At 38.2% G+C, this 72,089-nt stretch overlaps 2 protein-coding genes and 1 pseudogene across 2 annotated transcripts; 1 reads left to right on the top strand and 2 right to left on the bottom strand.

Annotated features, from left to right (window-relative positions):
• Window positions 1–12,448: 12,448 nt before the first annotated feature.
• LOC110779160 (uncharacterized mitochondrial protein AtMg00310-like) lies at window positions 12,449–12,859 on the bottom strand. The gene has a single exon (XM_021983690.2). It carries the CDS (start codon window positions 12,857–12,859, stop codon window positions 12,449–12,451), a length of 411 nt encoding a protein of 136 aa, XP_021839382.2.
• Window positions 12,860–40,235: 27,376 nt separating this feature from the next.
• Window positions 40,236–50,006, top strand: LOC110777016 (AP-3 complex subunit sigma). Its single transcript, XM_021981603.2, has 7 exons — window positions 40,236–40,436; window positions 40,548–40,590; window positions 40,690–40,751; window positions 42,390–42,486; window positions 42,960–43,030; window positions 49,608–49,699; window positions 49,805–50,006. The coding sequence occupies exons 1-7, from the start codon at window positions 40,368–40,370 to the stop codon at window positions 49,866–49,868; spliced, it is 498 nt and encodes a 165-aa protein (XP_021837295.2). The 5' UTR covers window positions 40,236–40,367; the 3' UTR covers window positions 49,869–50,006.
• Window positions 50,007–50,381: 375 nt separating this feature from the next.
• Window positions 50,382–60,080, bottom strand: LOC110777014 (uncharacterized; annotated as a pseudogene).
• Window positions 60,081–72,089: the final 12,009 nt, after the last annotated feature.

Below are 72,089 nucleotides of genomic sequence, written 5' to 3'. Positions count from 1 at the left end.
ATATTACGATTACGAAATATGGCAGATGGATGTCAAAACTGCTTTCTTAAACGGCGTTTTAACAGAAACTGTGTTTATGACACAGCCTGAAGGTTTTGAGGATCCAAAGAATGCTAAAAAGGTATGCAAGCTAAAGAAGTCAATCTACGGATTGAAGCAGGCATCCAGGAGCTGGAATATACGTTTTGATGAAGCAGTCAGTGACTTTGGTTTCATCAAGAACGCGGACGAATCTTGTGTATACAAGAAGGTCAGTGGGAGCAAAATTGCTTTCCTAGTATTATATGTCGACGACATATTGCTTATCGGAAATGACATTCCTATGTTGAACTCTGTCAAGATTTGGCTTGGGAAATGTTTTTCGATGAAGGATCTAGGAGAAGCACAGTACATATTGGGCATCAAGATTTACAGAGATAGGTCTAAAAGGATGATTGGACTTAGTCAAAGCACTTATATCAATAAGGTGCTTGATAGGTTCAAGATGGCGGACTCCAAGCGAGGCTACCTACCCATGTCTCATGGAATGACTCTAAGCAAGACTCAGTGCCCAAAAACACTTGATGAGCGTAGACGAATGAATGGGATTCCATATGCATCATTGATTGGTTCAATAATGTATGCTATGATATGTACACGCCCGGATGTTGCGTACGCACTCAGTGCTACGAGCAGATACCAGTCAGACCCAGGAGAGGCGCATTGGACTGCTGCCAAGAATATTCTGAAGTACCTGAAAAGGCACAAAGATGACTTCCTGGTCTATGGTGGAGATGATGAATTAATTGTTAAAGGCTATACGGACGCAAGTTTCCAAACCGACAAAGATGATTTCAGATCACAGTCTGGGTTTGTCTTCTGCCTCAACGGAGGAGCAGTAAGCTGGAAAAGTGCTAAGCAAAGCACCATTGCGGATTCTACAACTGAAGCGGAGTACATTGCTGCACATGAAGCAGCAAAGGAAGCTATATGGCTAAGGAAGTTCATAGGAGAACTTGGTGTAGTCCCCTCCATTAAAGGACCAATAGCCCTGTATTGTGATAATAACGGAGCTATTGCACAGGCAAAAGAGCCTAGACACCACCAGAGAGTCAAGCATGTACTTCGTAGATTTCACCTTCTACGAGAGTTCGTTGAAAGAAAAGAAGTCGAGATAAGCAAAATTGGAACTGATGACAACATATCAGATCCATTAACTAAACCTCTGCCGCAAGCGAAGCACAACTCGCACACTGCAGCTATGGGAATCAAGCATATTGGAGAATGGCTTTGATGTCTCTGTTTAATGTTTTAAAGTTTTAGAGTTTAAATCTTTGTAAAACATTATTGGTTAATCATTCACAATAAATGAAAGGAATTCATTTTTCCATTTAATTTGTGGTTTATTAAATGATGAGTCCCTTCAACTTGACGATATATTCAAGATAGACTGTCAGGACCAGTCCTGTGACTAAGAAATGTCTATCAAGTGAACTTGAATGTCAAAGGTTGAAAATGGTCCCTAGTCGGAGTTTTCTATAAAATTGGACGCATAGAAAACGTTAGACGATTAGAGTGCAAGATGACTAGTAGTTCTGTTTCTTGAACTATGTGGACATGGCAATGTCATAATCATTTGCATAGATACTTACTTTGGGAAGACTAGTATCGGACAAGACCTATGAAACTTTACTGTAAGAGATGAAAGTCTGTCATAAGTAAATTTCATTAAATTATTAGACACTAAATCCTCAATACCTGAGTGATTTGAGATTACTTGTTTGAGAACTGGTTGCTTTGACGTTGACCAACCGTCGCACCGTAAAAGGAGGCTATAAAGGCAACGCTCAGGTAATCACCTATCAAACGAAGTCTAATCTCAAGATCGCAAGATTGGGATTGTCCTCCCATAAATCGGGATGAGATGCTTAAAAGTTGTACAAGGCCACTCGGAGAGCTAGAAACTGTGAAATGCATGGCCGTGCTCGGATGAATCATAGGCTATGATTATCTGTTTATTTGATCAGTTGAACTCTGAAACCGAGGAACACCTCTGGACATAATAAGGATGACAACTCTTACCTTATGTTCAAGAGCAAGCATCGAGCGACAAAGGAATTAGGAAATGCACACTTGTCCCTAAGGACAAGTGGGAGACTGAAGGAAATAATGCCCTTGGTCCAAGTATGCATTCTATGTTAAGTCTAATAAATGCGGTTCAGTATTAATTAACAAGTTAATAATTCAGTGAGATCAAGTGAGCTGAATGCCTAGCTAGAGGCCGCTTCAGTTCAAGTGGAATTAATGATATTAATCCACAGCTTACTCTTGACTGAACCCGTAGGGTCACACAAATAGTACGTAAACGGATCAAGTATTTAATGGCATTAAATACTCCATCTATGAATATTCGGAACCGACGGATCTTGGTTTCAGTGGGAGCTAAGATCGTCACAGGCAAGAAATGAATACTCCGGAAACGATGATATTGCCGGAAACGGAAATATGGATCGTATCGGAAATATGAATATTATCCAAGTCGTAGATGTTGCCGGAAACGGAAACATGGTACGTATCGGAAAATATTGTTGGAAATGGAAATATTACCAGAATCGGAAATATTGCCGGAAACGGAAATATTGTCAGAATCGGAAATATTACCGGAATCGGAAAATAATTCCGGAAACGGAAATATTAAATATTTGTTCGAAACGGAAATTAATTCCGGAATCGGAAATATTGAATATTGTTCGTATCGGAAATAGATTCCGGAAATGGAATTTTAATCGGAAGCGTATCGTACGAATTAGCATCGGACGAGGCCTGCCGGACGAAGGCCCAGCACGAAGCCAGGCCATCGCCCAGCAAGCACGCACGCCACAGCCCAGCGCGCACAAGGCCACGCATGCGTTGGCCGCGCTGCGTGGGCTGCTGCTCGCATGCGTGGGCAGCCCTTGTGGCTGCCGTGTGTGTGTGAGTTTGAGCTCATGCGAGATTCCTGAATCTGCAAGAGTCAGTGTATGATTAAATGTCTATTCCTATTGGATAAATTGATTAAGTAGAATTCATGTAGAATTCTAATTCCAATTAATTCGCATCCTACTAGGATTACGATTCCTTTTCCATAACTCTATAAATAAAGGCCTAGGGGTCATAATTTATACACAAGTTTTAAAGTATTCAAAAGTGAGTTTTTGAGAGAAAATTCAAACACCCATCTTGCCCCAAAAGTGCCGAATTTTCTGAGTACCTTAAGGGCGATTCTAGTTGGTCAATCTTAAGGCGGATCCGGACGTGCTGTGGACTTTCTACGGAGGGACGACACTTGGAGTCCTAAAAGACTTGTTCTTGTTCGGTTCGGGCGCAGCTAGGGAAGGCACGCAACAAAGAGTATGCATCTAAACTATGCTAAATGATTATGTGTAAATAATATGTTTCCTGGGTTAATGGTTGTTTCCGCATGATCTATGTAATGTCATATGAATCATAACCTTACAAATTCTTGAGACCAAGCTTAAGAAAGGCGAGCCCATAAGTCCACATGTTCTCAAAGTGATTGGACTCATTGAGAATATGAGTCGGCTGGATCAGCAATTTTCTCAGGAAATGGCTATAGACACCATCCTCCATTCTCTTCATAGCGGGTATGATCAGTTCAAACTAAACTACAGTATGAATAGTCTGGACAAAACGCTCACTGAGCTTCACGGTATGCTGAAGACCGCTGAAAAGACGCTCAAAAGTGATAAGCAGGATGTGCTTATGGTGCGTGGGGGCAAGTTCAAGAAATCTGGAAAGAAGAGGAATGCTAAGAAAGGTGGCAACAAGGCCAGCCCAACTAAGCAAACTGGCGCCAAATCTGTAAAGAGGAAGGTCAGTCAACCCACTTCTGAATCCGAATGCTTCTACTGCAAGAAGAAGGGGCATTGGAAGAGAGATTGCTTGAAGCTAAAGGAAGATCAGAAGAACAGAACAGTCGTTCCATCTTCAGGTATTTTCGTTATAGACTGTATACTTGCTAATTCAACTTCTTGGGTATTAGATACAGGTTGTGGCTCACACTTATGTTCCAATCCACAAGGACTAAAAAGAAGTAGAAAGTTAAGCAAGGGTGAAGTCGACCTACGAGTTGGAAATGGAGCACGGATTGCTGCATTAGCTGTAGGAACTTACTATTTGTCGTTGCCCTCCGGGCTAGTTTTGGAACTGGAAGAGTGTTTCCATGTTCCAAGTATTACTAAAAACATCATTTCAGTTTCTTGCTTAGATGCTAAGGGATTTTCCTTTTTAATAAAAGACAATAGTTGTTCGTTTTATTTTAAAGAGATGTTTTATGGATCTGCTAGATTAGTCAATGGACTTTATTTATTAGATCATGACAAACAAGTATATAACATAAATACCAAAAAGGCCAAAAAGGATGATTCAGATCTCACCTATCTGTGGCATTGTCCATTAGGCCATATAAACTTGAAACGCTTAGAAAGACTTCAAAAGGAAGGAATTCTAGAACCATTTGACTTAGAGGATTATGGTAAATGCGAATCATGTTTACTTGGCAAAATGACAAAGCAACCTTTCTCTAAAGTTGGAGAAAGAGCAAATGAACTATTGGGTTTAATCCATACAGATGTATGTGGACCAATGAGTACAAATGCTAGAGGTGGTTTCAGCTACTTTATCACTTTCACTGATGACTTCAGTAGATATGGTTATGTCTACCTAATGAAGCATAAGTCTGAATCCTTTGACAAATTCAAGGAATTTCAGAGTGAAGTAGAGAATCAATTAGGCAAGAAGATTAAGAAACTGCGGTCTGATAGAGGCGGTGAATATCTGAGCTATGAATTTGATGACCATCTGAAAGAATGTGGAATTCTATCAGAATTGACTCCTCCTGGAACACCACAATGGAACGGTGTGTCGGAACGGAGGAACAGAACCTTGCTAGACATGGTCAGGTCAATGATGGGTCAGGCCAAACTTCCATTAGAATTTTGGGGACATGCACTAAATACAGCTGCACTCACTATAAATAGAGCTCCGTCTAAAGCTGTCGAAAAGACTCCATACGAATTATGGTTTGGAAAGCCTCCAAATGTGTCTTTTCTTAAGATTTGGGGATGTGAAGTATACGTCAAACGATTAATTTCAGACAAACTTCATCCAAAATCTGACAAATGTATCCTTGTGGGCTATCCAAAGGAAACAAAGGGGTATTACTTCTACAATACATCTGAGAACAAGGTGTTTGTTGCTCGAGATGGTGTCTTTTTGGAGAAAGATCACATTTCCAAAATGACAAGTGGGAGAAAAGTAGACCTCGAAGAAATTCGTTTCGTCGAGTCGAACAACAAACTCTAAAGAATGCTCAAGATGACATTCAGGATGAAACTCAGAGATCTTTAGAAGAATCTGGTGAGAATCATGGTCAATCTAGAAATATTACCCCGCGTAGATCGCAAAGATATAGATCTCAACCGGAAAGGTACTTAGGTATTTTGACGAACGAGAGCTATGACGTTCTATTACTTGAAAGTGATGAACCTGCGACTTACAAACAAGCTATGACGAGCCCTAGCTCCAAGCAATGGCAAGAAGCCATGCAATCTGAATTAGACTCCATGTCTGAAAACCAAGTATGGGATTTGGTCGATTTTCCAGATGGCTACCAAGCCATTGGAAGCAAATGGGTTTTCAAACTGAAAAAGGACAAAGATGGGAAACTTGAAGTTTTCAAAGCTAGATTGGTTGCAAAAGGTTACAGGCAAGTCCACGGTGTGGATTACGATGAAACCTTTTCACCAGTTGCAATGCTAAAGTCTATTCGGATAATGTTAGCAATCGCTGCATATTACGATTACGAAATATGGCAGATGGATGTCAAAATTGCTTTCTTAAACGGCATTTTAACAGAAACTGTGTTTATGACACAGCCTGAAGGTTTTGAGGATCCAAAGAATGCTAAAAAGGTATGCAAGCTAAAGAAGTCAATCTACGGATTGAAGCAGGCATCCAGGAGCTGGAATATACGTTTTTATGAAGCAGTCAGTGACTTTGGTTTCATCAAGACACAGACGAATCTTGTGTATACAAGAAGGTCAGTGGGAGCAAAATTGCTTTCCTAGTATTATATGTCGACGACATATTACTTATCGGAAATGACGTTCCTATGTTGAACTCTGTCAAGATTTGTCTTGGGAAATGTTTTTCGATGAAAGATCTAGGAGAAGCACAGTACATATTGGGCATCAAGATTTACAGAGATAGATCTAAAAGGATGATTGGACTTAGTCAAAGCACTTATATCAATAAGGTGCTTGATAGGTTCAAGATGGCGGACTCCAAGCGAGGCTACCTACCCATGTCTCATGGAATGACTCTAAGCAAGAATCAGTGCCCAAAAACACTTGATGAGCGTAGACGAATGAATGGGATTCCATATGCATCATTGATTGGTTCAATAATGTATGCTATGATATGTACACGCCCAGATGTTGCGTACGCACTCAGTGCTACGAGCAGATACCAGTCAGACCCAGGAGAGGCGCATTGGACTACTGCCAAGAATATTCTGAAGTACCTGAAAAGGCACAAAGATGACTTCCTGGTCTATGGTGGAGATTATGAATTAATTGTTAAAGGCTATACGGACGCAAGTTTCCAAACCGACAAAGATGATTTCAGATCACAGTCTGGGTTTATCTTCTGCCTCAACGGAGGTGCAGTAAGCTGGAAAAGTGCTAAGCAAAGCACCATTGCGGATTCTACAACTGAAGCGGAGTACATTGCTGCACATGAAGCAGCAAAGGAAGCTATATGGCTAAGGAAGTTCATAGGTGAACTTGGTGTAGTCCCCTCCATTAAAGGTCCAATAGCCCTGTATTGTGATAATAACGGAGCTATTGCACAGGCAAAGGAGCCTAGACACCACCAGAGAGTCAAGCATGTACTTCGTAGATTTCACCTTCTACGAGAGTTCGTTGAAAGAAAAGAAGTCGAGATAAGCAAAATTGGAACTGATGACAACATATCAGATCCATTGACTAAACCTCTGCCGCAGGCGAAGCACAACTCGCACACTGCAGCTATGGGAATCAAGCATATTGGAGAATGGCTTTGATGACCCTGTTTAATGTTTTAAAGTTTTAGAGTTTAAATCTTTGTAAAACATTATTGGTTAATCATTCACAATAAATGAAAAGAATTCATTTTTCCATTTAATTTGTGGTTTATTAAATGATGAGTCCCTTCAATTTGACGATATATTCAAGATAGACTGTCAGGACCAGTCATGTGACTAAGAAATGTCTATCAAGTGAACTTGAATGTCAAAAGTTGAAAATGGTCCCTAGTCGGAGTTTTCTATAAAATTGGACGCATAGAAAACGTTAGACGACTAGAATGCAAGATGACTAGTAGTTTTGTTTCTTGAACTATGTGGACATGGCAATGTCATAATCATTTGCATAGATGCTTACTTTGGGAAGACTAGTATCGGAAAAGACCTATGAAACTTTACTGTAAGAGATGAAAATCTGTCATAAGTAAATTTCATTAAAATTATTAGACACTAAATCCTCAATACCTGAGTGATTTGAGATTACTTGTTTGAGAACTGGTTGCTTTGACGTTGACCAACCGTCGCACCGTAAAAGGAGGCTATAAAGGCAACGCTCAGGTAATCACCTATCAAACGAAGTCTAATCTCAAGATCGCAAGATTGGGATTGTCCTCCCATAAATCGGGATGAGATGCTTAAAAGTTGTACAAAGGCCACTCGGAGAGCTAGAAACTGTGAAATGCATGGCCGTGCTCGGATGAATCATAGGCTATGATTATCTGTTTATTTGATCAGTTGAACTCTGAAACCGAGAAACACCTCTGGACATAATAAGGATGACAACTCTTACCTTATGTTCAAGAGCAAGCATCGAGCGACAAAGGAATTAGGAAATGCACACTTGTCCCTAAGGACAAGTGGGAGACTGAAGGAAATAATGCCCTTGGTCAAAGTATGCATTCAATGTTAAGTCTAATAAATGCGGTTCAGTATTAATTAACAAGTTAATAATTCAGTGAGATCAAGTGAGCTGAATGCCTAGCTAGAGGCCGCTTCAGTTCAAGTGGAATTAATGATATTAAATCCACAGCTTACTCTTGACTGAACCCGTAGGGTCACACAAATAGTACGTAAACGGATCAAGTATTTAATGGCATTAAATACTCCATCTATGGATATTCGGAATCGACGGATCTTGGTTTCAGTGGGAGCTGAGATCGTCACAGGCAAGAAATGAATACTCCGGAAACGATGATATTGCCGGAAACGGAAATATGGATCGTATCGGAAATATAAATATTATCCAAGTCGTAGATGTTGCCGGAAACGGAAACATGGTACGTATCGGAAAATATTATTGGAAATGGAAATATTGCCGGAATCGAAAATATTGCCGGAAACGGAAATATTGTCAGAATCGGAAATATTATCGAAATCGGAAAATAATTCCGCAAACGAAAATATTAAATATTTGTTCGAAACGAAAATTAAATCCGGAATCGGAAATATTAAATATTGTTCGTATCGGAAATGAATTCCGGAATCGAGAATTTAATCGGAAGCGTATCGTACGAATTAGCATCGGACGAGGCCTGCCAGACGAAGGCCCAGCACGAAGCCGGGCCATCGCCCAGCAAGCCAAGCGCAACAACCACACGCCAAGCATACGACCAGGCCCAGCGCAAAAGCCAGGCCCAGCCGAAGCTTGGGCGCGCGCGCGGAGAAGGCTGCGACAGTGGGCATTGCGCTGTGCGCTCGGCGTGGGCCGCAAGGCCTGCGTGCGGGTGTGCGGTGCTTGTGCGCCACTCGTGTGTGCTACTCGAATCCTAAGGCTACCGGGATTCGTAATATGATTAAATCTAATCCTAATAGATAAAGTTTGTTTAATTAGAGTCCTAGTAGGATTATAATTAAATAAATTTGTATTCTAATAGGATTATAATTCCTTTCCATAAACTCTATAAATAAGTGCCTAGGGTCACATATTTACATCGAGCATTCAAGTATTCAAAGTGAGTTTTTGAGAGCAAAATTCAATTACACAATTGCCTATAAAGTGCCGAAAATAATAGTACCTTAAGGGCGATTCTAGTTGGTCAATCTTAAGGCGGATCCGGACGTGCTGTGGACTATCTACGGAGGGACGACACTTGGAGTCCTAAAGACTTGTTCTTGTTCGGTTCGGGCGCAGCTAGGGAAGGCACGCAACAAAGAGTATGCATCTAAACTATGCTAAATGATTATGTGTAAATAATATGTATTCCTGGCTTAATGGTTTTTCCGCATGATTTATGAATTGTCATATGTATCATAACCTAACAAAGAAGTCCATCTACGGACTAAAGCAGGCATCAAGGAGTTGGAATAAACGATTTGATGAAGTAGTCAATAAGTTTGGCTTCATCAAGAATCAGGACGAATCTTGTGTATACAAGAAGGTCAGTGGGAGTAAAATTGCATTCCTAGTCTTGTATGTTGACGACATGCTGCTTATTGGAAACGACATTCCTATGTTGGAGTCTGTAAAGACTTGGCTCGGGAAGTGTTTCTCAATGAAGGACTTAGGAGAGGCACAGTACATATTGGGCATCAAGATCTATAGGGATAGATCTAAAAGGATGATTGGACTAAGCCAAAGCACTTACATTGACAAAGTGCTAGCTAGGTTCAATATGATGGAAGCCAAGAGAGGCCATCTACCCATGTCACATGGCGTATATCTAAGCAAGAATCAGTGTCCCAAAACATCTGATGAGCGTAGAAAGATGAGTGGAATTCCATACGCTTCGGCTATTGGATCCATCATGTATGCTATGATTTGTATAAGGCTGGATGTTTCGTTCGCACTCAGTGCAACGAGCAGGTACCAATCAGAACCAGGTGAGGCGCATTGGACTGCTGCCAAGAACATCCTAAAGTACCTGAAAAGGACCAAGGATCAGTTTCTGATTTATGGTGGTACAAATGAGTTGATTGTTAAGGGCTATACGGACGCAAGCTTTCAAACCGACAGAGATGATTTCAGATCACAGTCTGGGTTTGTGTTCTGCCTCAACGGCGGAGCAGTAAGCTGGAAAAGTGCTAAGCAAAGCACTATTGCGGATACTACAACTGAAGTCGAGTACATTGCTACCTCAGAAGCAGCAAAGGAAGCTGTTTGGATTCGGAAGTTCATCGAAGAACTTGGTGTTGTCCCCTCCATTAAAGGACCAGTGGCTTTGTATTGTGACAATAGCGGAGCCATTGCCCAGGCAAAGGAGCCTAGGAGCCACCAGAAGTCCAAGCACGTACTGCGGCGATTTCATATACTTAGAGAGATCGTTGAAAGAAAGGAAATCGAGATTTTCAAGGTTGGAACTGACGACAACGTCGCGGATCCATTGACTAAACCGTTGCCACAAGTGAAACACAACGCACATGTAGCAACCATGGGAATCAAGAATATTGGAGAATGGCTTTGATTTTCTAAGTATTGTTTTAGAACATCTGTTAGATCTATGTTTAAAACAATTGGTTTAACCATTTCATATTTATGAAATTTATTATTTCATATTCATTTAATTGTGGTTTAGAATTAAATGATAAGTCCATGTGATTCAAATCATTCAAATGGGATGTCAAGATGGATTCTTTGGCAAAGAAACACCCATAAGTGAACTTGAATATTGAAGTCACAAAGGATCCCTAATCCAGGTCATTGAAAGGTGGACGACCAATGACTAATGAAGATTAGATTGCAAGTAGATTACTTAGTTCTGTTTCTTGAACTAGAGTGACTGGATGTCAGAATCTTTTGCATAGATACTTATTGGATCTTGTATCGGATTGACCATGAGAACTCTTTAAGAGATTAAAGTCATGTCATAGGTAGTTCTCATTAATGGTGATTAGAAATCGTTCCTCAGAACATGAGTGATTATGTCTGCTCGTTTGAGAATTAGTTCGCTTTGATACTAGCTAAACGTCGCACCGTAAAAGGAGGCTATAAAAGCAGTTATTGGGCGTACTATGAATCAAAGTGAGTGTTCATAGATTGCAAGAATGGATTGTCCTCCTATCTTTGATAGGATATGGTGTTGTTGTGTAACAAGGACTCTCGGAGAGTTAGATACTGTAAAATGCATGGCCGTGCTCAGAATGGTTAGGCTTAACCTTCTGCAAAAGTTTGACAGTTGAACTCTGTAATCCGAGAAACACTTCTGGACCTAATAAGGATGGCTTGGATCTTACCTTATGTTCAGTAAGTAACATTAAGCGACAAAGGAATGTGGATGCACACTTGTCTGAATGACAAGTGGGAGATTGAAGGAAATATGTCCTTCACCCAAGGTGCATTAAGTCTAATACCAAGGTTCAGATTAATTGCGAACAATTAATTCAGTGAGATCAAGTGATCAGAACAGCTAGCTGGAGCAATGCTTCCGATCAGTGAGTTCTAGTGGATATTGAACTCACAACTTACTCTTGACTGAACCTACAAGGTCACACCAATGACACGTAACAGATCACCGGATTAAATGAATCGGAAATTCATTTAATAGCTTTTCGGGATTTAAGTTGGAAACGTATTATACGATACGACCTTGCATCGGAATCGTATATCGTATCGCGAATATTCGTAAGCTAGACGAAACGAATAAATCGTATCGTACGACGGTGATTCGTCGTATACGAAACGATAAATAATATATCGGAAATATATTAAACGCGGATACGAGGAGCGGCCCACGAGCCGAGTGCACGAAGCACTCAAGGCCCATGGGCGCGCGCTAGGCAAGCAAGCAAGGCGACACAACAGCGCTGGCCCATGGCCGAGCAGCTGTGTGCGCGCGCGGGCCAAGACCACGACACAGCAGCAGCAGCAGCAGCGCGGCCCACAGCCCAGCTCGCTGTGCGTGTGCTTGTGATGCTGCGCGGGCTTGCTAGCCGGCCTTGCCTTATGGCTTGGTCGGTTCGTAAGGTTATGTAAATAACCTTATGACCTAATTTCCAACTAAGGCAATCACAATTTAGATTACACACAACCCTAGGAGAAAACAGAGAACCCTAATTCTCTCTGTGCCTCCATAGTGTGTTCATCCCAAAAGCAAATCTCTTGATCGATTGTCTAAGCTACGATAATCAAGACGGATCTGATCGTGTCGGTGAACCAAGTAGAGGAACGTCAAGTGGAGTTCTTTGTTCGTGTCCGTTGACAGATTATTGTGGAAAACACGCTTCGAATGTAAGTTTGCTTAATTTGTGCTTTATACATGTTTCCTGGCTTTGGGGATTGTTCCGCACATGTTATTATGCTTAACTGTATTCCCCTACAGATCTTACACTATACATACCATTGCTCGTCGGCCACCAATAGTACGAGTCACATGGCCAGGACCTCGAAAGGGGGATAGCACGCACCAACTTCTACTCCTCCTCCACAAATACCTCCTTGATCATACTGCCATTCCAGCACTGATTTTCATAGTCAATTAAGTCTGACACTCGCAATGCCATATCACTGTCCACTCTTGGTGTTGGAATAAAGTGAGTTCCATTCCCGGGCATCCAGGCCTCATACCATACTTTGATTGATAAGCCATTCCCCACACGCCACTTTAACCCTTCAAGTAATAGAGATTTTTCCCCCCACATGCTTCTCCAAGTGTAGCTTGGGTCATAACCCCTTCTTGTCTCTACCAGATTCGAGTGTTTATAGTACCGCGCCTTTAAAACACAACTCAACAAGGACCTAGTTTCCATGCTAAGCCGGAAACATTGTTTTGCGAGGAGTGCTTGGTTAAAATACCTCAAGTCACGAAAACCCATTCCACCCATTGATTTTGGTAGACATAAATAGGGGTGTTAATGAGCTGAGCCTGCTCGTGAACTACTCGATGCTCGGCTCGACAAAGCTCGGCCAAAGCTCGGCTCGAGTGGGCTCGACTCGAGTTCGAGTTCGGCTCGAGATCTTAACGAGCCAAGCCCGAGCTATCCTTGGCTCGGCTCGAAAGCTCGTGAACAAGCTCGACTTTTTTATAGTCTAAAATATTTTGTGATTTGGAGTCCCACATTGGTGGATGTACATATGTTGGAAAGTTTTTCGGAATATATAAGGACACCAACATTAACAATAACACTATTACTAATAGAGGAGCGACTCATTTATTCTACTACATGAGTGTAATATTAATTGATATATCTTAGGAACTACAACCTTAGTTCTTTAATTAAGCTCCCCCACTATTTTCCCCTCTCCTGATAAATCTCACGATAATATGCTGGTATAGAGATACCAAATACAGTCAAGACACATATTTTCATATCTTCTAGCCAAGTGTCTACTTCATCCTTTGGCACATGTGCATTCATAAACTAGGCAATGAATTCTTTTTGTCTCTTGCTGCTTGTCCTCGATAGTAGTCCTAAAATGGTGGACAATTTCCTCATCAAGTATTGTACGAGTATCATTAGCTAGCATAACCAACTTCATACGGAGTACATCATTACATTCACCTGGAGTGTTTTTGAGCCCCTGTATGGCTATACCCAGTATAAAAAGAAGACCTTTTCAATGATTTGGAAAACTGCATCCAACATCTGAATTGAGGTACAAAATCACTAACCATGTTCTTTTGTTCCAGCGAGCAACCGGGTAGTTTGGGTGTAACCTAGCGGAAGAAGCGATTTTTCATTGCATATTATGGTTTAATTACCTCTAAATTTGCTTATTTTTTTGGTTTAATTACCTCTAAATATAGCAAAAAGTATAATGAATTGGAGTAATATGCCTGATATTCTAGAGATGGCTAAAAAAACAAATTAACTTGTCCCACATCGGTTGGATATCCTAAAGCAAAATAAATAAGAAGTTATAAAATAAAAATGCGCTTACAAGTTGTCTCCTTGCTTAAAATGCAACAATTTGGGCCTTATAATTTTAGTTGGGCTGAATTGACAATTTAAGTTAGCTTTAGCAATTGAGCTGAGCAGTGTACAAGATTCAATATCGAGCTTTTATAAGCTCGTTGAGTTTCATTCTTGAGATTTTATAGGCTCGTTGAGTTTTGAGCCGAGTCGAGCCTTGTTTCGAGCTCGAGCTCGAACTCAATTTTTCAGGCTCGTCGAGCTTCGAGCTCGAGCCGAGCCTATGCTCAAGAGTTTCGAGCTCGAGCCGAGCCTGCCTAAGTTCGGTCTTGGTTCGGCTCGTTAACACCCCTAGACATAAAGCCTCTCATCGATGCCAATGTATCTTCCTTTCTGATTCTTTATCACCCATCAAAAGCGTGATAAAATTGAGTGAATTTCATCGATTAACCCATCCGGTATCTTGAAACACTCATCATATAGGCGGGGATTGCTTGTGCCACCACCTAAATTAAGATTTCTTTCCGGGGGCGTGACAAAAGTTTCTCCTTCCACCCTTGCAAGCTTTATTGCATTTAGTAGTACTAGTTTTTGCTCTCTTTTTTTTGGATTAAGTAAAAGTCGTGTACTTTCTCATTTTTGGAGTATGTAATTACTGTTAAGGAAAAATTAATCTTTGATTTAATTTTACCTTATAATCACATACGGAGTACAACTAACCAATCCCAAATACAATTTAAAACCATAATCCAATAATAATAATCATAAAAATCCATAATTTAAAACATAGTTTAAATAGAATATATTAGGAAGAGGAGAGTCATACCGGTCGGCCTTAAGCACAGCGGTCGACGCTCGGTGGTGGTGGCTGGCACTAGTGGAAAACTCTTCATTTTCCTCGCCGCATTTGCGTCGCACTTCAAGACAAGCGACGCAATTTTTGAATTTTATTCTGAAAATTTATCATTTGCGTCGCAGGTTAATATGGTGCGACGCAAATGACTAGTAGCCATTGAGAATAAGTCAATTGCGTCGCTGGTTTATTAAACTGCGACACAATAATAATTTCAGTTGCGTCGCGGTTTAATAAACCACCGACGCAAAGGGGGATGAGTAAATTAAAGTCATGTGTGTCGCTGGTTTATTAAAAGGCGACGCAATTGACTAATTAAATTAATAATTTTCTCACCCGCGCCATCAAACACACAACTATCGCAGTTTCACACAATTGAAATAACACCAGGACAGTTACACCCTAATCGAAAAAAATAAACAAACGCTAGTACTCCGCCGGCCATCCCTCGCCGGCCGTCTTCTACTCTACCGGTCGTCTACACCTACTGCGCCTGCCTTTCACCGTCGCGGCCGCCGCCTCCCTGTTTTCTCCCTCCTCTTCTCCAATTGGTTCACCACATTGATTACACGTACGTTTATATTGAATTTTTTTGTTATTTGTTTTGTTTAATTTGAAAGATTTAGGTTGTTATGAATTTTATTGAGTTTGGCCCTATAATAAATTTGGACTTTTTTTGTTTGGAATTCCCCTTAAAGAAATTTGGATCAAAAGGTTTTTGTTTTATTTATTTATGGTTGGGACTTTGAGGTTTTGTTTTTGTCATATATGATGTGGGTTTTTGACAATTTCCCTTATTTTCTCTGCTAAGAAGAAATCTCAGGTGGGCAGTTGGAGTTGTTTTCTGTTAGTTGAATTGATATTTTTGGTGTTTTTATGGAGCTCAAAGATCAGTGAATTCTCCAAGCTTTTCCTTACAAAAACTAGGTAAGCTTCCTTCCAACTTCATAAATAAATATTATTTGTTAAGATCATTGCTTTGGTTAAATTTGTATTAAGATCATTTCTTTGGTTAATATAATATTCAAATCATAGGTTTCAACAACAACTGTTTAGATTAGTGCATGATTAGTCTTAGGAGGCTGCAGTCAGCATCTGTAAGTTGGTATTATTTTATGACTTTATCATGTGTGCTTTTTGCATATTTCTTACTCGCATTCTTCCATTTTCCTCAAGTACCAAACAATGGAACACATAGTAGATTACGTTTATGTTGTAGAATGAGAAGTGTTTGGATCATGTTTATGTTGTTACAGAACTTTGGTTTGTGAATTTTGTTAGGTTATGACAAATATAAACAATATATTTCATGCGGAAAAACCATAAAGCCAGGAATCCAAATAAATTGCCACATATTCAATTAGCATAATTAGGATACATACAATGTGATGCGTGCCTTCCCTAGCTGCTCCCGAACCGAACAAGAACAAGTTTAGGAATCCAAATGTCGCCCCTCCGTAGATAGTCCACAGCACGTTCGGATCCGCCTTAGATTCAATTAACTAGAATATTATCTAAGGTTTTATGTTTACTCGGAAAGCTTTATTATTAATTTAGGAAAATTATTAAATTCTTTCTTGAACTTAATGTATTTGAATACTTACTGAATTGCATTATAAATTGTGATTATGAACTACATATTTATAGGGTGGAAATAACGGAATTAAATTCTACTAGGATTCCAATAACTAAATCCATTAGGATTCTAGTTAAATTATATCATTATAATTTAATGTTTAATCAAACACCTAAGTATTTCAGATTTAACAAAATATCCAATTTGAGTAGAATTAGGAAAACGAGATTACTTCACAAGGAAGTAATCCTAACCGGCCAAGGGAATGGCCATGGCACCGCACAGCCCACCCCATTGCACAGCCCGCAGCACGCAGGCCCAAGGGCGCTGCTGGTTGCTCGTTGGCCCAAGGGCGCTGGCAGCAAGCACGCGACCCACTGGGCGGCGCTGCTGCTCGGCCTGCTTGCTGGGCGCTGGGCCTGGCTTCGTGCTGGGCCTTGCGTCTTGCAAGCTCGTCCGTCGATTATTTCGTACGTCACGCTTCCGATTCTGTAGACACCTACTTTTGTCCCCATTCCCGCAAGGGAAAGGTTCGATTATGAAAACGTAAATCTCCACTTGACAACGCATCTCCTATAAAATAAACGAATCTCGATTCCCCATTTCATTTCACCCAAAACCTGCTATTTATGGAAACCTGCTAAAAATAGTAACTGCCGTAAAAGGTAGCTTCTAAAAGTGGCAAATCATAAAAGATAGAAACCTGTCAGAATTAGGTGTTGCATTCCGACATAAATCCTAAATGAGATAGAAAACTGCGAGAATCCTATTCCTAATATGATTCGGAAATAAGAGTTACGTATTAATTAAAATCCTAACGAGCCTAGAGTTCGTAACGGGCCCAGACGCATTCCGTCATAAAATTGATACGCGCTAAAAGAATCGAATTAATCTCAAACTCTACGGATTTCAGGAATCCGAATCTGACTAAAGAAAACAGCCCATACCCTATTTTCAACGCCTGGCTCTGGGCGCCGAAATCTTCGGCGCCCAGGCCTGGGCGCTGAAAATACCTGGGTACGTGTTTTTTCCTAATTCTTTGTGGATTAGAACTCTGCAATTCTATCTTTCCACGAACTCTTCCCTATAAATAGGCCCCTAAATTCGACATGAAAAGAACACACAATTATATTCTGAGTATTGACTCCAACCCTTAGCCTAAGCCTCTCGCTGCGAAATTGTTCACGCGTTCTGTCGCAATCGATCCATAAATCGAACAGAACGTATCCTGTCCCATAATTGAGATTCGTTAAATAAAAAGGAGAAATAGCAAAGTCAAAGTGGTTAGTTTTCTGAGAACCGTGACGCACCTCTCAAGGGTGCGTCGTAATGTGTCCCTTTTCGATGATTTAACTGCTTTCCTCGCCCTTTTTATGAACCGTTAAACTAACTAAATCTGATTGTTCTATCACGCCTAACAAATATAATATTTTTGGGAAATCGGATTATCATGCTAGGTCCCTTAATGCTATTTAAATCAGATAATCACGATCGAATTAGTATTATATGTTGCATATTGCTAAAATCAACTCAGATTAGTTTAATAGTTAACGCATGTCCCTTCAATTATTTATGCTGAGCTAGTAAGGATATCCTGCCTCTGGAGTTATCGACGAGCGAAGTACTCCTCTTGGTAGTTACAGTCCCCCGAACCCTCAATCTCTACCTTGCGGGTGTATATTGAGAGATCCCCACACCAGGGATCACAAGGGAACCTACGGCCGTCGTGGTCAAACATAATTGCACTCCCTTTATGTCACGATAACCGGGTTTTGTCAGTTTTTCTCATTGTCGTTAAAAACTGAATGGTGACTCCTATATTACTAGTCAATTGGGTGTAAACTCACATGAAATCCAATTACACTTGATTGAATAAAAAGAATCGTCACACCCACGAGGGACGAGGTCACGCATTAGCCTCGCGCTTTTTCGACCCCCTCACAGTGGCGACTCCACTGGGGATAGTGAAGGAAATACTCGTGCTTGTAGGTAATCAAAATAGCCGAAGGGTGAAACGATCCTACCCCGCGTCTATTTCCCCATCAAGTTGGGACGACCTGAAAATCAGCATATTAATGTGAACGGACAGAACATCATAACGAATCTCGACTCCCTCGGGAGTTGGGACTAAGGATACCTTTTTTCGCCAATAGGGGGGTGCATACGCCGCGCATGTTTCCCACTCGGTACTTGTGCAGGTAGTACACCTATCCCGAACCCAATCGCTCGCCCATTAGGTCCCTCTCGCCTGCATGCCCCCTTGGCTTGCACTTGCGGGTTGGCCTCTTGAGCGAAATTCGTCTGTTGAAGACACTACCTTGACCGGGGCATGTGTTGGATCTACGATAGAAGCGGTACCAAGCCAGGCGCAAATACTACCCATAGAAGCCTATCATAAACTACATGACATATTTAATTTTCAAATCCATGTTTGTAATGTAGTTATGTGTAGCGAACTATGTGACTATGTTATGATTATGCGTACGAACAATGCTAGACAAATAATGCTAGAAAACCAACGACCTTAAAAATTGCCCAAACATTCATAGACTAATTTGCCAAAGAGTTATACCAAAACACGTGTTCCGCAAACCCGAATGATCGCCACAAAATAAGCGACGCTCGGGATGGCCTGTAACGAATCCCACAAACGCTGTTACGCGTAAAGGACGTTATTAGGCAAGCACGCAAGTCGAAGTCGCATAAACAGAAGACAGAAAACGAGAACCAGCCAGGGACGCATTTTCAACGCCCCTGGCTGGGCGCCAGAATTTCTCACGCCCCTAGCTGGGCGCTGAAGTTGCTGCTTGGCCTTCTGGTCAGGCGCAGCAGCCTCGGTGCCCGGGCGAAAGGAAAATACGTAGCGCAAAAAAAAATGTTCATCAAAAGAATTGCTACGAGGGCGTAAGAAAAGCACTCGATTTCAAAAAGCGACTCGTGAAAAATTAATAACTCCTTGTGTCGCTGTTGGGCCTCCTACGACGGCAATGCTCGGCACCAAAACCGAACATGCTAACAACTATGAATGTCACACGGGCAAGTGTTTCGAAAATCCAAAGAATGACCAAAATAAAAAAACCAAAAAGTGTACCGACAAAAGAAAAAGTGAAAAACCAATTTAGAAAGTCGAAGTCCAGACTAAGTAATGCTTGAAACTTTGGGAACCTAAACTTTAGCTTATCTTATACCTAGGACTGGTCCTGCCACTTGGTGCCGATCATGGAATCAACGGTTAGTGCGTCTCAAAGATACATCTCCAACACCAGGTTTAGTAACTCCAAGCTCCGTCCGTCGTCCCTCATTTCAAGGATCTCCGCTTCCCCAACCTCGATTCGCACCTTCAAACATGTCCATCGAAGATTTGCGAGACCAGATGGTCAAAATGACCCAACTTATGGGCTAACTGAAAATGGAAAATGAAGCTTTAGCGGCTGCGCAAGCCAAAAATGACCTCGATAACGAGAAGAGGATTAAAAAAATGGTCCTACAGCAAACCATGGGGAGCAAATACTTCTCCCTCGATCCTGAACCTTTTCCTGGCAAATTACCAAAAAAGTTCAGTTCATCTGACTTACCAAAGTTCAAGGCCACGGACAACCCCCGTGATCATCTACTGAGCTTTGTGAATGCCATGAACTTGAAAGGCGTGGACAAGTCCATGTACTTACCTGCCTTTCCTTTGTCCTTGGAACCTGTGCCGCTCAAATGGTACTATCACCAGGACCCTAAGCTCTTCCCCACTTGGGAAGACTTTGTCAATGTCTTCATCAAGCAATACTCGTCGAACATGGACTTCCAAGTCACCATGCGCGAGCTGGAAGTTCTCTTCCAAAAGAAAAATGAGGGTTTCACAACCTACTTTGCTAGATGGAGGGACCAGGCGGCCCAGCTAATCAATAGGCCTCCCAAAACAGAATTGGTCCAAAAATTCATTGACAACCTGGACCCGGCTTACAGACAACACCTTAGGTACCTGGGACTCGACACTTTCAAAAGAGTTTATGATGTGGGAATAAAGATCGAGGACGACCTCGCCAAAACCATACAGAGCAAACCCACATATAAGACCAACACCTATAATCGGGGTAACACATCCCAAGCCCAAGAAGTCCATGCTGTAGAAGAGACTCCCGCCCGAAGAAACCCTGTAAGATGGGTCCGAGACCGAAAGTTTGCCCCACTCGGGTCAACTTTGGCACAAGCCTTTGAAAGACTAACCAATCAAGGAAAGTTGAGACCTATAGGCCCCACCCGTGACCCTCCTGTCAAAAGCAAATATTGGGTCGAAGGTACTTACTGCAAATTCCATCAAGGAAATGGGCATGACACTGAAAACTGCTGGAGTCTAAAACATACGATCCAGGACATGATAGAGGATGAAGTGATACCTCTCCCTAACGTTGGCAAACCCAACAACAACAAGAGCTCACTCGGCTCTTGTCACATCTCTCTCGACCAACCAGAGAATTTCGACCCCACGGTGTATATTACACCTCAAGGTGCACCACTCGCTGTGGTCCCTATGGATCGAATCGAGAGGGAAGTGTGCGGTGTGTGGAATGATGATGCTGAAGATATTTACCTATCTCAAGTCTCGGGCCAGGATCTATTCACCGAAACTTGGCCCGGGTATGCTCTCATTGACACCACCCCTCAGGAGCCCGAGGTCGACAACCTCACCCGATCCGGAAGGATATACCAACCGGATATTCACCCACCTCCTATGGACGACGTCCCGGTTAGGCAAACTCTTGAGAATGGACGGCACGCCACCGTCGCGGAAGTCATTGAAAATCCTCTCCTGAAACAACTAAAAAGAACCAAGGCTGAGATTACCATCTGGGATCTTATGTGTACTTCAAAGGAACATCGCGAAAAGCTTATTCGCTCACTTGACCTCATCTCAGTACCTACAGATATCACACCCGACTCATTGGTTAGCCATGTCACGAGAGATGCCGGGGAAAAGGCCATAGTTTTCACTGATAAAGACTTACCCAAAGAGGGGGGTGCTCACAATAAAGCCCTTTACCTAGTGGTTGGATGCAAAGGACAAAACATCCCCCTAGCGCTCGTAGATAATGGTTCGGCGGTTAATGTCTGCCCATTGCGAACCGCCCATTGCGTGGGGCTAGGAAACGATGACTTCCAAACCTCCACGCAAGGGGTACGAGCTTATGATAACTCCCGAAGTCCTGTATTGGGAAAAATCAACCTTACCATACAAACCGGGCCTGTGGCACGCACCACGGAGTTTCAAATAATCGACATCAAGCCCACTTTCAACCTCCTCTTGGGGCGACCTTGGCTCCATGACTTAGGAGGTGTGGCCTCTACCTTGCACCAAATGGTTAAACTTAACCATAACGGGGTAATACTAGAAATCCGCGCCCCTCCTCTCGACGTCAGCTGTACTATGGTTGGAACGGCCGAAACTGCAGACGACCTTTATGGGTTTCAAATGGAAGAAACAATCCAGTTCATCGAAGAATATGATCCAGCATTCCTAGACCCGCATGCATCCCGAGTCATCCCTAGAATGCTGTTAGCTCAAGGTTATTTCCCAGGAACCCCATTGGGCATAAGGAAGAAGGAATACACATTCCATCCTTTCCCCGACAAATCTACTCCCTTTGGCTTAGGTTATGAACCAACGGAGGAAGATATTGCTGACCGCCTATCTAGGCTACGCCTTAACAAATCCAAACAAACCACCCTCCTTTCCCCATATCAAAGGACCCTTAACGGGATGTTCGTTCGGGAAGGAGAAGAACACCCATGCTGTGATTTCCCTGAACCCTTCGTTCAGGATGGCTTGCTAAAACCCGGATTTGAAATTTTCCATGACTGCCACACCTTGGATGAGGCACCCCACCTCACCAAGACTAAAACAGTTGAAATATTGGACAACCAGGCTCTATGGACATTGTTTAACGAATCGAGGCCAATGGAGGACGAGACTGTGATGACTACCCTAGCTTTACAAGATGAAGGTTTCGATCCAACCCGGTTAATCTCTCCTGCATCAACACTAGAAGAGGTCGAGAACGGATGGGTGAAGACATATCAGTGGGTCAACGCAAAAGGAATGGAATTCAAGATGAGTACCGGTGAAGGACCGAAGTTTTATGAGACTAAACCCCAGGCTTGAGCCACATAGAGCACCATTAGTAAAAAGCGCCTAGTAGTTCTTTAGATTGATAGAAAAAATAAATAGAGACTTTAGATGGTCCTAAGGCCCTTTAGAATATGGGTCAGTTTTATTTCAGTGCGTTTTCCTTACTTTCCGAATCAATAAAGGCATAATATTTCTCCTAAAAATTTTATTCTAACACTAAATAAACACCAAATGTACTTGCAAAATATAAAAATAAAGAGGCGGCCCACTCTAGGCCCAACAAACAAAGCCCACTCGGTTTTGAAATAGTGCCATGGGAACCAATTCCCGAAACCCACAAAATAAACCACACTATCCCATTCATATCCCCAAAACCTAAAAAGCCAACCAGTGTCATCATAAGAGCCAATCCATGCAACCCAAAATCAAAGGAAATCAAAAAATTAAAACAATGCAAATGTTACCAAAAAAAAACAGATTCATAAAACATAGATTCCATCATACCCTTCACTAACAACCCACCTCCAAAGCCTACACAAAGATCTTCATAACTTCCGCACCCTAACTCCATTTTCAAAACTGTTTCGAGTCACCAATGAAAAAAATTAATCCGGACAAAAGTGCATTTCACGCTAACAGTCAAAAAAGCCTCCAAGATAGCCTCAAAATTAACTTTAAATACGAAGCAAAATATCAAGGCACAAAAAAAAAGGGGAATAGAAATAAACGCAAGAACATGTGAAGCAAAGCGTCAAAAATTGACCGCCCAAGTCATTTTCAGCACCCAGGGCTGGGCGCCGAAAATTCTGACGCCCCAGCCTGGGCGTTGAAACTCTCTGCCTGCCAAAAGTTTTCTTTTTCGAAAGTGCTCGTCATTTTATCCGCACACAACGGAAAAATAACGAACACTTGGGGGGTACAGTACGTATCCAAATAGGTTTAGCAAGAATATAGCTATACAAATTAGTCGAATTTCACGCAACCTATGGCAAAAAAACGGCAGATAAAAATAATGATAAATACTTCACTCATTCGACCAATTAAGTAATATGTTTCCACTTCCGAACATATCTACCGAAATCCGGCATACTAGAACTTATTCTAAAGCTAGAACTACGCGCGACCTGATTCTGACAAGATACGTAGGCAATCCTTACCAAGGATTCGGTCCAAATAATAAAAAAAAATATTCTTTGTGCAAAAAAGTGTTAGACATATAAAAGAGGAGAAACAAAAATAAATGAAAACTAAAAATACGCCTTTATTAAAATATAATAAGAAGGAAAACAGAGTGCTAAAAATAAAAACAAACACGACTGAAATAAATAGAGGGCACCTACACCCTAGCAAGAACTACACTACTCTAGTTCTTCTGGATCATCAAATAAAGTCTTGTAGAGGGCAATATTCGCAGGATCCACTCCCACAGTCCTCTGCGCTGCCCCAATGTCAATCTCCATAAGAACCGGCTCCTGGACACTAACTTCCAAAGATGCCAAGGCTTCAGAAACGTTCTCAGTTATAGTCCGCGCAGCCTCGAGGGCACAGGCAATGATGGAAAAAGGATTATTATCATCAACTAGACTAGCCGCTGTTTCTACAGGCGGCTGAGCCTTCCTAACCCATACATTGTTCCGGCGACGATCTCCGCGAGAGCCTGCATTTCTTTTAACAACAGCAGGCCCCTTCATGTTAGGCATCTTTTTAGGCCTGAAACTGGAACGGGGAGGAACTTCCTTTCGCTTTCGATCAGGATGAGCTTTCACAGTCTTAACACTATAGGTACGAGGTTTGGCAGAATCAGGACCCTCATACTTAACACGAATACGAGGTATCAAAATTTCAGCCGGCTCCCCATTACGAGCCTCGGTCCTCACATCTTTGTCATCGGAGCTCATCCACAACTTGTAGTTTTCAGAAAGACCCACAAAGCCATTTGTAGCCACGACCCAACGCGGGAGACCATCATAATACTTGGCCTACGCTAGGACCCGTGTTTGTGAAAAGGCCGCTACCTTAGGTGGTACCGTATCAGAAAAGGGGATAGTCTGCCTTAAACCATATTGACGCATGACTCGGTAAGGGAAAATATAAGTGGGACGAGATAGCCCCAACAAAGAAACATAAACCGATACATCAGACCCCCCTGTCATAGTAGTCAAACCCCACCATGGTACCACCCACTTAATAGAACAAATGCCATAAGTAAAAAAGGAGGTCCATTCGGCCTCGTCCTGGCCTTGGTGCAAGTATTTTCGGTTACCCAAAGCTATAGGGCGATAATGTTTAGGATCGGCAGGAGCTTCCAAAAGTCTAAGCCGTTCCGAAAGCCAAATCTGCAAAAACAGGTACGGTCGAATCAAAAGAATGAAAAGAAAGAAAAAACGGTTCCTGGGGCGCAGTTTCAACGCCCAGGACCAGGCGCCGAAAATTCCAGCGCCCAGCCCTGGGCGCTGAAACTCAGCCCCAGGCAAAAAGAAATATATGCAAAAGGGACGTGTATGCGCGCAAGAAAAAAAATCGATTACCTGCAGCAATAGGGGGCTTCCCTTAAAATATTCAGATTTGGCGCCCTTCTTCAGTTCATCCGCACTCAGCAAAGTCTCAGCAACAACCAACGGCATAATAGAATAGCAACTTTCCATCTGGATAATCAAGGGGATCAACCTTATGTCACCGAACTCACCATTGTTATTCGACAGCAAATAATGATTCAACAAGCAAAATACAAGGGCTCGAATATTCAATTTCTGTTCGGTCATATTCTTACTAGGCCTAAAGTGATGTTTTACAAGTTTTGCCAAGTTAACCTTATCATCTACAACAATTTCAGCAAACATGTTATCATCTAGCCCTAGGAAAGCCCTTATGGTTGTTTTACCCTCTTCAATAGTGCCAGGGGTAACAGGAGTAGCATTAGTAGGATAACCAAGGATCGCAGCAAATTCATCGGGCAAAGGACATATTTCGTTGCCCCGAAGGGCAAAAACATGATGATCAGAGTCCCAAAAGCTTAGGGTAGCATGCAGAAAGTTATAATCAATATTAATTTGTTGTAAGCCTAAAAGTGCCTCTAAGTGGTATTCTTTTAACAAAGTTTTTTCTGTGGGAGTAAGGGCCCGTAGCCAACGCCTAACAGTCCGTTGGAGTGAGAAAGTAGGGATCGACATGGCAAAAGCAATGAATAATTAAAGCACAACAAAAAGAAAAGAAAGAATTTGAGAGTAGTAGAAAATAAGGGACGTATCTAGCCCCCTATATATAGCTGAACGCACCCAATGACATCCTGATCCCATTCGAAAACGTGTTAGGAAATCCGAAAGTCAAATATTACCAGGAAAGGACTTTCAGCGCCCACGGTTGGGCGCCGAAATGTTTAACGCCTGGCCTTGGGCGCTGAAAATGCAGCCCAAGGCCCAGATTTCACAAAACACGGAACAGGAAAGGACTTAAGACCGTGTTGCTAAACACGAGGCCCTATTGCAAGTAGGATCAAGCCCAAAGCACCTTTAGCTCCCAAATAAGCAAAAAAAAAAAAAATTAAAAAAAATATAATAAAACTTGGTCGAAACTTAGACTCGTCTCAGAAAATGCTCATGTACACTTTTCAAAAAAAAGCAAGTTAAATATCATGGTCATTCTTCGAAACACCAAAAATATGTGTCGTCAAGTCATTGGTTTTCCAAATAAAAAATGTCTGTCTGTCAAAGGGTTAATCCGGGCCAAGCTAAAACCGGATGTCGCCTGAAAACTAAAGTCGCACTCCACAGCTTCGCTAAAATAGCACACTACTATAGGAGGTCGCTCGCACATACGAGCATGAACCCAAACATGATTGCAAGATGCGAAAAATAACCGACGAGCCCCAGTGCTTGGGGGCTCGCGAAAAAATAGACTCCAACGAGGAGCGCGCGATCAAAATCACATTCCCAGACTGCGCCATACACCATATCATGTTTGGATATCTCAAAAAAAAGAACAACAAATAGGTTCGACCTCATCGAAAGGACGTCACTGACGCTTGTGCACGGTCCTCTGATCAAAGACCAAGTCGAGCCGTAAAGACTAGCTCAAAATCACGAAAGCGGACGGTCGCAAGACAAAGATCCGTCTGAACACGTTGTCAGCCCACGTTCAGGTTACAAATAAATTCGAGCACCCCTCGAAAGAATTCGCTCTTGCAAGAATGAATAAAAGAAATTCTCGAAAGAAATCACAAAGAACCAAAGAAATAGGAACTTGCCCATCTTCAGTCGGCAAGATCGCGTCACAAACCGCGCGAGTTCCCAAATCGAAAAGAAAACGAATTCAGGGACGTCCACCCTCAGCGGACAGGGCTCTCCCACCCTCAGCGGGCGGGTTCTGCGTCACTAGCCGCGCAGGTCCTCAGTTTTCGACAAAAATAAAGTCTTCAAATTTAAAATAGGCTCGCCATCTTCAGCCGGCGGGGTCTACGGCGCAAACCACGTAGGTCCTTATTTTCAAAAAAGCAAAATAAATTTCAAAATAGATTCGTCCACTTCTATCGGACGGGGTGTCCACCCTTAGCGGACAGGTTCGCCATCTTCAGTCGACGGGGTCTACGTCACAAACCGCGTAGGTCCTTATTTTCAAAACATCAAAACAGATTCGTCCACTTCTATCGGACGGGGCGTCCACCCTCAGCGGACAGGCTCGCCATCTTCATCTGGCGGGGTCTGCGTCACTAACCGCGCAGGTCCTTAGTCGCTGCAGCGATAACTTTTGCTGGATTTTCCTTCGTTTTACGTCCTATAAAAACAAGGGTGCTGGATTTTCCTTCGTTTTACGTCCTATAAAAACAAGGGGGTTTTCTCGTTTAGCTAGCCCTGAAAATGAGAATCTTTAAAAATGTTTTACCTCGTGATTGGGCTTGGCCAGGCCCAATTACACTTTATAGCTTTGATTTCGAAAAACTCTGTAGCTACTCCCAATGACAAAGTGAGGGAGTTTCTACGCACCTTTAGATTCTTCCAATGACAAAGTGAGAAAGTTTCTATACTATCAGTTGACAAATCCCAATGACACGTGAGGGATATGTCGACACTTCAAGTGATGACCCTTAAGTCAAATGTTATCACTCGGAGGCTCGTGGAGACCCTCGCAAAACAGGTCACATACACCATGGCTTGTGTGACGCACTCCGTCTAATACTTTGACCATCGTCTTACTCCAAGACTCAGTCAAAGTGGGGGCTAACTGTAGACACCTACTTTTGTCCCCATTCCCGCAAGGGAAAGGTTCGATGATGAAAACGTAAATCTCCACTTGACAACGCATCTCCTATAAAATAAACGAATCTCGATTCCCCATTTCATTTCACCCGAAACCTGCTATTTATGGAAACCTGCTAAAAATAGTAACTGCCGTAAAAGGTAGCTTCTAAAAGTGGCAAATCATAAAAGATAGAAACCTGTCAGAATTAGGTGTTGCATTCCAACATAAATCCTAAATGAGATAGAAAACTGCGAGAATCCTATTCCTAATATGATTCAGAAATAAGAGTTACGTATTAATTAAAATCCTAACGAGCCTAGAGTTCGTAACGGGCCCAGACGCATTCCGTCATAAAATTGATACGCGCTAAAAGACTCGAATTAATCTCAAACTCTACGGATTTCAGGAATCCGAATCTGACTAAAGAAAACAGCCCATACCCTATTTTCAACGCCTGGGCGCTGAAAATACCTGGGTACGTGTTTTTTCCTAATTCTATGTGGATTGGAACTCTGCAATTCTATCTTTCCACGAACTCTTCCCTATAAATAGGCCCCTAAATTCAACGTGAAAAGAACACACAACAACACACAATTATATTCTGAGTATTGACTCCAACCCTTAGCCTAAGCCTCTCGCTGCGAAATTGTTCACGCGTTCTGTCGCAATCGATCCATAAATCGAACAGAACGTATCCTGTCCCATAATTGAGATTCGTTAAATAAAAAGGAGAAATAGCAAAGTCAAAGTGGTTAGTTTTCTGAGAACCGTGACGCACCTCTCAAGGGTGCGTCGTAATGTGTCCCTTTTCGATGATTTAACTGTTTTCCTCGCCCTTTTTATGAACTGTTAAACTAACTAAATCTGATTGTTCTATCACGCCTAACAAATATAATATTTTTGGGAAATCGGATTATCATGCTAGGTCCCTTAATGCTATTTAAATTAGATAATCACGATCGAATTAGTATTATATGTTGCATATTGCTAAAATCAACTCAGATTAGTTTAATAGTTAACGCATGTCCCTTCAATTATTTATGCTGAGCTAGTAAGGATATCCTGCCTCTGGAGTTATCGACGAGCGAAGTACTCCTCTTGGTAGTTACAGTCCCCCGAACCCTCAATCTCTACCTTGCGGGTGTATATTGAGAGATCCCCACACCAGGGATCACAAGGGAACCTACGGCCGTCGTGGTCAAACATAATTGCACTCCCTTTATGTCACGATAACCGGGTTTTGTCAGTTTTTCTCATTGTCGTTAAAAACTGAATGGCGACTCCTATATTACTAGTCAATTGGGTGTAAACTCACAGGAAATCCAATTACACTTGATTGAATAAAAAGAATCGTCACACCCACGAGGGACTAGGTCACGCATTAGCCTCGCGCTTTTTTGACCCCTCACAGATTTGTTTTCTCCGGAATTCATTTCCGATTCGAACAAATATTTAATATTTTCGATTCCGGAATTTATTTCCGATTCGAACAAATATTTAATATTTTCGATTCCGGCAATATTTCCGATTTCGGTAATATTTCTGTTTCCGGCAATATTTCCGATTCCGGCAATATTTATATTTCCGATAATATTTTCCGATACGTACCATGTTTCCGTTTCCGGCAACATCTACGACTTGGATAATATTTATATTTTCGTCATGATCCATATATTTCGTTTCCGGCAATATCATCATTTCCGGAGTATTCTATATTTTTCCTTTTGACGATTTCAGCTCCCACTGGAACTGAGATCCGTCGTTTCCGAATGTTCATAAATAGAGTATTTAATTCACTTAAATACTTGATCCGTTCACGTACTATTCGTGTGACCCTATGGGTTCAGTCAAGAGTAAGCTGTGGATTAATATTATTAATTCCACTCGAACTGAAGCGACCTCGAGCTAGGCATACAACTCACTTGATCTCACTGAATTATTAACTTGCATATATAATTAATTAATACTGAACCGCATTTATTAGACTTAACATTGAATGCATACTTGGACCAAGGGCATTATTTCCTTCAAATTTGTGATGTGAAATGAACTATTGGGTTTATATTAAATAGCCTAGATTATCCCCTTTGATAAAATTTGGTAATTTTGTTTTATCTTTAGTGGTTGAAAATGGATCGAAGTTGGATATATGCTAAACGAATTTCTACAAGGTTCTTACAAGGGATTCAAGAGTTTAGTAAGGTTGCCTTGAAACATCAATCAGAACATGAATCAAGTTTAATTTTGTGTCCTTGCTGTGATTGCAATAATTCAAGGGGGTACAGTGATATTGATGATATTGTTGATCATGTAGTTCGTCGCGGTTTTAAGGGTAACTTGAAGGAAATGATGCCCTTGGTCCAAGTATGCATTTAATGGTAAGTCTAATAAATGCGGTTCAGTATCAATTATACAAGTTAATAATTCAGTGAGATCAAGTGAACTGTATGCCTAGCTAGAGGCCGCTTCAGATCAAGTGGATTAATGATATTAATCCACAGCTTACTCTTGACTGAACCCGTAGGGTCACACAAATAGTACGTAAACGGATCAAGTATTTAATGGTATTAAATACTCCATCTATGGATATTCGGAATCGACGGATCTTGGTTCCAGTGGGAGCTGAGATCGTCAAAGGCAAATAAATGAATACTCCGGAAACGATGATATTGCCGGAAACGGAAATATGAATCGTATCGGAAATATAAATATTATCCAAGTCGTAGATGTTGCCGGAAACGGAAACATGGTATGTATCGGAAAATATTATCGGAAATGGAAATATTGCCGGAATCGGAAATATTGCCGGAAACGGAAATATTGTCAGAATCGGAAATATTATCGGAATCGGAAAATAATTCCGGAAACGGAAATATTAAATATTTGTTCGAAATGGAAATTAATTCCGGAATCGGAAATGTTAAATATTGTTCGTATCGGAAATGAATTCCGGAATCGGAAAATTAATCGAAAGCGCGTCGTACGAATAAACATCGGACGAGCTTGCTAGACGCAAGGCCTAGCACGAAGCTAGGCCCAACGCCTAGCAAAGCCCGCGCGCGACCAAAGAAAGCAAACCCAAACGCGAGCAAGGCCAGCAGGCGCGCGCCCCTCGTGGGATGCGAGCACTTGCTGGGCCTGGGCTCAGCGTGCGCGCGCGCGCATGGGGCCCCTCGTGGGCTGCTGTGCGTGCGTATGTGTTTGTGCTTGCGTACGAAACCTTGATCGATTAGGATTCGTATAAGATTGATTTCCTAAGTCTACTAGATAAATTAAGTGATTGAATTTTAGATTAATTCAGATTCACTAAATCGTTTCCTAGTAGGATTCTAATATCCGATACCCATGCCCTATAAATAGGTGATCAATGCTCACAATTTATAACGAGTTTTCTAAGTATTCATTCAAGTTTTAGGCATAAAACTTAGTCATTATTTGCTGCATAAAAACCGAAAACACATAGTACCTTTGGGGCAATTCTAGTTAATTAAACCTAAGGCGGAACCGGACGTGTTGTGGACTATCTATGGAGGAACGACACTTTGAGTCATAAAGACTTGTTCTTGTTCGGTTCAGGCGCAGCAAGGGAGGGCACGCTACAAAGAGTATGCATCCTAAATTATGCTAATTGTTATGTGGCAATTAATTTGGAATCCTAGTTTTTATGGTTTTTCCGCATGATTTATATTCATTTATATGTATCATAACCTAACAATGGTATCACGAGCCTCTAATTAATTCCATAATAATTGCTTAACATGGTTAAATTTTATAAATTTGCAAGGAATTAAAAGGGGTGATTAATTTCGTAATTGTAATTAATTGCAAATTTGCGATTATTTAATTATATGTTCGCTGTTTTTCGGCAGTTTCTTCATTACTCAACGAAATCGAGTGATTTTTGTGTCAATTCTGCATTTAAAAGGCATTCTAAAATTTTATTTTTCGGCCAAACCCAAAATTCCCAAATTCGAAGCCTAACTATGACTTTTGGGAGGTTTTAGTTTTTCGAACATAAAGTTTGTAATTTTAAGATGTTAAAATTAAATATTTGTGCTTCTTGTTGTTAAATCTTGAATTTTTGATTGACCTACTGTATATGTTTAACAAATTTAAGTGCCTAAGCTTGTTAATTATACAACCTAATTTGTAATTGTAATTAATTTGTTGAAATTCGAATAATTTAGAATTGATTTGATTTTCATAATTAATTGACGATTTAATTAGGTATCCATGATTAAAAACCACCATAAAAATTGTTAATTTTTGATAAATTTTAAATTTTTATGACCTAGATTTGAATCCATGATAATCGGAAATTAATTGATCAATAAATTTTCGATTTTCGCCCTAAATTTATGAAATTAATATAATTTGTTAATTTGTCAATAAATTTGAATTAAAAAGTTTTAATTTTTATATAATTCGCTCATGAATGTTGCACGCACAAAGCAAAGGAAGCTACGTGTTACCCTTAAGGGGTGTTGTATAGTGCGGGCATGCGACGACGAGCAAGGGAGCTCGTCACCCATGCGGTACGAATGCAACGAGCAACAAGCGTGTGGCGCGCGCGCAAGGCATTGCTGCTTGGGCGTGTGTGCAGCGCGATGGGCGATGGGGGAAAGGCACAGCCGAGCGAGCAGACGCGTGAGGGCAGCGATGGATGCTGCGCCACAGCGCGCGCTGCCTCGCCCAGCGAGCAGACCAGGCGCGTCGAGTGAGGCGGGCTACGCGCAGCGTGGCCTGGGCTGGCTGCGATGCGTGTGGCCTGCCCGTGCTTTGTTGTGCGATCAATCGTTGGGGCGATGCTGCCTCGTGACTCGATGGGGCTTGGGTGCAAGCCCAAGTGCCTCGTCTTGTTACGATTGATGCGCTTTGAATTTAATTTTGAATTTTCAGTTCGGAAACGATTTTAATTAACTTTAAAATTCGTAATTTAAATTGTTTTCTCGGAATTTAATTTTGAATAATCTAATTATTATAAATTCTAATTTATACTAATTATTTTACTAAAATTAAAACCTTGAATAAATTTAAATTCATTTATTTAATTCAACTGAAAATAAATTAAAAGGATTCGATTATAAATTTATATGAGCTTTAAATTTTAATTAAATTTGTATGTTTCCAGTTAGACTAGGAAATACAATTTTATGTTTAAAATTAGTAAAGCATGAAAAATTATTGGTTTAAGTGGGAGCGTTTTAGTCATAAACTCTTGATTAAGTCTATATTCCTTTAAGGTTAAAACAACTTGATTAGAATTAATAAGGATTGAATAATTGGTAGATTATTGGAACCCTTGATTAATTGCTGCAAATATTTATGTGATGCATAATATGTTCTACTAACTAGCTATGTGGGCCATTCATGATAATGAATGGGTGAATGGTATAGATTGTATATGTACTGTTTTGCAGGTTGTTGAAAGTGACTAGTATGGCCCAAATAGGATAGAAAATAAGGTATGCGTACCATTAATTTGAATGTAAAACTGGTCTAATGCACCAAAGTTTTTAATTTAAATATGGTATGCGTACCATCAAATAGTTGTAATTAGTTTAAATTATAGCTGATCCTATTTGAAGAAAATGGCGCCTCCCATGGTGAAATTCAAGACGGAGTTTCCAATCCATTTTCAAGACGGACTTTGAAGTTGAAGCTTCAAGATGAAGTCGGGCCATACTAGATCACATTTATATCTTATGCATGTTTTAAGTTATTCATTGCTTTAAATATGTCTTAATTATGCATGAGATTATGGCTTGATTATGTTGCATGATTAAGGATTTTAGTTCACTTAAAATCTAACCAACATAGTAAGAGCCTTAAGTTCCAAACTTTAAAATTGAGGTAAAAAGTGCCATGCCAAAATAACACTTACTTGGATAAACCTTTACATCAATCTTAGTAATAGTTTTCCACCATAGCGAGGTGTTACTTATTGATCCTAAAGGGGTAAGGTACACAAATAATTGTGAGTACATGTTAGTTTTGGTGAAACTCAACGATATAAGTAAGGAGTCCTTTTATGTCGTGGAAAATGAGATAGGTTTACCTAATAAGTCCTTAGACGTACCTATCAACCAAGAGTAGTTTCTAGACTATTAGCAAAGGCTTTGCTACCTAAAATATTTTAGAATTGAGTCTAAATACATAATGTGCTTAATTCTTCAATGATTTAAGGATCTTGGAATCATTTTATTCACACCTGCCGGAACACATAACTTGAATAAAATGCTTAATAAATGATAAATTATGCATGTTTTCTAGAATTTAAAGTTTATTAAGAGAAACTGTGAATGGTTATTTATTTGTTTATTCTTTTTCAATTGTAGTTTTAATTATGGCAAACAACAATTCATTCAACATCCGATCAATTCTCGAAAAGGAGAAGTTGAACGGGAAAAACTTCCTTGACTGGCAAAGGAACTTGCAAATAGTTCTTATGCAGGAAGAAAAGGAGTATGTCCAGGAAGGGGCGATGCCCGAAGCCGCGGGCGACGGGGTCACTCAGGCAGCCCTCAATCGTTGGATTGATGCCAACAAGGATGTAAAATGTCTAATGCTTGCAACCATGAGTGCAGATCTACAGAAAACGTTCATCAACTCAGATGCTTTCATGATCATCAGTGAGTTAAAGAACATGTTCCAAGATCTGGCTCGAGTCGAAAGATTCGAGACTCATAGGCAAATTCTTGAGACTAAGCTTAAGGAAGGTGAGCCCGTAAGTCCACATGTTCTCAAAATGATTGGACTCATTGAGAATATGAGTCGGCTGGATCAGCAATTCTCTCATGAAATGGCTGTAGACACCATCCTCCATTCTCTTCATAAAGGGTATGATTAGTTCAAGATGAACTACAGTATGAATAGTCTGGACAAAACGCTCACTGAGATACACGGTATGCTGAAGACCGCTGAAAAGACGCTCAAAAGTGATAAGCAAGATGTGCTTATGGTGCGTGGGGGCAAGTTCAAGAAATCTGGCAAGAAGAGGAGTGCTAAGAAAGGTGGCAACAAGGCCAGCCAGACTAAGCAACCTGGCGGCACCAAATCTGAAAAGAAGAAGGTGGGCCAACCCAATTCTAAATCTGAATGCTTCTACTGCAAGAAAAAGGGGCATTGGAAGAGAGATTGCTTGAAGCTTAAGGAAGATCAGAAGAACGGAACAGTCGTTCCATCTTCAGGTATTTTCGTTATAGACTGTATACTTGCTAATTCAACTTCTTGGGTATTAGATACAGGTTGTGGCTCACACTTATGTTCCAATTCATAGGGACTAAGAAGAAGTAGAAGGCTAAGCAAGGGTGAAGTCGACCTACGAGTGGGAAATGGAGCACGGATTGCTGCATTAGCTGTAGGAACTTATTATTTGTCGTTGCCCTCTAGGATAGTTTTGGAACTGGAAGATTGTTTCCATGTTCCAAGTCTTACTAAAAACATCATTTCTGTTTCTTGCTTAGATGCTAAGGGATTTTCCTTTTTAATAAAAGACAATAGTTGTTCGTTTTATTTTAAAGATATGTTTTATGGATATGCTAGATTAGTCAATGGACTTTATTTATTAGATCACGACAAAGAAGTTTATAACATAAATACCAAAAAGGCCAAAAAGAATGATTTAGATCTCACCTATCCGTGGCATTGTCGATTAGGCCATATTAACTTGAAACGCATAGAAAGACTTCAAAAGGAAGGAATTCTAGAACCATTTGACTTAGAGGATTATAGTAAGTGCGAATCATGTTTACTTGGAAAATGACAAAGCAACCTTTCTCTAAAGTTGGAGAAAGAGCATATGAACTATTGGGTTTAATCCATACAGATGTATGTGGACCAATGAGTACAAATGCTAGAGGTGGTTTCAGCTACTTTATCACTTTCACTGATAACTTCAGTAGATATGGTTATGTCTACCTAATGAAGCATAAGTCTGAATCCTTTGACAAATTCAAGGAATTTCAGAGTGAAGTAGAGAATCAATTAGGCAAGAAGATTAAGGCACTGCGGTCTGATAGAGGCGTTGAATATCTGAGCTATGAATTTGATGACCATCTAAAAGAATGTGGAATTATATCAGAATTGACTCCTCTCGGAACACCTCAATGGAACGGTGTGTCAGAACGTTATTAATAATATTACTTATATTATTATTTATATTATTGTATTACTTATTATTTATATTTATATTATTATATTATTATATTACTTATTATTTATATTATTATATTACTTATTATTATTATAACTAAATATTTATTAATAATTAATATAATTTTTTATAATTTTTTATTAATTAGTATTTTTTATTATTTATTATTGATTACTTATTATTTATTACTTATTACTAATTATTTATTATTTATTATTTATTATTTATTATTTATTATTTTTATTTTTTATTTATTATTTTTATTTATTATTTATTATTTATTATTTGTTATTTATTATTTATTATTTATTATTTATTATTTATTATTTATTATTTATTATTTATTATTTATTATTTATTATTTATTATTTATTATTTATTATTTATTATTTATTATTTATTATTTATTATTTATTATTTATTATTTATTATTTATTATTTATTATTTATTATTTATTATTTATTATTTATTATTTATTATTTATTATTTATTATTTATTATTTATTACTCCCTCCATTCCTTTTTTATCTTCCTGTTTCTATAAATGTCATTCCTATTTGATCTTCCTGTTTCTATTTTTGGACATGACTTTTTACCATAAATTTCCCCACCATCCCTTATTAAATTCATTCACATTTCCCCATTTACCCACCCAACCCCACTTTTATGATTTTTTATTACTTTAATAAAAATATCTTCTCTCTCCTTCATTTCTTTATTACTTTTCTTCATTTATTTATTATTTTCTCTTACACCCAATCATTACAAGATTCCATTTTCTTATTTTTCACCCCAAACACCAAATAGGAAGATCATTTAGAAATGGAGGGAGTATTTATTATTTATTATTTATTATTTATTATTTATTATTTATTATTTATTATTTATTATTTATTATTTATTATTTATTATTTATTATTTATTATTTATTATTTATTATTTATTATTTATTATTTATTATTTATTATTTATTATTTATTATTTATTATTTATTATTTATTATTTATTATTTATTATTTATTATTTATTATTTATTATTTATTATTTATTATTTATTATTTATTATTTATTATTTATTATTTATTATTTATTATTTATTATTTATTATTTATTATTTATTATTTATTATTTATTATTTATTATTTATTATTTATTATTTATTATTTATTATTTATTATTTATTATTTATTATTTATTATTTATTATTTATTATTTATTATTTATTATTTATTATTTATTATTTATTATTTATTATTTATTATTTATTATTTATTATTTATTATTTATTATTTATTATTTATATTTTATTATTTATTATCTATTATCTATTATCTATTATCTATTATCTATTATCTATTATCTATTATCTATTATCTATTATCTATTATCTATTATCTATTATCTATTATCTATTATTTATTATTTATTATTTATTACTACCTCCGTTCCTAAATGATCTTTACGGTTACTATTTGCACGGTAATTAAGGAATTTTGGTGAACATGTGATGGTGGGGTAACAAATGGAAAATGAGTGGCTATAAATTGTCCAACAATGTGAGTGGGTGAAAAACTAATATTAAAGTATTGTGAGTGGGTAAGTTATGGTGGGCCAAATAAGAGTAAAAATGGAATAAAGTAGGAGTGTAAAGAACTTTCAGGAACGGACTAAAATGGAAAGCGTAAAGAACTTTTAGGAACGGAGGTAGTATTTATTATTTATTATTTATTATTTATTATTTATTATTTATTATTTATTATTTATTATTTATTATTTATTATTTATTATTTATTATTTATTATTTATTATTTATTATTTATTATTTATTATTTATTATTTATTATCTATTATTTATTATTTATTATTTATTATTTATTATTTATCATTTATTATTTATTATTTATTATTTATTTCGGTAATATGTTCTGTTAAGTTAAGTTAAGTTAAGTTCAGTTCAGTTCAGTTCAGTTCAGTTTAGTTTAGTTCAGTTCAATTCAGTTTAGTTCAGTTCAGTTCAGTTTAGCTCTAAAGAACGGGGCCTAACTTGTATAATTAATTAATACTGAACCGCATTTATTAGACTTAGCATTTGATGCATACTTGGACCAAGAGCATTATTTCCTTCATTTAGGCCCTGTTCTTTTTGGCTTAATTTCAGTTTCAGGACTTATTTGGCAGTTCAGTTCAGTTCAGTTCATTTCAGTTCAGCTCAGTTCAGGAGCATTCAGTTTAGTTCAGTTCAGGAGCATTAAGTTCAGGTCAGTTCAGTTTAATTCAATTCAATTAAACTTAATAATAAATAATAATAATAAATATTATTATTATTGTTACTTATATTATTATTTATGTTATTATATTACTTATTATTTATATTTATATTATTATATTACTTATTATTTATATTTATATTATTTAATAATAATTAATATAATTTATTATTATTTTTATTAATTAATTATGGATTATTAGTTATTAATTATTTAGTTATTAATTATGAATTATTATTAATATTAATATTATAATTTATTGTAATTATTTAGTAATCAATTACAAATTATTATTATTTATTATATAGTTATTTAGTTATTAATTATTCTTTAGTTATTAGTTAACATTTATTATTTATTATTGGCAAATTTGCCAAAAAGAACCTTTTATAGTCCAATTCTTGCGAGGAGGGACCTTTAAAAATTTTTTTTGTAAAAACACACCTTAAAGTTAAAAAAAAATTGCAAAAGACAAATAAATAACACTTTTCGGTGTTGACTCGTATTTTCCGGTGGTTGACTACCACGTGAGAATCACGTGTTCCTATATTCACTAACTCAGCCACAAAAACTTATTTTCACACCACCCTTTTCTTCGTCTCTCTCTGTAGAACTCTCTTTCTCTCTCCTCAAAGCTAAAACAATTTAGACACATCACTTTCACCATTCATAAACATAATCACTGACTTGGCATTCTTGCTTGCATTTGCACTCCTCCGACTTCAACCAACAAATGTCAGGGTTTACTTCCCAAAATGGTACTTCAAAGGCCACAATGGTACTTCAAAGGCCAGAGAAAAGACCCAGCTTTTAGAAATTTTGTGGGGAAGTTTGTTAATCTTGATGTCAAAACTTATTTACCTTTCTTAATTGGATGCCTGAAGCTCTCAAAATGTCTGAAACTAAGCTTATTGAACATGCGGGCCTTGATTCTGCTGTTTTTTCTCTGGATTTACACTATTGGTACTCTTTTTCCCTTTCATTCTTGCTCAATTTCACTAATTTATGTGCTTTTGATGTAATTTAGAAGTGGATTTTGGTTTCATTTTGCTCTAGAAATTTGGACTTGGTTCTAGAGATTGATGGGTGTTTAATTCCCCAAATTGATGCTTGATTCAGGGTTTTCTGATGTAATTTTCAGTAGTAGGATTATTTTTAGTATTTGTTATTTCTTATTTTTCTGCTTAATTAAGTTTTTGCTTTTGTTGGGGTGTAATTGTTTTAATTAAACCCTAATTTTTTGACATTGAAATTTCACAAAATTACAACAAAATCTTACCCAATGCTTCGCGAGCAGACTTGAATTATGATGGACATGATTGCAGTGATCTCTTGTTCAGTTTAATTTGCAGAGGGAATCAAAAAAAATTCCGAGTGTTGGGTTGGGGGAAGAAGAAGAACAGAGGGGGAAGAAAGAAATGTCTGATTTTTTTTTTTTAAATTTTAGGTTTGGTGTTTAACGCCTCCGATTTTTGAAGGAAATGGGTGCAGATAACAATCAGATGGAACATGTGATTCTCACGTGATAGTCAACCACCGGAAAAGATGAGTCAACACCGGAAAGTGTTAATTTTTTGTCTTTCGCAACTAATATTTACGTTAAGGTATGTTTTTACATAAAAAGATTTAAAAGGTCCCTACTCGCAAGATTTGGACTATAAAAGGTCCTTTTTGGCAAATTTGCCTTTATTATTTATTATTTATTATTTATTCTGTTAAGTTCAGTTAAGTTCAGTTCAGTTAAGTTCAGTTCAGTTAAGTTCAGTTCAGTTCAGTTCAATTCAGTTCAGTTCAGGAGTATTCAGTTCAGGAATATTCAGTTCAGTTCAGTTCAGGAGCATTCAGTTCAGTTCTATTCAGTTCAGTTCAGCTCTAAAGAACAAGGCCTTACATTGAACAAATTTGTGTTTTTTTTTTTTTTTTTAAACTCGGCCTATTAAACTGATTTTTCAATTAAAAAACTGAGTAGATATTTGTCTATCAAGTTTACACTATACATCCGCCCCTACTCAAACCCAATTTGACTCGTTAAAAATCAATTTAAAATCGAACTGAATTCAGCCCGGACATAAACCTGAGTTAAACAGTTAAACCCGATCCGTCATGGGTTAACCCAGACGTCACCCGTTTTCCCGAATTCACACCCAAGTAAAGCCGAACCAGGTGGCGAACGATAAACGTTGCCGAGTATATGAAATTATACAGGCCGGGCGCAGATGGAGAGAAGCTGTTGATCAAACCGAATCAAATTGGGAACCTAGAAATCAATACATAATGATAAAGGCAGTGATTGTGATGAACACCCAGGGGAGGCCTCGGCTCACGAAATTCTACGATTTCCAGGTAATTTACGTCTTCATAATTAATTATCCAAATTCAATCGATTTTTTTTTTCTTTTCAATTTTCAACTTCGAACTTAATTTCGCAATTTTGTTCTCCGATCGAAATTAAAGCATCCAGACAAGCAGCAGGAGCTGATTCGTACTCTCTACTCAGGTATTACTATCTCTTCCAATTTTGTTTTCTCATATTCATCGTCATTATAATTACTTCAAAATCGAGAAAGTTGTAATTTCTGGTAATTATTTGATATAGTATTATGCAACAGGCCTGAAAATGTCAGCAATTTCGTGAATGTTGATTCCATTTTTGGTCCGGTGCGTATTTAATCTTCGATTCAATTTCGCATTAAAACTTATTTGCGAGTTTCTTGAAGTTTGATGTCACATACATTTGTTCGTTGTCATTTCTGTATATTTGTAGTTGATTGTGATCTTCCCGCCAAACCTATGGATTAAGGCTGTGTTTCTGTGTACATTGACCTAGATCGATGATTTCATGCTGTTGTGTTTCCTTTTGGTGATGAAATTTGTGTTACAGTTATCATTATGAGTAGTTATATGTTTTTCCCAACTTTTGAGGATAGTTTTGCAAGGAAATTGTGCAGAGTTTGCAAAACCTGAATTCTCTTGAGCTTAGGTGCTATGTAACCTATGTGACCCTATGTCTAAGTAAGATTCTAAGCATTATAGACGGATGAGTTCAATAAACGTAGAAAGAAAAGGATTAAGCCTAAAAATATTTGTAGACTATAAGGAAACAAGGTTTAAACAAGCTACCTTTCAATTTTAGGGCAGCTGACAACTCAGAAGCTACCTTTCGAGTTGCAGCTTAGGTCTTGCTACTGACATATCAAACTTTGACCTTTTCCGAAACCAAACTCTTGCTGAAGGGGTTTCAAGGCTGAGTTGAATATGTTGTAATGCTGTGTGAAGCTTGTGTTGTTGTAGCTGCTGTGTTCATCAACACCGTTCTCAATCTCAGGGATGCAAAAGACATTCCTGTCATGGAGAGCTCTTGAGTCTTGACCCTGTGGGGAAGGGGTAATTAGTGAGACTATGTAGGCAACTAAATCAGTTGAATAAAGTCCTCCGTAACCCTTTCTCTTGTTAAAATGGTAGCCAATGCAAATGTGTCGGGTCTTTGGTTACGTGCGGGGCTTATTGATTGTCACAGTGACGCTTGACCGGTTTCATAGATTGAACCGTAAAATTCTTCAAGCATGACAAGACATACAACGCTAGATTTAGAAGCAACTTGAGATATGGCTCTGCATTAGCCTCTTGTGAGGATTTTGAGATAATAGTTGCCTTTTAGATTTCTAACTGATAGGAGATTCATCCAACATAACTAAATGATCCGAAATAATTAGTTTCCTATCTGATCAAGAAGCCCAATTAGAATCATTGTATGCTTGCTGAGTAAATCATTTGAGCTAGAAAGTAAATGTCATGACCAATCTGAGAACTTGATATTTAGCTTACAGTTGTAGTTCCAAGGAAGCCTGCATATATTGACTTGTCCCATTTTTGTTTTAGCTTGCAGAGTAAAATAATCTGAGCTATTAAGTAAAATGCCGTGACCAGTCCTTCAATTAGCCATCTGATTTGAGCGTAGTGTTCATACCCATCTTCGTTTACAAATATTTTCTTTCATGATGAAGACCTCTAAGGGCCCAAGTCTCATAACTCTCTGGAGCATTATCTCCTTTTGCATAGCTTTCACCCATTCCGGCAGCTTGAGCAATACGATTTTGGTTCCATGTGTGTAGTCTCTGCTCTTATACTCTTTTTTTTTTTTGGGGGGGGGGGGGGGGGGGGGAGGAGGGGGTATATTTCTGGTTGACCTTCAAAATTATAGAACCACCTATTTTGCACTTGATGCATTGAAATATAGCATTACTACTCCATTGTCCGTCTGTAGTCTAATCCTAATTGATGTTTTCTCATTTGCAGGATTCTCAACTCGTGTACAAGCATTATGCAACCCTTTACTTCGTATTTGTGTATGACAGTGCTGAAAATGAGCTAGCGATGCTCGATTTAATACAAGGTACGAACTTGCCCTCACCAAAGGAATAAAAAAGGCTTTTTGCTATTTGATCCATTATACCATTTACCTTTCCTAGGAGTTGTGATTTTACAACATATGGTGATGAATTTTAAGACTTCTTTGCGCTTTTGCTGCATTATACTCCCTCCTTCCCTAAAAGATTGCTCCATAGAGCAAACTTCACTGTATTAATACGTCGGTGTAAAATGCGCACATGGGTTGATAAAGTGAACCCTTGAGGAGAGAGATAGAGAGAGAGCGAGTGGGAAATGTTACTAAATAAGGTATGGGGAAAACAAATAGGGACATCTAAAAAAGGAATCTGGAGCAATCTTTTAGGGACTGAGGGAGTAGTAAAGTGTCTGCTTTAAATTTTCTTTGCCATTCCTTATTGCTTCTTTTTGCAATAATGTGCTTTTCATTTCAGTCACTATATGAGATTATTGACACATGGTCCTTGTATTGGATTGTAGTTTTTGTAGAAACATTGGACAAATGCTTCAAGAATGTCTGTGAGCTTGACATAGTGTTCAATTATGGCAAGGTAATGCTAATTATACATCAATTATTACCAAACAGATGATTAATATTTCTTTTAGCACTTATTTGGAGGTGTTAAGGAGCACTATTATGAAATGGAGATCAAGAAATAGAAGATAGAATAGAATCTTATCGAGAGAAAGAGAGCAAGAGTTAGAGAGAGAAGTAGATGATTGTATTATTGATTGAATGATCTTACAAATGAGCTGTCTTAGCTATTTATACAATCTTACATTTAAGCTGTAACTTATCAGCAACTAAACAGAATAGCTACAGAATTCTGTTACAACAGAATTGTAACCAATTTTGGCGCCAAAAGCTACAGTAAGCAAAAGTCAACAATTGACATGAAAAAGTCAAATGATGTCTAATCCACCCTTAATATTCCTTCCCCCTTATGAAGAATTTGTCCTCAAGTTTAAGGGACAAAACAAAAGCAGGAAAATTTTCTTCAAATTCAGAAGCAATTTCCCAAGATGACTCATGGTCAGGGAAGCCTTCCCATTGCACCAAGTATTGCACTTGGGCCTAATTCTGAAACTTGACCACCCTCCTGTCCAATATAGCCATTGGCTTATATAATGCTCTAAAGTTTTGACCATGGAACCATTGAGGAATGTTTGTAGCAATAGGCAACTCTCCATGAGAAGCCTTAAGTTAGGAAACATGAAAGACATAATGTAATTCAGCTTCACTAGATAACTTGAGCTTTTACCTTGCCAATGACTGCAGCCACCTGGAATGACCCATAAACTTTGGAGAAATCTTCTGACTGCACCTCTGATGTACAACAGATTGTTGTCTGTAAGGTTGAAATTTAAGCTAGACCCAATCACCCACAAGGAATGACCTGTCATACCTATGGATCAGCTTGCTGTTTCATTCTAGATTGAGCTCTTAGAAGGTGACACTTGATCAAATTGATCTGTTTCATTCTAGAGTGAGCTTTTAGAAGGTGAAACCTGATCAAATTGATAGTTTCCTCCCTCCTTTGAAGACTTCTATCCACCTCTTCATTAGAGGAGTCACGTGGCGGATAGGGAAAATATAGAGGAGGTGATTGCCCATAAACACTCTCATGGGGACTGTGTAGCAGAATGGAAATGAGTATTGTACCACCATTCAACCAAAGGTAACCAAGCATTCCACTCATTAGGGTGTTCGCTGCACATGCATATGAGATAAGTCTCAAGGAATATGTTAACCACTTTTGTTTGGCCATCAGTTTCTTGATGGTAAGATGATGACAATAGAAATTCAGCGCCATGTAAACTAACAAGCCTTTCTATAATTGACTTCAGAAAATGCATCCCTATCACTCACTATACTCCTAGGCCAGCCATGTAACTTAAACACATTATCCAAATAAGCTTGAGCCTTGAGTTGCAGAGAATGGGTGTGATAGTGTAATGAAATGGCTATATTTACTTAATCTGTCAAGAACCACAAAAATTACGTCCTTCCCTGTAGGTTTTTAAACTCCTTTGATATATCAATCCAAACAACTTCAGGGATAGGTAATGGTTGTAGTAACCATGGCTGCATTTACTTTGCACACTCTACACTCTCACAAAGTGTCTGACATCTTTGGTAAGACCGTACCAATAAAACCAACTTTTAGCCCTTTTGAGTGTCGCTTCTCTACCTGAATGGCCACTTTCAGGGTGCAAAATGCAACCAATAGATCACCTTTGTTCTCAAGTTATTGTTAGAACCTATAACCAACTTCCTTTCTTTTTTTTTCAACATCCCATCTTGTAAATTGGACCTACTGTATTAGATTGTTGTAGCTGATTCAGAATTCTTACTAGACCATCATCTATGGCATAGCTTGCCTTAATGAGTTCAGTCAAATCAGAAGACAACACTGATATGACCAATTGACCATACACAATATCTTAGCTCCCTGCACTCTAGACAAAGGTCACAAAGCATCAGCAACAATATTTTCCTTACCACACTTGTATTATACTTCGTATTTTATAGTCAAATCCGATCAGCCGAAAAGGTGTTGATAATTACCATTTTAAGCTTTTTCTGGTCTGTCCTTATAATGAAGTGAGTACTCATGAGATACTGGTCCCACTTTTGAACTTCAAAGAAAATAGGTAGAAGTTCTTTCTCATAATCAGAACGCTTTTGCCATTTTGTACCCAATGACCTGCTTATATAAGTTAGAGGATGACTGTTTTGCATTAACACAACTCGTTAGCTCCAATGCCTTCATTAGAAGCATCAATTTTGACCACAAACCCTTTAGTGAAATCAGGTACAGTTAGCACAGGAGCATAAATGAGCTTTAGAGAATGATGTGCTTGATCTGACCATTCAAATGCACCTTTTTTTTAATAAATCTATCAGAGGCTTCTGATTGGGGAATAGTGTTTAACATACTTTCTATAATAGCTAGCTAGGCCAAGAAAGCTCCTCAATTCTTTTACTGTCTTTGGAGTTGGCTAACTCTCCACTGCATTGATCTTGTTGGGGTCAGTCTCAATTCCTTTTGCGCCTTTTGCAGAAATGTAATGCCGCAGATATTCCACTTTGTCAATATGTCAGAGGCTTTTGATTGGGGAATTGTATTTAACATACTTTCTATAATAGCTAGCAATGCCAAGAAAACTCCTCAATTCTTTTACTGTCTTTGGAGTTGGCCAACTCTCCATTTTAGTGATCTTGTTAGGGTCAGTCTCAAATCCCTTTCTAAAAATGTAATGCCGCAGATATTCCACTTTGTCAATTGCAAAACTACATATATTTTCCATTGCAAACATCATATGTTTTCTCATTAACTCAGAAATCCGGTAAGATGTTCCCATGGTTCCTCTTTTCACCTACTGTACACTAGTATGTCATCAAAAACCACTAGCACACACTTCCTCCAAAGTGGCTTGAATAAACTATACATCTAACCCTAGAAAACCCTAGAAATAGTAAGGTGCATTAGTTAAGCCAAAAGGCATTTTGTGTGTTATTAAAGTTATCCTATTGACATCTTAGTCATTGACTCTCGATGATAGCGTGCTCTCAAGTCCATTTTACTGAAAATGTTGAAATTTTAATAGAGGTGAGAGAGGGAAAGAATGTAGCAAAAGTAACTACTATTTCATTCAATCAAATTAATTAAGTAACATCAAACCACCTTTTATAGGCTCATAAAACATCTTACATTATAGGGAATAACCCACTAACCCATTACTACCCACTAATAATATTCATGTATATAAAATTAAGAAATATGATTAATCATGAACCCATGATCCATTAACGCACTAACTATAATTTTGGAAGCATTTCCAACACACTCGCTTGCTCCAAATTTTGTAGGAACCAACATTCAGTACGGCATAATGGACCTTCATTTTTTTTGCTGGTCATAATCTACGGAGTAATCTTCATGGAGCACTTCTCTGATGCACTTATCACCAATACCATTTTAATTTGTTGATGCACATTATCACCAACATTCAATCAATAGAGCACATCTCTTGATCAACACCTTCGACGCAGTCATGCAAATTGACCATATCGACTTGTTTCACGACTGCTATAAACTTTGAAATCGTCTCTGCGGTGATTACGACTTCTACACTTGTGAAAACTACTCCTCCACCTCAAATAATTTCCCGCTCTCTTTTCATAGAATATGAAATACTATCCTCATGGGCTAAAAAGGAACACATCACATCCAACCATTACTTTCAGGGTTAAATGCAAAACACTCAAACAAAATCACTCGGAAAAAAAAAAAAAAAATATTGCTCACAAACATTGAAATCAAGCATTTTTTTTGTTCACTCGAACTTTTTTTTTTTTTAATACTCCCTTTCGCTCTCTCTCCTTTTCATCTCTTTTTCCGGATCTAACCTGAAGCTCTTGATACCATGTTGAAATTTTAATAGAGGTGAGAAAGGGGAAAGAATGTAGTAAAATTATAATAGTATTTCATTTAATCCATTTAATTAAGTTACATCAAACAACATTTTATAGGCTCATAAAACATCTTATATTATGTGGAATAACTCACTAACCCATTACTACCCACTAATAATATTCATGTACCTAAACTAAAGAAATATGATTAATCATGATCCCACGATCCATTAACGTACTAACTATAATTTTGGGCGCATTTCCAACAGAAAACAGATGCCCCTTCTAACTCATCAATCACATGAATTGGAAAATTATTCTTCACAATCTTATTATTCAATTTTCTGCCTCCATGTCTCATCTTTCTTCCCCACTAGAACCATTGGTGGAGCAAAGGGCTTGAGTTATTTTGAATGATGCCCCCTCTAAGGGTCTGATATTCACAGGCCTAGCATTAGGTTCTAAGGGTATTTTGTGATCAAATACACCTCTATGAGATGGTAGTGCACGATCTGCAAATATATCTTTATATTTCAGTTTCAGTCCCTCCAACTCCAACTCAACCGAAGCAGATTGATCTATCAATGTTCCTTTCCAAACTTGTATTTCCATAAAATTAACATCTCTAACTTGAAGTAGACACAACGGCACTGCTACCAATCTACTTTGCAGATGGTGCTCCTTCAAGTACAAACTGACTTCCATCTTGTTCAAACTCCATCACCAACTTCTTGAAGTTCCAACATATAGTACCTAAAGTGGCTAGCAAATTTGTCACGTGCTGCCTGTTTAGAAGCCTTATGTACGCTGCCTACTAGCATAAAAGTCCCGCGGGATCACTAGTCAAGACAACCCGATTGTGCTACGAAAAATGGCTAAGGAAACTTTTAAGCAAGTAAGCAAGAGTGTTTGGAAAAGTTTTTAGATTTCTTGAGAATGTTTACAATGTGTTGGTTGGCTGTACAAATGAATGGGCCTATTTATAGGCACCCAAGTCCCTAGAGCCTTCTACTCTAGAATTCTACACTACTCTTTACATACAAGAGCCTACAAGCTTTTAGATTGTTCCCACTTCCAAGGGAACTTCCTACACATGGAGGTATCTAGAAACATCTTCCCTAATCTGTACAGCAAGGTTCTAGACTCGCCCTAGCTGAACCTTCAAGAAACAACCAAGCTAGAGTACTAGAACCTTCCGGTGCACAATCGGAATGACCTGCTGCAAAACGGGCCCTTCTGGACCTCAAACCCAAAATCTGGCCCAACTATTGTCTTCATTGGGCCAAAATATGTGGGACCCCAAGTTTCAGCCGATTTGGATATCGTATGGTCCCCGAACGGGCCATTATTACGTTATTGTCATATGGGTGTTCATTAGGAATTCCCCCATTCAAAATAAACCTATATAGGGGGTGGGTGCTCCACTTGCTGCTAGCGGTCAGACACACCCCCATGACCCATGATGCTGCCTATGTGCCCAATGCCAGCGGCCCAACGCCCACGTCCGTGCACCCGATGCACTATGTTGCCTTGCCGACCCACACGACCCACTTTCCGATGTAACACCATGTTGTCCGGTGGTGCCCAACGACCTTGCCGCCACCCTTGGCGGTGCACCGCGATGCCTTGTGATGCTTGATATCTTGCATGTTGCTGCATGTGATGTGTGGGAGGCCATCCGTGACACATTGTACACCTAGCACCATATCACTAACCCCTAATGAAATCAACATAAACATCTGCCATAAAGAACTTCCATTGCATTTCCCAACTGAAACCTTTACACACATGCTGACATGCCAGATAGTTACCATCTGCTACCGCTACAGCTACAGCTACAGCTTGGGATAGAATTATCTGAATTGTACACCCCATCTTTTTAGCCAACTCTAAATCAAGGAAATTATGTGTACTACCAGAGTCCACCAAGTTATGGAACAATCAGAATGTTAAAGGCAGATTAGTAATCATTGACTAATTTTCTCTCTGATACCAGTGATGGAGGAGCTTGGAGCTCTCTGCTAGAACACAAAAATGGAGACTAAGAAATAGAAGAGAGAATAGAATCTTAGAGGGAGAAAGAGAGCAAGAGTTAGAGAGAGAAGTAGATGATGGTATTATTGATTGAATAATCTTACAAATGAGCTGTCTTAGTTATTTATACAATCTTATATCCACTCTGCAACTAGTTAGCAGCTAAACAAAATATCTACAACATTCTGTTACAACAGAATTTTAGCCAATTTTGGCGCCAAAAGATAAAGTAACCAAAAGTCAACGATTGACATGAAAAAGTCAATGATTACTAATCTGCCCTAAACATATTATTCTCTCAATGTATCCTTCAAATTTAGTCGTGCGACTGATAACATGTTCTCTAACTACATTGAAGTACTGGATTTTTTTTTTTTTTTTGTCAATTTTGAGTTACTAATCTGCCCTGAAGTATCCTTCAAATTTTTAGTCGTGCGACTGATAACATGTTCTCTAACTACATTGAAGTACTGGATTTTGTTTGTGTGTTGATTTTGAGTTACTTTTCCGATTAATTCTTGCGCTGTATATGCGATTTATTTGCCATGCATGGCACTAATGTTCTTTTCTTGAACTTTGCAGCTTCATACAATTGTAGATGAGAACATTCTTGCGCCGTAAATGCGATTTATTTGCCATGCATGACACTAATGTTCTTTTCTTGGACTTTGCAGCTTCATACAATTGTAGATGAGATCATTTTTGGAGGCCAGGTATTAGAAACGAACTCCGCAGAAGTTATCCGGGCTGTTGAAGCAATATCAAAGTAAGCTTCCACACCTCATATGAAAAGGAAAATATCAAAGTAAGCTTCCACACATCTGCCTTGAAAAGAAACACAGGAAAATTAATGTGATGTATCAATGTATAGGTTGGAAGCATCTTCCACCACCAACCGTTTTGTCCCAAAGTCGGTTTCTAGCTGGCGGAGGTGATGGTGTGAAACTGTTGCAGATCGTACTGATCGCTCATTGTTTATGTGCTAATTGATTCTGAATGCCTTGTCACCCTGAATTATGACTGAAAAATTGAGATACTCTCTTTGAAATATTATCACAATCTCTTTTAGTTTGCGCGTTCTCTCATATGGAAAACAAGCATAGAATTGCAACATTAGCAAGATGCTTAACTTTTCTGACTTGGATGATACGCATTTACAAAAGGTTAAAATGTTATATGATTTTTATTTTTTTGAGGGGAAATGAAAATATTATTTGTACAGTAGCTCAATGATGCAATAGTCTAGTATGAAACTGTACATTTCTCAATACCCCTCCGTGCTAGGGATGGCAACGGATAGAAATTTGCAGGTAGGGATCAAGATCCATTTTCAACACACAAATTTGCAGGTAGGATCTAGATCCACATGTCATTATTTTTACTTCTAAAATTATTATTTTAATGCTACTTTTTAAAAAAAACAAAATAAAAAGTTAAGAATTCACCTATGCAAAATATATTATAATGGAATAAAAAAAATCAAAATCATGAACAAACATAAAATTTCTTTTTAAAACGGATCCACATACCGGATCTGAATCTCAAAAACAGAATCCAAATCCTATTGATCAGAAGCAGATTCAGATCCACAGGGTCCAGAATTTGAAGATCCAGATCTCCACGGATCCGGACAGGGTTAGGATCCATTGCCATCTCTACTCTGTGCCTTCTTATTTTTTCTTCTTAATATCATTCAGAACTGCATGTGCAGCATTGCGCCCAGGTGCTCCCATAACACCGCCACCTGGATGAGCTCCGCTTCCACACAAATACAATCCTTCTAGTGGTGTCCTATAATTTGACCTGTTAAAGGAATAGTTGAAAGAGTAAAAGAATAATCACCATTAGCAGGCAATATATCAGTAAACTGAACAATCAAGCAGAATTTACCATCCTTTCGCAGGTCTCATAAGAAAGAGAGAATCTAATCCCATAGCACCATGAAAGATATTTCCTCCTGAAAAACCATTTTGAAAGATATTTATATATTTATAGGCATTCAAGTTAGAACATGATATAATGCAAGGTCATCCTAGGTAGTACTTCCTCTGTCTCGAATTACTTGCCCCGCTTTGACTGACCTAGGGTTTTAAGCAATATAGTTAGACTTCAAATTTAATTAGGTAGTAGTTGATATTTGGGGTATTTTTTTTAATATAGTTAGTGGGAAATAAACCTTTTTAGAGAGTAAGAATACAAGAGGGTCCTTTAAGTGAGAGATCATAAAAAATTAGTAAATTCATGTCATTTATAGAAACGGGGCAAGTAAAATGGGACAGCTTTATAAGGAAAGCAGGATGAGTAATTCAGAACATAGGGAGTAATATAGCACAAGCACCTGTTAAACCAAATTCTCTCTCTAGGTCTGGAGGAGTAAGCATGTCATATCCAATAATTGATGAGCTAAAGCCAGGTGCATATTCATCAATCAAGGAGAAACACCGTTTAGCAAACGACTCCTGCACAAAGTGGAGGTAATTGTAGGGGCATTTATGACCGAGCAAAGTAAACCACAAGAAATGTAACCACAAAAAACTATAAGCGTGAAAACATGTAAACTGCAGTAATTGGATACTCATAGTTTCATACCATGTTGAACTGACATTGTGTATGAAACTGAAAGCGAACTCACCCTGTATGCAGTGTCTTGCCAGCTTCCATCTGATGGTTGATAGGGTGTGTATCACCATTACAAGAAGAGGTGGCAAATTAAAAGTATTTGCTTGGATGTTTCAGCGCATATAGAACGTACAACAAATTCTATTTACACAAATCATTTAGAAACAGGAAACTGTAATTTAGGAAACAGCGGAAAGCTTCTGTAGTGGCTCCATCAATGTCAGATTACACTTTTCCCAACTGAATAACTGAAAGTTTCCAGCTCCAGTCAATCTTTTTTAAGCAAAATTGTGAATTATGAGTCCAAAGTTTTAGCATACTAATATACTCTGCTTCCTTCAGCCTTGTTTTTTTGTTTTGTTTTTTTGTTGTCGTCATTTCATGGAAATCACCATCTTAACGTCTTAAGAGAAAATTACTTATCGCGTTGTTGTTACTGTAGAATAGCTGACTAGGTGAGTAAATAGATTTTTCCCAAATAACTTTTAGTAATGGCATGTAACAGATTCTTCCTAATCAATGTATATTCCAACGGCTCAAAAGTTCTTTGAAAAAAAGGGAGTAAATAAGTAAATTAGAAAATCTAGAGGTGGGAATTCTCTCTATCAGATCAGAGGTGGTTAAGTATTGTATCACTATCTACCCCATCAGAAATCATATATTGAACGAGTACCTGGAGGGGATATCGTTTTATCTAACACAGAAGGGATAGTCATTTCAATAACTGGTCTTCGTGATGGTAAGCCATTTAAACCATCTTGACAGGCAGAATGAATCTCCTCCATGCTGTAAAAAGCACCACCAAAACAAGTCAAAAATAATATTTCATCGTAACTTTTTCATCTCGAGAATTACAACATTGAACCATATTTTCCAGGATTTCAAGGATAATTTGAATGGAGTGTTCTGTTGCTGTTGCATTTTTGGGTTATCTGTTTTTATATTACTCCAAAAGTCTTGGTTTTTCTGTGACACTCTAGATTCCAGGAGAAAAAAGATACTCTTGGGGCAACTGCTAAATTCATGAGTGAGTTGGTACCTTAGAGGTGCTAGTAATATTTTGCTCGACTGTTAGCAGAATTTGCAGTTTCAAATTCAAAGGTCTTAAGCGTTACAATACAATCACAGATATCAGTGAGCAGGTCGTTATAGGCCCATAAAGCTGTATATGATATCTTTCATACAGCCAGTCATCACAAAAGCTGCTCCTAACTAAACATGTAAACAAAATATGCACATCCTGTTATAGTACTATCCATTTTAGAAGGAAGGCATGATTTATAAACTCTGTATACTGATTTAAACAAGCACTCGATTTCATTCACAATATCAGTTTGCACTCCATCTTGACAAAAAGCTCCTACTCTCATATGCAGTCAGCCAGCCATCATAAGTTTTAAGCTGGACTTGGGAGATCAACTAGTGCATGGCATGCACAAAAGCTAGTTTACTACACATATCAGCATGATTACCATATGTAAAAATGTGCAATTAACCATGCGAATTGAGAATCAGTGATAGTTCGTGCACAACATTTAACTGATACCATACCTCTCTGAACCAATATGAATAGTACCAACATGCTGAGGGCCGGCATCCATTTTGCTATCGCAACAATCAAAGTGGGGCAACTTATCAACTGCTAAATTTATTTTTGTGGTTCCCTGTATGACCAATAACATCTTAAGTTAGTTTGGAACATTAAGTAGAAGCCATGCCAACAGCAAGTAATAAGCTTCTTTTAACTCTGCAAATGCATAAATTCTATCAGAAGTTATTGGATCGCCATTATGAGCTTTTAGGGGATGATATCACCCGAAAACACCTTCTTGCTTCCATATCCATTTACCTTTCCCATCTTCAAGCCCTTTTCTCCATTAATGCCATGATAATACGAACAGAAAAAAATTTATAGACATAGATTTTACACAAAAACTGAGAACAGATCACATAAAAGGTCCCAATTGCCACTGGGACCATTTAACTCAAAATTGTCCCTGACAACCATTACGAAATTACAACTTGTCACAGCAAACCTATTTTTAATCTAAGGAAAAATCTCAAGCCTTGAGGATTTCCAAGGTATCCTACACATTGGCAAACAGGGATGTCCATGACTTCAGAGTTCAGACATCAAGTTGCTGCCCCTGGTAAGTGGCAATACCCAAACCGAATTCTGAAGGGTATGTTCATGTGAGGACACTTTATGAGTCCAGCAGGGATCTCTGGCAAATAGTTTGAGGAAGCTGCCTCTTTATCCCCCTCAAGTTCCAGATTAGAGACTATTTCCCTATTATTACAGATAGGCCTGAGACCACCTTGTCATTCTATGCATAAGCAGGCTACATAGAGATTGCATCTCCGTTGCACATTGCTAACGACTATGTCCTCTAAATCTTTTTATTGCTAATTCCTCAAATCAAATGCATAACCATCTTATTGTCATCCTTGGTTCCAATGCCACTGCATGTCTTTCTCTCTCCCATTGCTCCTTGAGATTTAGTCTTATCTGTTGAACAACTCTTTCCCCATTCTTTCCTCCCACTTCCATAGTTCTCAGAGTATTTTCGGTACCAAAAAGAATGTAACGAGTACCAGTAGAACTCTAGAGCATTCAAAATGAAAATAATAATGAGATACTTGCAAGTTGCACAGTAGTTTCATAGCAGCTGTTGACCTATATAATTTATCTAGCAGTTCTTTAGCAAATATGTCAAAGCAAAGGCAAATTATAAATCAGTACGAAGATTGAGCCCAAAGGTGGACAACAATTGTGGGCTAAATTCCATCAAAAGAAACTTTGATTGGTGCTCATCTCCATCGCAAGTCTTACTACCCAATTCAAGACTAATCTATAATAAGTGTATCCAAAACATAAGCCTCCACCAGTTCACCACTACCACTAAAGAAATTCTACAGTATATTGCCAGAGGTCAGATTATACGAGAACATCACTAATAAGGGCATCTGAAAATTGAAGGTAAACCAAAAACACCACCTCCAAGTCTTATCAAATTTCCCCTCCCCATCCCAAAGGTTCCTAATCTCAGTTACATTACTCATCCTTAGTTAACCACGATGCCAGAGCAAGAAAGCAACAAAAGAGGTGAGTACCACTGTTGCTATTTTTTGAGAGAATAGCAGAAAGCAGACGAAAATAAGATGAATCACCCATGAATAATTTAATGATACAGGTGAACAGACCACAAATATATCCTTCAGACATGGACATAAATATTGCCATATCCAGGCTGGCAAAATACTTCATATTTAGGCACTTGACTACAAAATGATGCTGAATCAAGTTTATAGATCTAAAGCTGCCTAAAATAGATCAATATTCAATAAGTATATAAAATATATTCAACAATAGCAAGAACAAGAGACATAAAAACAATAATGATGTTTTACTTTTATAGATAATCTGAAACATTCTTACAGAGCTATAGTCAGAGTTCTTGATGGTGCGGAGAAATTCATCAGGAAGTTTATGATCTGGCACGAAATCCTGCATTCAATAAGACAATTTTTTATAAGAAAGCCAAGATATCCCCTTCTTAAAAATAAATAATCTACAATTAGAGGACACAGTTGATCTTCTGCGATTCATAAAATAGGACAAATGCTTCCACGTCGAGGAAGTTTACCACAAAAGTTTTGTAATGGAAGAGTGAACCTGTGTTCCATCAGCCAGCAATACCTAGAGTAACAAAATAATATATGTGTCAGTGTATTGATCCACTACTAGCTGCAAAAGAAAGTTTGAATATCAAAATAGCGTAGCCAACCCCTTCTACAGCTCCAGAGTCCCCGATCATCAGCTGTGAAACCTAGAAAAAACCAAGAATTGTTATTAGTTACCACAGATAGAACCAGATTACATAAAATAGTAAACATTTACATATTCTGACCCGTAACTTATATACACTATATAGAGGCTGTTTATAGAAGACCCCTAATCTGAAAGACAACTGACTCTCCTTTTATTTCACGATACCACAATGTGAAAATGGGCTTTCTTCACTTCTTTGTTGTGAGTTATTACACTTTGCTTAGTTTATCTGAAGACTATTTTCTTTGAATTATAGCATCCCACATTAATCCATCACATCCTTTTGCTGGATGTCCTAACCAATCTATTCATTCTTTTAGTAAGCTGTTCCTCTACTTCTTATTAAAGGTTGTCCCCACACCCAGTTTTTCTCTCTACTGTTTCACTCTTCTTAATCTCCATATTGATTCACTATGTTCATTCATTATAACTGCTCCTTTTTCAAGAATGACAACCCCATTCCTTTCTTTCTATTTTTATAATACAACCTCAAATTCAGTCTCATTGAGAAGACTACTTTCATGCCTCTTAGGGAAATTATTTGACAATAAGTACAAAGTAAATAGGAAAATCTAGGGAGACATTTGATCAAGTCCATTGAAACCCAAAGCTTAAAATGACTCATTACAAACATTTCAATTGCATGCCAAATGAAAGTTTTCAGACAGCCATTCTGGAGTGCAAGCTCTTGGTATGCCCTAGGAAGAACAAGATGGGAAGTCGGACACAACGGCCAATCTAATTAGTTACTATACATAGCAACTTGCCATATACATTAGAAATAACATGTATGCTCACGTGACACAGAAGAGGGTGCACGTGCCTTTAAAATGTGGAATATAATAAAGGCTACTCATTTAAAAATCATTTCCCTGTCGAACAGAAAATGAACCCAAACCAAAGTTGGACAGCACATTTCTAGTGATCCTACGTAGAAAGGAACTTAAAGCCTGATCATTCAAAGATTTATTTGACAACCTCTCGGCTGGTTTTCTAGAGATATTGTTTCAGTCTTTAGTGCATGTAGAAGCTGAAAAGAAGCCGGACATTAAGCACTCCAACACCAAAATGGATATGACCAGATGATACCAGCCTCTAATTACCAACAAAATAGAGCAAAGGGAGAAATCAAAATCATGATATAATGAAGAGGAATTCAGGTGCAAGATTTATATGAAAGAAACAATAATAATGTAATACTTACTTCAGCACTGGTCACTACGTGTGCTCCAGCTTCTTTTGCTGCATGGTTGATGGCCAAGGAGACAGAACCCATTCCCCCTTCTACATACCTGAAAAATACAGTAAAGAATATGATTGGCAAAGATATGTCGTTTCATGGTCAGCATGATCTATTTGTCTCCACATTTTAAAGCAAGGAGACAAAGGTTCACAGAAAATACTTTCCCCACTATCCTTTCTAATCATTGGCCGTATCATGAATTTCCATATGATTAGAACCAACCTCAATGATGATTTTCCATGCAATTATACAAGAATTCAAAGATAATGTAGGTGTCATAAGAAATGTGTGGTACTGAAATCCAACACGCGTAAGATTCACCAAGCACGGGTTGCTCAGCCACCAATAGGGAACTTAAGCTGGCTTTGTAGTGTTAATATCATTATGAAGTAAGAGACACCACTAGCTTTTAAATTTTGAAATTAAGCTTAGATGATAAGCTAATTGTACGAAATAACTCTTGGCTGGAACAGGCTAAAAACAATGAATGTGGTGTCTAACACTCTAACAGGGGCCCTAAGTAAACATGTCGTTAGCATGGATGGAGTTTAAGGACCATTTTACCAAACCATGGGCTTGAATGCTGGATCCTACATTTAGATATGTTGTTTTAAATTTGTAATAATCCCTTCCCACCTTGGTCAATTATATTTAATCCACATAGATGACAGGTCCTAGGAAAAGGCTAAAGCCAGAGTAAAGAAAAGTGTTTCAGAAAAAGCTTCAGTCTCTCTCTTTTCTTTTCTTTTTTCCTTGGTTGTTGCAAGCTTTTCAGTAATAGATGAGCAGTTGGACAACATACAATGTGATGCCTTCCTATAAAAAAGACAACTCAGGCATCATGAATCCAAATGTACAAATATGAAACTCTGAAAAAAAATGAATACTTACGACCATACGCCACGTTCTCCGTTTGTTTCTCCCATCACATGATGTAGTAACACATACCCGCTACCTGGCGTGTGTACACTTGCCAATTAGAGTAAACGATAAATCACATTTAATTTTGTTTAAGTAGGTCAGGCACAACCACCACCAAACAACACAGTACCACCACAACTCTTGTCTCAAATATAAAATAATTGTATCACAGACAGTAGCTCAAACAAATTACATACCATGCTTCCTATTACAGCATCTGTTGCAAGTGTTGCTTTTAGAACATCAGACTGCAAAAAATTAAGGACATACGAAGTTACGGACTCAGCAAAATAAGAAACAACGTTAGAATTAAAGGGGAGCTAAATACCCAACACGAAAAACAATAGTGTGTGCATTTTTTTTTGGGGGGGTTTAGAGGTTTGCTTCCGGAAGTAAAACTCCATGTACAGCTAAGGCAGGTTCGTTTATTGGCCTCATAAAGCCTTCAAAAACAAGAATGACATTTCATAGTAACAAATTGGATTTAGTGATTAACGGCAGGTGGTAACTACTAAAAATGATATATATATATATAGTCAGACAGTAGCAACTAAAGAAGTCATTACCTCAAACCAGTTATTCAGAACCTTTGAGGCTGGGGACAAAAGAAGGTCCATAAAATCCCTGTCATCCAGCAGGACAGTACATTGCAACAATAAATACTTATAGCTCCCGAACTTCAAACTACCCAACAATTTGTATACTAGTGTCTTGAATCAGAAAAATAAATTCTTACACCATCTCTTTTTGCCCAAGGGAAGCGGCACGATGAAGGCAGGAAGACCAAAAGGTTGACTTGTACAACTTACTCTTCATCTTGTCACCAAAAGATGAGGCACCTTTTAAATTTTCAGGAGTCGGTGAATCCAGAATTGGATCCATGAATTTACAGAAACGTTCAAGCTGACTCTCGTATCTGTAGATGGACATCAAAATAGCTAAAGATAATAAAATCAAACACCATTATATTGTATAAATGTTATACCTCAATTTGAGAATGATTGCAAGTAAAGGTGCACATTGCACAAGCATGAGTTCTTATACCTCATCCTTATAGTGATGAACTTCTAATTGTTAAACTTTTTGGTTATCATCCACGGACAAAATTCAGTATGCTTCAATATAATCAGTAATCAAGACGGCTCAAGTCTTAAAAATATATGTTATCTTCATTCATCACTTCATGTAATTCATGCATATACATAAAAGAACAGCCAGATTAAACCATTATTATCAAATCAAAACTAAGCAGGGAATAAAATCTAGCATTCTGAAGCAACCAACAAGGAGAAACATATTACAGTATACTAGCATCACTCACAAGCCTCTTCAAACTATTTCCTATTCATGATGCTCATAGACTGGGTCCCAAATTTATACACATAAACACATGGCATGAAGCAGTATTTCAAAAAATAAAAATAAAATAACGCAACAGAACCAGCTGCTATCGATCATAGCCATATCAGTAGATTCAGAACCAATAATATTTCACCAGTAGATCGGCGTTTTCCAAGTTAAACATAATCATACAACAATTAGCCCTAACTTTTGAACAAATTGTTCCAACTTTCAAGCTACAAATGATCATACATCAACTTTTACCTATCTGTTGAACAAATCCTAATTCAAGCTACAAATGATCATAAAACAAATTATTACTCTCTTGAGCAATTTCCAAGCTACAAATTAACGATCATACATTCCTATGTTTTCAACAATATCAATCACTTCACACCAAAAGACAACAAAAAATTCTTGCAAAAACCAAAAAATTAAAATACCTAGGATAAGCATCAGCATCATTCAAGGAGAATTTGGAGATCTCAGAACGATTAAGCTCCTTATCAGGCCCTAACAAAAGATATCTCCCATCCGAACACGGCGTAAACGACGACGGATCTCTCCTCAGTAGCTTCATTCCATGTCTCTCCAATTCCAACTCTCTATAATTCATTTCACCATCATTCATCACATTAAATAAACAAAAATTAAAAAAGACAAAACTAATTAAGAGAGAAAAAGTACTTGATTATGGAAGGACGAAGAAGACTCTGGAGGTAACTACAGCGCGAGAACTTAAACCCAGGGATTAACTCCTCCGTAACAGCAGCACCGCCGACAAGGTGACGGCGCTCAAGGACGGCGACGGATAATCCACCGCGAGCTAAGTAAGCCGCCGCCGTCAAACCGTTGTGGCCTCCTCCGATTACTAGGGCGTCCCACTTTTTGTCTTTTAGCGCGGTAATTGCAGTCGCGGTACTGCTGAATTGCCTTCGCCACATTTGAGGAGAGAGAAACTGAGAAAGAGTTGTGGTGGAAGAGTGAGAGAGTTTATAGTTAGGTGGAGCGGCGGTTGCAGGCGCCTTCAATGGTGAAAATGCAAACAATGGCGAAAAACAGAATTATAATTCCTAATATTATACCGAAGGTCAGTACATCCATTTTTGTGTTTCCTGTGAATTGTTTTTCAGAATTTCGTTGGTGTTATCTTCCCTCAGTTTAGAGTGTTGACTAGTGTTATGATCAAGAAGTAAGAACTAGTATGACTGAACTAGTTTATAGATCACGTGCCTGGCGGTGAGTCGGTGACTGTATTCACTTTCCCTCGTTCGGGGCAAATCATTGGATCATCTACCCACTCAAAATGTTTGTGTAATTCAACCCATCAAAAGTTGGAGGATCGGAAGGAAATTTAAATCTTAAGTGGCTTGTATTCATATGAAAATAATTAGTTCGTATTGGTATTCATGTATGTACTAAAAATAGTTGTATTTGGGGTCCCTTGTGGAGGAAGTAAATTCGGCATGTTGTGATGTGTTTTGAAACACATCACAAGGGCAATTTTGTAAATACATTGAATTTCAATGGTACATGTTTTAATCGGAATGGTACTCTACTTTTATCGTAATGGTACATGTTTTTATCGTAATGGTACCTTGTTTAACGAAATGGTACTTTCTTTTTAATGAATGGTACATGTTATTGACATGTGATGTGTTTTGAAACACATCACAGCATGCCGAAATTCCGCTCCCGTCACTTGTGTACATACAAGCCACTTGAGGTTCATCATTCCTTAAGAGGAATTGGTTTGTCATGATTCTTCATGTGAAAAGAGATGCAAATAAAGTTGTTCATGGAGTGGCTGAGATTGGGCGAAGAATGTCAATAGCCAAGACTTATCACTTAAAATTGGTTCCCATAAATCTAGTAGGAGCCAAAATGTTCCCCAAAACTAGTTTTCGAGTTTGTCCAAACCTAGCTTGGTTTTCCCGAAATCTAAACTAGGTTCACTCGTGTAACGCCCCGACCTCTAACTCAATAATTAGAGCATAGTTAGCAGCGGAATTAACCTAATTGGTCGGGACATTACCTGCCGTAACTTCCTTTTTGGAATTTACAAGGCAAACATCAATCATATGCTATTAAATACTCCAAAAAATATATATAATCCTTTCTATTATCAAAATAAAAGTACATAACTTACTAAAAGTCTTTAATTAAAACTATTAAACTATTAAAACTGTAAGCATAAACTAGGTGGATAATATTAAATTGAAATTCCTCGCCACTACTCGTGTCCATCGTCCCCATCAGTAACCTAAAACAGAAAACAAAAACGGTGAGCCGAAGACTCAGTAACGAACTATTTAGCAGCGTAAATTCATTTCAATTCATTTTATTTAATAACACAGGGAGAATAGAATGGGTAAAACATTTAATAAAACATCATATTTAATTCATTCATAAACTTTGCAATTTAACATGCTAGCTGTCGGCAAGTACGAACCGTGAAGGAATTCTCCACTGGGCCGGGCCCATAAGAGCCTGGGCTCATCATCGTAACATGGGCCTGGGCCCTGAGCCTGGGCTCATAAACCATGAGAGCCTGGGCTCGTGATCCATGGGTGGACAGGTGTCCGTGGTGCATGCATGACCGGTAGATAGGAAGATGGTAGTTTATATACCGCCAGACAAACCAGATCTTTCACGTTCATTTATCATGTTGTATGTAATTTTACCAAGCCTTGACTTGTATTTCAGTTGAAATAACATAACTCATTTTATATCATAAATCATCATTTTGATCCTGGGATCAATAAAAATATCATTTCTTTCATAGCATTGCATAAACATCATTTTATGAGAAAACTCAATCAAATCATATTATAGGAAACAATTCAATCAAATCATATTTCATCCCACAATCCATAAAACACATCAAAACATTTAATTTATAAGTCCAATCATAACGTCATAATTTCATAATACATTTGTAAGGGGATTGCGGGTACTAGCAATAGCCGTTACCTCACTTCCACGACTTTGCTAAGGATTTTTCGTTGGTTCGTTCGTCCTGAGCTCCGAGTCCAATTTCTTTAAAAATATTAAATAATTGAATTAGTACTAGATCGATAAATAATTTAAAATCAATATTTTATAAATCATAAATTTTATAAGTAATAAATTTATAAATAAAGAATTTTAATAAAATTATAATTTCAAAATTTAACGAAAATGTTATTATTAATCGAATTTTCAATCGAAATACATATATATTTTATTAATCGATTTTCATGTAAATAATATTAAAAATTCCTTTTTGTGCTAATTCGGGCTAGTAATTTATTTTAGTAAAAATGATAATTAAACCTGAAAATAATAAACAATTCATTAGTAAATAATTATATGATAAAACTTTGTTGAAACATGAAAATTAGTAATTAGGAAATTTGAAAGTAACAATTCAGTTTTCAACTTACCAAGGCCCAATTGAAAATTGGCCCAATTTGTATGGGGGTTTGAGGAGAATAAAAACAAGGCCTAAAAATCTAATTTTTATTTTGTTTTGGTTTTGGTTGAGACACGCCAGGGAAGGGGAGACGAGCGAAACAGGGGAAGCACGAAGGGAGGAGAGAGGGAGGAAGAGGGTGGCGGCTGGCTGGGCGGCTCAATAAAGAGATGATGCGCCGGTGAAGGCGACGGTGGTGGTGGTTTGTGCGGCGGTGGTACAGGCGAGAGAAGGAGGAGGGAGTGCGAAAATGAAGGGGAAGCAGGGGAGGGGTTGTGAGGGAGAGTTCTGTGCGATTTTGGGCGGAGCACCGGGATTTGTGAGGCGGCGGAGATTGGTGTGTGGGTTGGTGATGGTGGGCGGTGGTGGAGTGCGATGGGGGTGGTGCGGCGAGTTGGAGAAAGGAGAAGGAACAGGGGAGGGGGCAGGGGTGTCGCGAAAGGAGGAGAGAGCAGGGGAGGGGATACGGTGAGGTGGTGGTGTTTGGTGGTTAGGTGGTGTTGGATGGTGGTGAAAATGGTGGTGGACAGGGGTGGCAGACGGTGGTTGGTGGCGGTTGTTGTTATTGGTGGTGGTTCGAGCAATTGGAGGAACAAGGCGGAATTGCTTCTCAGTTTTGTGAATTGATTTTGGTTGGGAAACAAAATGGAATTGTTGTCTGATTATAAAATCAAGAAGAGTGAAGAACAAGGTGCATTGCTTGGGCTCCAAGGAGTGAACTTGGACAGAATTGAGGGAAGGAAGGAAGTATTGACTTCCTGGTTTATACGTGGAGAGCAAGGGAAGAAAAAGAATGGAATTTTGGTTCCTTGAGGGTATTTTAGTAATTTCATATGGTTGTACTAAAATTCAGAAATTGTTGTAATTTTCAGAAATTACTAAAAATAAATATGTTTAATTAAAATAATTCATTATGAAAATTATCGTTAACGAAAAATAAATAAATTTTCGTTTATAAATTTAACGTTTAAAATAAATCGTAAAAACGATTAAAATAACGAAATTCGATTATTCGTGATTATTTAAAACGAAATTAAGTTAATAAATATTTTTAATTTTAATAAATCGAATTTAAAATTTCGGGGTATTACAACTCGTATCTTCAACTGCCCTATTTCCAATTTTGCAAGCAACTAGATATGTGGCTTGATCTTCGTGATTGATTTTCTATTTGAACCTAGACTATTGTTGAAGCAAGTCTTCCCAAACAACAAATGTAACTATGTAAGGGTCGCACCTTGATAAAATGAGAGACTTAATCACTTAATAAGACTAATGATTATTCCCCTTATTGCCTTATGGCTCTAAGGTAAAACCTCATTTGAACTTGTTAAATGAACTCTCTCTCTATTTAGACAGGTGTGGTACACGCCCGTACTCCCTCCGTCTCTTAATACTCGCACCGTTTTGACTGGACACGCTTGCCAATGCACATCTTTGACCACGAATATCTTCAACTACATATTATAAAAACTTAATTTTTTTTCAATATTATGAAAATATATATTAAGATGAAGCCAATAATATATTATATACTAACATTTGTTTTCATATACTAGAAATAAAATAGGGTCAAAGTGAATTATGTGAATAGTGCAAAAAGTCAAAACGATGCGAGTATTAAGGGACAGAGGGAGTATTTCACAACTATATACTTTGACCCTATCGGATCGGAACCCCGCCCGGGTCGCAACTATATACTTGTTCCTCTCATTTATAGAGGGTATTCACAAAATTAAACACTTGGAACTAATCCCCATTCATCAAAATGTCCACGCCCTCATATGTATGCCACACCTTTATATAACCTATAAGGCTATAAATATGGCCCAAAACTCACATTGAGAAATGAGAACTGAGAAGAGATTCCAGAAAGTGGAGTATACGATGGAATCTCTTCTGAGTTATCACTTATATTCCCCCGTTAGGAATTAATGATCACATATACTTCGTACTATTTCAGAATAATTGAAAAAAAGTAGTCACATTCTTAATATGATAATAAGTTGGTCATTAGATTTTTCATTAAGCTACGATTTAAACTAAGTGATGGGAACAGAATATAAATGGGGCTACTATTAATATGGATCTTCATGTAAACTTATGTCAAACCCTTTATTGCTGACTATTAATTAATCATAAGCCGCAAATTGATTATCCGACAATTTATGAACAATGAAGAGAAAAGACACACATAAACTGACTGCACTAAACTGATCAAATAATTAAGGTTGTGTTCTATTCACCTGATTTTCACTTATTTTTCCTGAACTTATCTTATCTGAACTTATTAGAACTTATCAAAACTTATTTTAGTTATAAATTGAACTTATTTTTTCTGAAATAAGTGGAAATAAAGTGAACAAAATTTTCTGAAATAAGTGGAAATAAGATGAACAGAACAAAGCCCAAGAGTAACACGCAAAATTAAAACCAAATACTATCAACATATATTCTACCCAGAGTGTAAATACTTGTTCTGTTTTTTTATACTCCAAATTAAAACAGAATCCATGAGTTAAGAATATATACAAACAAACTACATAGAGTAACTCAATTTGTAAAATCTATACTATATATTAAAAAACGTTTGTAAGAAAGTATGCGTGACATGTGGCACTCTGTTTACGAGTCATTCACTCAATGTAATTTTCATATACATAAAATAAATGTTAAACATGGTTTGTATAAGGTTTGAAACCCCAACCTTGAATTTAAACAATAAAGCTTTTACCACTAGGACATGACATGTTTCATGTTATCAATACAAAAAAAATCTAACTAAATATGAAGTTATTAATGTAGTAATTGTTAGGTTATGACACATATAAACGAATATAAATCATGCGGAAAAACCATAAAAGCCAGGATTCCAAATTAATTGCCACATAACAATTAGCATAATTAGGATGCATACTCTTTGTAGCGTGCCCTCCCTTACTGCGCCCGAACCGAACAAGAACAAGTCTTTAGGACTCCAAGTGTCGTCCCTCCGTAGAAAGTCCACAGCACGTCCGGATCCGCCTTAAGATTGACTAACTAGAATCGCCCTTGAGGTACTACAATTTTCGGCAATATGGGGCAAATAGATGACTGAATTTTTGCTAAAAAATCACACTTTTGAATACTTGAAAATTCGATATAAATTGTGAGCATCAATCACTTATTTATATGGGTATGGAAAAGGTATTGGAATCCTACTAGGAAACTAATTAGCTAACTAGATTTTAATTAAAACTCTATTAACTAATTTATCCATTAGGATTAGGAATTTAATCATTAAACGAATCCTATACGATTTAGGTTTCGTACGGAAGCACAAACACTACACGAGCATGACCCGCATGCGCGCAGGCCATGCCCGTGCACAGCCCACGCAGCCGCTCAGCCCACACGAGCTACGAAGCCCACGCGAGCTATGCAGCCCACTGCTCGCAGCCTGCTCGCAGCCACGGCCTGCTAGGCCTGGCCTTGCGCTGGGCCTGGCGTGGCCTTGGCTGTTTGTGTGGTGCGCGGGCTTGCTGGACGCGGGCATGGCTTCGTGCTGGGCCTTCGTCTAGCAAGCTCGTCCGATGCTAATTCGTACGACGCGCTTCCGATTAATTTCCCGATTCCGGAATTCATTTCCGATACGAACAATATTTAACATTTCCGATTCCGGAATTAATTTCCGTTTCGAACGAATATTTAATATTTCCGTTTTCGGAATTATTTTCCGATTCCGATAATATTTTCGATTCAGACAATATTTCCGTTTCCGGCAATATTTCCGATTCCGGCAATATTTCCATTTCCAATAATATATTCCGATACGTACCATGTTTTCGTTTCCGGCAACATCTACGACTTGGATAATATTGATACGATCCATATTTCCGTTACCGGCAATATCATCGTTTTCGGAGTATTCATTATTTGCCTTTGATGATCTCAGCTCCCACTGAAACCAAGATCCGTCGATTCTGAATATTCATAGATGGAGTATTTAATGCCATTAAATACTTGATCCATTTACGTACTATTTGTATGACCCTACGGGTTCAGTCAAGAGTAAGCTGTGGATTAATATCATTAATCCACTTGAACTGAAGCTGCCTCTAGCTAGGCATACAGTTCACTTGATCTCACTGAATTATAAACTTGTTTAATTAATACTGAACCGCATTTATCAGACTTACCATTAAATGCATACTTGGACCAAGGGAATTATTTCCTTCAGTCTCCCACTTGTCCTTAGGGACAAGTGTGCATTTCCTGATTCCTTTGTCGCTCGATGCTTGCTCTTGAACATAAGGTAAGAGTTTTCATCCTTATCATGTCAAGAGGTGTTTCTCGGTTTCAGAGTTCAATTGATCAAATAAACAGATAATCATAGCCTATGATTCATCTGAGCACGGCCATGCATTTTACAGTTTCTAGCTCTCCGAGTGGCCTTGTACAAACTTCAACATCTCATCCCGATTTATGGGAGGACAATCCCAATCTTGCGATCTTGAGATTAGACTTCGTTTGATAGGTGATTACCCGAGCGTTGCCTTTATAGCCTCCTTTTACGGTGCGACGGTTGACAACGTCAAAGTAACCAGTTCTCAAACAAGTAATCTCAAATCACTCAGGTATTGAGGATTATTGTCTAATAATTTTAATGAAATTTACTTATGACAGATTTTCATCTCTTATAGTAAAGTTTCATAGGTCTGTCCGATACTAGTCTTCCCAAAGTAAGTATTTATGAAAATGATTGCGACATTTCCATGTCCACATAGTTCAAGAAACAGAACTACTAGTCATCTTGCATTCTAGTCGTCTAGTGTTTTCTATGCGTCCATCTTTATAGAAAACTCCGACCAGGGACCATTTTTACCTTTTGACATTCAAGTTCACTTGATAGACATTTCTTAGTCACGGGACTGGTCCTGACAGTCTATCTTGAATATATCGCCAAATTGAAGGGACTCATCATTTAATAAACCACAAATTAAATGGAAAAATGAATTCTATTCATTAATGTGAATGGTTAACCAATAATGTTTTACAAAGTATTAAACTCTAAAACTTTAAAACATTAAATGAGGACATCAAAGACATTCTCCAACATGCTTGATTCCCATAGCTGCAGTGTGCGAGTTGTGCTTCGCCTGTGGTAGAGGTTTAGTTAATGGATCTGAGATGTTATCATCAGTTCCAATCTTGCTTATCTCGACTTCTTTTCTTTCAACGAACTCTTGTAGAAGGTGAAATCTACGAAGTACATGCTTGACTCTTTGGTGGTGTCTAGGCTCCTTTGCCTGTGCAATAGCTCCATTATTATCACAATAAAGAGCTATTGGTCCTTAAATGGAGGGGACTACACCAATTAAGTTCACCTATGAACTTCCTTAGCAATATAGCTTCCTTTGTTGCTTCATGTGCAGCAATGTACTCCGCTTCAGCTGTAGAATCCGCAATGGTGCTTTGCTTAGCACTTTTCCAGCTTAATGCACCTCCGTTGAGGCAGAAGACAAACCCAGACTGTGATCTGAAATCATCCTTGTCGGTTTGGAAACTTGCGTCCGTATAGCCTTTAACAATTAATTCATCATCTCCACCATAGACCAGGAAATCATTTTTGTGCCTTTTTAGGTACTTCAGAATGTTCTTGGCAGCCCAATGTGCCTCTTCTGGGTCTGACTGGTATCTGCTCGTAGCACTGAGTACATATGCAACATCCAGGCGTGTACATATCATAGCATACATTATTGAACCAATCAATGATGCATATGGAATCCCACTCATTCGTCTACGCTCATCTAGTGTTTTTGGGCACTGAGTCTTGCTTAGAGTCATTCCATGAGACATGGGTAGGTAGCCTCGCTTGGAGTCTGCCATATTGAACCTTTCAAGCACCTTATTGATGTAAGTGCTTTGACTGAGTCCAATCATCTTCTTAGATCTATCTCTGTAAATCTTAATGCCCAGTATGTACTGTGCTTCTCCTAGACCCTTCACCGAAAAACATTTCCCAGGCCAAATCTTGACAGAGTTCAACATAGGAATGTCATTTCCGATAAGTAATATGTCGTCGACATATAATACTAGAAAAGCAATTTTTCTCCCACTGACCTTCTTGTATACACAAGATTCGTCTGCGTTTTTTATGAAACCAAAGTCACTGACTGCTTCATCAAAACGTATATTCCAGCTCCTTGATGCTTGCTCCAATCCGTAGATTGATTTCTTAAGCTTGCATACCTTTTTAGTATTCTTTGGATCCTCAAAACCCTCAGGCTGTGTCATAAACACAGTTTCTGTTAAAACACCGTTTAACAAAGCGGTTTTGACATCCATCTGCCATATTTCGTAATTGTAATATGCAGCGATTGCTAACATTATCCGAATAGACTTTAGAATTGCAACTGGTGAAAAGGTTTCATCGTAATCCACACCGTGGACTTGCCTGTAACCTTTTGCAACCAATCTAGCTTTGAAAACTTCAAGTTTCCCATCCTTGTCCTTTTTCAGTTTGAAAACCCATTTGCTTCCTATGGCTTGGTAGCCATCTGGCAAATCGACCAAATCCCAAACTTGGTTTTTTGACATGGAGTCTAATTCAGATTGCATGGCTTCTTGCCATTGCTTGGAGCTAGGGGTCGTCATAGCTTGTTTGTAAGTCGCAGGTTCATCACTTTCAAGTAATAGAACTTCATAGCTTTCGTTCGTCAAAATACCTAAGTACCTTTCCGGTTGAGATCTATATCTCTGCGATCTACGCGGGGTTACCTTTCTAGATGATTCTTGATTCTCACCAGATACTTCTAAAGATCTCTGAGTTTCATCCTGAATGTCATCTTGAGCATTCTCTAGAGTTTGTTGTTCGACTCGAATTTCTTCGAGGTCTACTTTTCTCCCACCTGTCATTTTGGAAATGTGATCTTTTTCCAAAAAGATACCATCTCGAGCAACAAACACCTTGTTCTCAGATGTATTGTAGAAGTAATACCCCTTTGTTTCCTTTGGATAGCCCACAAGGATACATTTGTCAGATTTTGGATGAAGTTTGTCTGAAATTAATCGTTTGACGTATACTTCACATCCCCAAATCTTAAGAAAAGACACTTTTGGTGGCTTTCCAAACCATAACTCATATGGAGTCTTTTCAACAGCTTTAGACGGAGCTCTATTTATAGTGAGTGCAGCTGTATTTAGTGCATGTCTCCAAAATTCTATTAGAAGTTCGGCCTGACCCATCATTGATCTAACCATGTCTAGCAAGGTTCTATTCCTCCGTTCCGACACACCGTTCCATTATGGTGTTCCAGGAGGAGTCAATTCTGATAGAATTCCACATTCTTTCAGATGGTCATCAAATTCATAGCTCAGATATTCACCGCCTCTGTCAGACCGCAGTGCCTTAATCTTCTTGCCTAATTGATTCTCTACTTCACTCTGAAATTCCTTGAATTTGTCAAAGAATTCAGACTTATGCTTCATTAGGTAGACATAACCATATCTACTGAAGTCATCAGTGAAAGTGATAAAGTAGCTGAAACCACCTCTAGCATTTGTACCCATTGGTCCACATACATCTGTATGGATTAAACTCAATAGTTCATTTGCTCTTTCTCCAACTTTAGAGAAAGGTTGCTTTGCCATTTTGCCAAGTAAACATGATTCGCACTTACCGTAATCCTCTAAGTCAAATGGTTCTAGAATTCCTTCCTTTTGAAGTCTTTCTATGCGTTTCAAGTTAATATGGCCTAATCGACAATGCCACAGATAGGTGAGATCTGAATCATTCTTTTTGGCCTTTTTGGTATTTATGTTATAAACTTGTTTGTCGTGATCTAATAAATAAAGTCCATTGACTAATCTAGCAGATCCATAAAACATCTCTTTAAAATAAAACGAGCAACTATTGTCTTTTATTAAAAAGGAAAATCCCTTAGCATCCAAGCAAGAAACATAAATGATGTTTTTAGTAAGACCTGGAACATGGAAACATTCTTCCAGTTCCAAAACTAGCCCAGAGGGCAACGACAAATAATAAGTTCCTAGAGCTAATGCAGCAATCCGTGCTCCATTTCCCACTCGTATGTCGACTTCACCCTTGCTTAACCTTCCACTTCTTCGTAGTCCCTGTGAATTGGAACATAAGTGTGAGCCACAACCAGTATCTAATACCCAAGAAGTTGAATTAGCAAGTATACAGTCTATAACGAAAATACTTGAAGATGGAACGACTGTTCCGTTCTGATCTTCCTTAAGCGCTTCATCATTATGGTTAATTAATAACTTAATGAAGATAGAAGTGTTAATTGCGAGAATTGTCAAGGGAAGTTAGTCTACTTATAGGACCAAGATTTCAAAACAGTGTAATAAAATAATTGTATGTTGGAGTAGTATATAGTATATATGCTTGACTCGAAAAAACACGAGGGGAATTAAAGATAGTCAATTAATTAATTAATTAATTAGGATTAATTAACAATTAATCTCTTTTAGACATCAAAGATCTCGTATCCATTAGTTCTATATTCCTTTTGTTTGCCCCAATTTTCTCTTTGGGGTGTTCTTTTGAGATTGCTTCATACTTTAAATCAAAAGTATACCCACTTGTTCTCTTCCTATATTTTTTCTCATGTGACCACTTTATCAATTCATGTGCTAGAAAGCACGGACACGCCTTTTGATCCCGTATGTCCCGTGTCGGACACGTATTGGACACATATACTTTGTGGACACGCGAAAATATGTATCCGACACGTTTAATCAAGTGTCCGACTTTTTTAAAAATATTTGGACATGGGGATACAGACCGGATACGTGGTGGAAACACTTGTTTGACACATTTTAGACACATTTAATATTAATCAAATATTCAAATTTTTACTTTCTTTTTTCAATTATTTAAAAGGCCAAATGCGTTTTTGTAAGCCCACAAACTCATTTTCAAAGACTCAAACCCTCACACTCTCTGTTGTTATGGTGCAACTGTCAATATTTCACTATTTAGATCTATAACTCATATTCTTGTTGCTTTTGTTGTCTTAATTGGTAAGCATATATTTGTATTTTAAATATAAAAGGTCGATTTATGATGTATGCAGCTTTGTATGTGTAATTAATTAATCAATTATGTAACTTCAAATTTTTGGTGATTGTAATTGGAAAGTAAGATAAAAATACTTTGTATTAATGGCAATATAACTATTTTTTTTAATTAATGATTGTGATTTTTTTTATATATATTACTTTATTATTATTTCCCGTGTCCGTCATTTTTAAGATGACGTTTTCCTGTACCCTTATCGTGTCCGTGTCCATTTCAGTATTCGTGCAATCTAATCGATGTGCACATTTTACGCACATTTCTTAATAAAGTGAAGTTTGGCTATAGTACTCTGTATATCACAATTGTAGCATCACATTTTTTAATTTTTTTTTGTTGAAAAGGAAAAGTACGGAGAAGTCAGTATAGTATTCTCTCGAGACTTAACCTAACTTATCTAATGAAATAAAATAAGAAAATGTATTGTCTATAAAAGGATCAGTATCTAGGTGGCTTGTAATATTGTGACCAATGGATGCACGTAATTAACCAGCAGCGCGATTAGCTTCTAGATATACATGTCGCGAGATATGACCGTCGAAATTTAGAAGCGGTTGTTTGATGTCATCCATAAGCAGCTGTACTTTCCACCGACATTGAGCTCGTTGCTGCAAAATCTGAATTATACGTAAGTTATCTCCCTCTATGAAAATATGTT

Source organism: Spinacia oleracea, chromosome 3 (assembly GCF_020520425.1).
Source record: "Spinacia oleracea cultivar Varoflay chromosome 3, BTI_SOV_V1, whole genome shotgun sequence".
In the NCBI taxonomy this organism is placed as follows: Eukaryota; Viridiplantae; Streptophyta; class Magnoliopsida; order Caryophyllales; family Amaranthaceae; genus Spinacia; species Spinacia oleracea.
Note: the sequence above shows the minus strand (reverse complement) of the source record. Positions and strands in the feature narration are given on the sequence as shown.

Excerpts from the sequence above, each read along its gene's own strand:
- LOC110777016 (XM_021981603.2), top strand. The coding sequence starts at position 40,368 with ATGATAAAGGCAGTGATTGTGATGAACACCCAGGGGAGGCCTCGGCTC. Across the intron at positions 40,437-40,547 it reads CGAAATTCTACGATTTCCAG|CATCCAGACAAGCAGCAGGA; the intron begins GTAATTTACGTC and ends TCGAAATTAAAG. Across the intron at positions 42,487-42,959 it reads GATGCTCGATTTAATACAAG|TTTTTGTAGAAACATTGGAC; the intron begins GTACGAACTTGC and ends ATTGGATTGTAG.
- LOC110779160 (XM_021983690.2), bottom strand. The coding sequence starts at position 12,859 with ATGGGTGGAATGGGTTTTCGTGACTTGAGGTATTTTAACCAAGCACTC.